At 38.5% G+C, this 72,089-nt stretch overlaps 2 protein-coding genes and 1 long non-coding RNA gene across 4 annotated transcripts in view; 2 read left to right on the forward strand and 1 right to left on the reverse strand.

The window, feature by feature from the left end:
• The first annotated feature begins 7,300 nt into the window (after positions 1–7,300).
• Positions 7,301–43,641, forward strand: LOC115214501 (zinc finger protein 271). The gene is made up of 7 exons (XM_036504414.1): positions 7,301–7,452; positions 16,198–16,242; positions 16,476–17,265; positions 29,473–29,883; positions 31,021–31,251; positions 34,978–35,127; positions 42,843–43,641. Exons 3-7 carry the CDS (start codon positions 16,548–16,550, stop codon positions 43,577–43,579), a joined length of 2,247 nt encoding a protein of 748 aa, XP_036360307.1. The 5' UTR covers positions 7,301–7,452; positions 16,198–16,242; positions 16,476–16,547; the 3' UTR covers positions 43,580–43,641.
• Positions 43,642–51,613: 7,972 nt separating this feature from the next.
• LOC118764366 lies at positions 51,614–63,834 on the forward strand. Of its 2 annotated transcripts, none has more exons than XR_005000196.1 (2): positions 51,614–51,665; positions 62,763–63,834. It is a non-coding gene; the product is annotated as an uncharacterized LOC118764366 (long non-coding RNA). The 2 variants fall into 2 exon arrangements; XR_005000197.1 differs by lacking the exon at positions 51,614–51,665 and adding an exon at positions 55,728–56,042.
• A 6,915-nt stretch (positions 63,835–70,749) lies between these two features.
• The window catches only part of LOC115214085 (gastrula zinc finger protein XlCGF7.1-like), an 8,843-nt gene continuing 7,503 nt past the window's right edge, over positions 70,750–72,089 (reverse strand). The window contains exon 2 of the mRNA XM_029783132.2: positions 70,750–71,979. Coding sequence (XP_029638992.1) covers positions 70,939–71,862 — 924 coding nt within the window. The 5' untranslated portion in view covers positions 71,863–71,979 and the 3' untranslated portion in view covers positions 70,750–70,938. The remainder of the gene's footprint in view (positions 71,980–72,089) is intronic.

The raw sequence follows: 72,089 nt of genomic DNA on the forward strand, positions 1-72,089 counted from the left end.
CACAATTGTAAGGAAGGTTGTAAGTTCAATTCACAAAACAGTGGCATCTTGTGTTCTAGCGCAAGAAACTTTGTTTCCCCTCACTCTTGTCTACCCAGCTGAAAAATGACTTACCACTGCTGCTTGTTTGTTTGTTTGTTGAGTGAAGCGGTCTTTGTCCCTTAGGAGAAGTGTGAAATGTTGGTCCTTTGCTATTCGTAAGACCCGCAGAAGAGAAAGCAGGTCAACAACCCCCGACACCGAGAGCATCGACGGATGGATGAATGTGCATCCAGGCTCAGCGGTTGTGTAGGAAGTCGGGGACAAGAAACAGGAAGAAAGAGTGAGAGAAAGTTGGAGAGAAAGAGTACAACAGGGGTCGCCACCACCCCCTGCCGGAGCCTCGTAGAGCTTTAGGTGCTTTCGCTCAATAAACACATACAACATCCGGTCTGGGAATCGAAACCGCGATCCTCCGACCACGAGTCCGCTGCCCTAACCATTGGGCCATTGTGCCTCCACTGCCACTGCTGCAAAATATTATCTCTGAATCTTACGAATGCAAAACTTCAATGGCTTATAATGGAGATGGCAAAATGAGGGAATGAAGTAGTGAATAATGGATGATGGATAGCTGTGTGGTAAGAAGTTTTCTTCCCAGCCACATGGTTCCAGGTTCAGTCCCAAAGCATGGCACCTTGGACTTTTACCAAAGCCCAGGACTGACCAAAGCCATGTGAGTGGCATAAAAATTAACTTGAACACACACACACACACATCACCACCATCACCATCACCATCATCACTTAATGTTCATATTCCATGGTGAAATTTGGTGAACATATATGAACGTATGTGAGTGTACGTATGTGTGTAGTATGGCCAAATGTTTAAGAAGTTCTTGTAAGCATGTGGTACCAGGTTTGATGCTCAGTCTATTCAAACAACCTTGACAAACTGCCTCTGAAACTTGCTGATGGTCATTGAAATTAGACAGTGTTACTGGAAACTGAAGGTATTTGAACTGAAATAGCATAGCTAATGAGGTGCAGAGTATGTATAGAATAAAAACAACCAGTCGTAACGATGGCTTTGATAATATGGAGCATTAAAGTTTTAAAAGCTAGTCTTGCACTGTTACAGAGTTTTGGTGCATCTGGATTTCTAAGCAACATAGTAGATGGTTCCTACCTTCACTTGCAGATTATAAGGAGGGACACCAGATAAAAAAAAAAAGAAAAGTTACTTTCTCAAGTTATGTCAACTTGTAAGGGCCAGTTTCCCGGTTTCATGATGTATATATTCCCCACCAGGACAGAACACTGGTCCATCGCAGGATTACTCATTTTTGCCAGCTGAGTGGACTTGAGCAACGTGAAATGAAGTGTTTTGCTCAAGAACATCACAATGCATCACCCAGTCCAGAAATCGAAACCACAATCTTATGATCATGAGTCCAACATCCTAACCAGCGGTGTGGAGTCTGCCAGCGGACTCCACACCTTATCACCTTCCAAGTGGCGCCTGAGATATCTCAGCCTCAACGCATGTCTGTGCATCATTAATCAAGGCATTCCTAACCCACCCTTTAATGATTCCTAGCAGCAAACGGAGTGCCTCACAAGTGGCTTTCTTCCCTTCCACAAAAAGTGGAAAAGGAGTCGTTCCAACTTGTTTAGCCACGAATCGGGGCAAGGGACAATGGTCAGGCAGTAGGTAATGACAGATGCAATAAATACCTGTACCACCTCTGCCCTTCCTTTCAAGGACAGAGCCCTTCTGGACCAAGTCCAGACTAGTGCCTCCACCTCGTCTGCCTCCTCGCTCCAATTCTTCTCCGTCTCAGAGTCCAGTCCAAACCAAACTCCAAGCAACTTAAAAGTCCCATCTGTCCAGTGACCCATAACATGGACAATATCGACTTGCTCCTCCAGGTGCTGAGGCATAAGCTGATGGACTTGTCCTTGTTAACTCTTGCCCCTGCCACCACCTCGTATCCTCTGAGAGCATCTTCTGCACAAGGTAGCTGTGCTTCGTTGGACACAGTGAAGGTGATGTCATCCACATAATTAGAAACAGACTTGTTTTTCCTTTTGTTTTTTCCTTAAAAGTTCAAATAAACTTTTTCCTCAGTTCCAGTCTTTACAAGATTCTTTCGACTGACCTCTTCTCTCTCTCTTACAATGTCTTTCACTTTTACAATCTTTTACATTGTGATATTCTATCTCCCTATAATTTTCGTTTGTGTTTTTCATGTTGTCTCTTTTTGTTTCTATTTTCCTGTTGTTTTGTGTGTTCTTGTATTTTTGTCTCTAAGTCTGTGCATTCATGTATTTGTGTGTCTGTGTGTTCCTTTGACCGTAACTCTATGTGTTTCATCTGTGTGTCTATGTTTTTAGGTTTCCATACTTCTGAGTTGTCTTTTTTCTGGTCTGCATGACTCTGTCTTTTTAATTCCTTTGCTGATACTTCCTCTGGTAAATTTTCTCCATTTCTTGTCATGGGTTGACTTTCTTCTTCCATTCCTTTATATTTCTTCACTTCCACTGTCATCGGTGACTTTCTTCTCTCTCTTTTCCAGTCAAATTGCCATCATATTCTGTTCTCTGCTTCTGCTTTTTATTCACTACTGTATCTTCCTCTACACTCTCTTCCACCATTTCTACTGCTGCTCTAGGGCATTTCCTTCTCAAGTACCCTCTTTCACCACATCCGTAACATTTTGGGGTATCCCCTCCAACATTACTTCCAGTTTTTCGCCGTCAGGTAATTCCACAGTTTCTGCCATTTCATCGTAATATTCTGGGCTTCCTGCACAAATCACTTCAGCACCATTTCCCCAGCAATTCAATTGTTGACTTCTGCTTACCAAGCAAATCTCCAGGTTTTTACTTCCTTTTACCATCTCTGAATAGAAAATTGTGACTATTACCCATTCTGGGTCTATCGACAGTGGGATTCTTCCCACCCTGACCCTGACGATTCTTTTGCCTAAACAGTTCGGCATTAACGTCCATTTCTCTCCCATTATCAGCCTCTTGTCGAATATTTTCACCTCTTCTTCTGAAACAAAGGTAACAATTATCGTCGCATATTTCCTTCCTCTTGTGAAGAAAGTTATTCCTTCACTTCTCTTTTACTATCTTTTACTTGTTTCAGTAATTTGACTGCGGCCATGCTGGAGCACCGCCTTTAGTCGAGCAAATCGACCCCAGGACTTATTCTTTGTAAGCCCAGTACTTATTCTATCGGTCTCTTTTGCTGAACCGCTAAGTGACGGGAACGTAAACACACCAGCATCGGTTGTCAAGCAATGCTAGGGGAACAAACACAGACACACAAACATATACACACACATACATATATACGACAGGCTTCTTTCAGATTCCGTCTACCAAATCCACTCACAAGGCATTGGTCGGCCCGGGGCTATAGCAGAAGACACTTGCCCAAGATGCCACGCAGTGGGACTGAACCCGGAACCATGTGGTTGGTTAGCAAGCTACTTACCACACAGCCACTTTGCTTCTGCAATATTTCTTTTATCCCTTCCTGCAGCACATGTTCTATTCTCCTATTTTCGTTTGAAAATGTTCTGAATATTACCTTCCTGCTCATCAATTTTCTTTTTTCCTCCACAGGCAGGGTCAATTTTATGTTTGCCCCTTCTTTTTTTATCATACCATAATATTTTTACTATCTTGTCTTTATTCCACTCCATGCTCATTGGCTTCAGCACATGTGGGTCTATAGCATCTCGACCTCTAGTAGCTTCCGCGTAACTCTTCATTTTTTCAATTGTTTTACTACCACCCAACAATGGCAGCTTTGCAAAAATAAAAATTCGGCCAGACTCCTCCCAAAAAACAACAAAAAAGTGACTTGGTAGCTGTTGATGCCTATCCGCCTTCGAAAACATATATTTCAAATGAAATACCTTCACTGATTTTTGAAAATAGATATAATACATTTCAAAATCTCTCAGAGAGATTTATGCAGTAGCAGCATGATAAAGTGATAGTATATTGTCAACTTAATGTGACAATCCCATGAAAGGGAAGAATGCTACTGTTATTTAACCCTAGGAAACACCGTTTCCTGTTGGACTTGACACATTTCCTGTGTCCTTATGCTGCCACTGCATAAATCTCTTTGAGAGATTTAGAAATGTATTATTTCTGTTTCCCCAATTGTGTTAAATATGTTTTTATCATCATCATCATCATCATCATCATTTAATGTCTATTTTTGTTGGCATGGGTTGGACGGTTCCACAGCAATTAGTAAGTCAGTAGACTGCAACGAGCTCTGCTGTTTGTTTTGGCATGGTTTCTTTGGCTGAATGCCCTTACCAACCACTCTACAGAATGTACCGGGTGCTTTCTATGTGGGTCCAGCAACAGTGAGGGTACCAAGTATCTTCCAAAACATGACCCCTCAAATGAGGTGGCGGGGAGAGTAGTATTGAGGAACAAAAAAGGAGACTTGCATTAGAGAGGAAACATGATTACCTCAAGTGGGGTGAGAGTGGAGGAGAAGAGAGTGAGAAAAGGGAGTGAGAGGGAGAAGATGGTGAAGATGTGAGAGTGGGCAGACCGGAGATCGGAGAAGGTGAGTGGGTACTTTCCTGAGACAACAAAAGAACAGAGGTCACTGGAGATGGATGTAGTGAGAATACACAAGTAGAGAGAAAAGGTATTAGGAGGATATGCTCTGGGGAAGAAATTCAGTGGGGACATATTGTGTGTAGGAAGGTACATGTCGTAGAGTGGGAGGAAATTAGGTGAGTGGTGAGCATAAAAAGGGGAAGGGGTTTAGGGAAGATGGGTTGTGGGGGAAGTGGGGACAGTGGGGACAAGTCTTTATGGTCTCACTTTTACTTAGCTGGCAAGTCTGAAGCACAGTAAATCACCAAATGTCTTAATCATTTCGTCTGTGAAGCTTAATATTTGAAGATCTGTGGTTTAAAGGTACAGAATAAAGTTGCTCATACCTCAAGTTGCAATTGGGACAACAGCTAAATCATTCAGTTTTAATCATATGTTGACTCTGCCGATCCCTCGCCATCTAGGACCACTATGCATGGCTGCTATTAGAACACGACTTGCCTTGACTGCAGACGTTGTAAGAAAGAGGCCAACTTGACCTGTTGCTCACTGACATGATGTCACCTGCTTCCCTTCCAGTCCTTTCACAACATCTCTCTTCTTCCCTGCCAGTTTCCATCAACCAAATGCAATCACAAACTTTGGTCAGCCTAAGGTTAAAGTAGAAGATACTAGCCCGAGGTGTCACGCAGTGGGTCGGAACCTGAAACAATGCGGTTGGGAAGTAAACTTCTTAGCGCCTACAGTAACTGAATTAGCCTTCCACCACAAGATCCTTTGTTCCACATCTTCCTGAGTTTTCTTCTTTCACAGGTTCCCTCCATATTTAGAGATTGGCACTTCTATATGCAGCTGTCCTCCTCCTTATGCATCACATGGCCATGCCAACACAGTCTTCTCTCTTGCACACTGTAACTGATGTCTTTTACATCCAATTTTATCCTCACTACATTTTAATCTTTGCTATACCTGCACACTGAAGTTGCACATCCAACAGGATTTATTTCTTCAAGGGCTTCATTTCTTTCGAGTCTTTGCATATCCTCTGCAGTTACAGCCCATGTTTCACTGCCATGGATGGAAGCACTCCGTCGGTTACGACGACGAGGGTTCCGGTTGATCCGATCAACGGAACAGCCTGCTCGTGAAATTAACGTGTAAGTGGCTGAGCACTCCACAGACACGTGTACCCTTAACGTAGTTCTCGGGGATATTCAGCGTGACACAGAGAGTGACAAGGCCGGCCCTTTGAAATACAGGCACAACAGAAACAGGAAGTAAGAGTGAGAGAAAGTTGTGGCAAAAGAGTACAGCAGGGATCACCACCATCCCTGCCGGAGCCTCGTGGAGCTTTAGGTATTTTCGCTCAATAAACACTCACAACGCCCGGTCTGGGAATCGAAACCGCGATCCTACGACCGTGAGTCTGCTGCCCTAACCACCGGGCCATTGCGCCTCCACTTCACTGCCATGTAGCATAGCTGTCCACATAAAGCCTCTTACAACCTGCCTTTCATTCTGAAAGAGAGGCATTTGTTATCAACAAAGGTAAAAGCTCTCTGAACTTTGTCCAGCTGGTTCTTATTCTAGCTACTACACTTTCAGACCAACTGCTTCCACTGCTAATTTGAAGGGCTAGGGGTAATTTTTTTATAGGAATATACTGCTTCGTTAAAAATTATAGCTTAATGAGTTTAGAAAGCTAGCATATGGCAGGTATGAAGTATAAACCACCACCACTGCCGCCACAATTTCCACCACTGCTGCCACCGCTACCACCACCACCATCACCACCTGTTTGTGAAATTAACGTGCAAGTGGCTAAGCAATCCACAAACACACCTGCCCTTAATATAGATCTCAGGGAGGTTCAGCATGATACAGAATATGACGAGGCTGGCCCTTTGAATTAAAGGTACAACTCATTTTTGTCAGCTGAGTGGACTGGAGCAAAGTGAAATAAAGTGTCTTGCCTAAGAACACAATGTGCTGCCAGGTATTGAACTCACAACCTTATGATCTTGAGCTGAATACCCTAACTACTTAGCCACTTGCTTTCACCTCTCACACACACACACACATGCAGTCACGTGGCTTTTCTCGGATAGAAACCTGTTCTGCTCTGGTCCTATTCTTACATACTTTACTTTTTTCTACTCATTCTCTGAGCATAAAGTTTCCCCTACCATTTGAGGTTCATAGTCTTGCAGACTGCGTCGCAACCTCATCAGTACTGGTGGCATGTAAAAAGCACTCAGTATATGCTGTAAAGTGATTTTAGGAAGAGTATCCAGCTATAAAAAACCATGCTAAGCAGACACAGGAGCGTAATGTAGTCTTTGGGTCCATTGGATTGTGTCAAACCGTCCAACCCCTGCCAGCATGAAACATGGACGTTAAATGAAAATGACTACGAAGATGATATATGTCCTGCTACTTTTCAGTTTCCATCAACCAAATGCAATCACAAACTTTGGTCAGCCTAGGGTTAAAGTAGAAGATACTAGCCCGAGGTGTCACGCAGTGGGTCTGAACCTGAAACAATGCGGTTGGGAAGTAAACTTCTTAGCGCCTACAGTAATCGACTGCCGTGTCTTTCGTAAAAGATATATTTGTGTGAGAGAGAGAGAGAGAGAGAGAGAGAGAGAGAGAGAGAGAGAGAGAGAGAGAGATGTGTACGCATACACATATCCATCCATAGAGAAGGTAGTTTCTCTGGTTAGCGATTACATCTCGTACCGCCATCCATAGTTTCAAGAAGTCCTAACACTCCCCTAATAATCCTCCACACCTCTTACTACTTCCTTTCGGTTTAACTTCCCTTGCTGACATCTCCGTCGGCAGGAAAGCGATCGTTGCTCCCCAGGTAGGTATGCTTCGTTCTCTTAATCTACCCTCATTTGTATTTACAGTCCTGTTGCATACCAATTATACTAAACCTATTAACTACCAAACATTTGCCACACGCATCCATCGCGTCTTCTCAGCCGATGACGAAGTCTGTGGCTTTGTTTTCTCAGATGTTTGTGTTGATGGTGGACGGAGAGATTTGTTGCTGAGCTTTTAATTACAGCAGACTAGAGAAATCACACAACACACTTTTAAATGTGATAGTATAAAATAAAGATCTCCGCCATCAGACAGAGGTGGTTTTCTTTTGCCACTCTGCCGACTAAGAATTTAACCGTAAGTTATTAATCTAGTCTATGCGGGTTCGAATGGTGTTGAAGTCATTCATTTAAATTAGTGAAACATTTCAATTAACCACCCCCACTATTTTCTTTTCTGGCCCACTATGAAATGTTCGTAGAGCTTTCAATATAAATCTGTCTTGGATTACTGTAATCTTTTCACTAAAAAATTTAATCCCGTTAATATTCTCGCATTGTTTTAAAACTCTCCTATAAAATATACTCAACGACCTTCCCCCTTTTTATTACAGTTTCTCCTTTATTATTCTGTTTATTGGCCTCATTATTGTTGTTGTTAAACTGTATATGAGTGCATTTGTTGTTGTCGATGATGATTCTTTATATGTTTTCATTCGAGCAGAGTATTTTAACCTTCATCTTTCTTTTCCGTTAACGATCAAATGGTCGTATTTCCTCCTCCGCGTGTCCCTCTATGTATTTTTATTACTGTTCATTATTATTGCAGTACCTTTTGCCTGGAGATTGCCCTAACCTTTCTCTCTCTCTCTCAGCAATTACAATTATTGCGGAAAGGCTGGCAACAACGATTGCTACTCCGCTGCACACTCCACTCCCACCAATTCTCTGATCAAAGCAACTTCCATGTTCGATGCCTTCCAAGTTGGCCAGACTTGTTTATTTGATCATTCTCACCAATTTCTGTACATAATACTCAACACAAGGGGAGGTGGACGGTAGGTCATTTAGGCATTGTAACATCTATTTTATATCACTGACCATACAAAGATAGTTTATCTCTCCCGCCCACCATTCTTCACATTCTCATGTCTCTTTTTGTTTTTTCACCTAAGGTCGGTACCGTTGTATTTCGTATGGATCCAACCAACGAAAATAACCGACCGGACATAGCAGAGGCATATACATCTTTAATTAAACCAAAAAAAAAAAAAAAAAAAAACAATGTAAAAAAACACTTCACTCTATTGAAGTTAAATAAGCAAGTGTTTTAGTGTGGTACACACATGACTCAGTGGTCCAGTATCTATCTCCACCACCAGACCTCGTGGATAATACACACTCACGTCCCCGTTTTTCTAAAGATTAGCTTTTATCCTCCACATTTTCTCAATATCTTGTCTGTGTCTACTATCATCAGCTCTAGGGTTCAGGAAATTTTCTTCTCGGCCACCGGAATCCTGGTACTCTGTCTTACTGTACACACACTTTATTAACAACGCATTTTTGCATTATCAATCATGGGTTTTAAGAATCTATCACGAATTTCTTTGCATTCGTTTGCTCACTACGAATTTAACACGTCGATCTCATCATCTGATACCCCTGTGACAAATAATAGAAATCATTACGATAGCAGGATGGTGAGAAGAGATTCCCACTTTAGGATTGCGGCATCATGGACGGTCAATTCCTCAAGTTCAAAGCCATTGAAAGTTGCTTTCCCTTTTCTCTATTAGTTATAATAATGGTTTTGTTTTCAAGTGATGCCACTTCCACATTTTTATAAAAGGCGGATGTAGTTGATTGCACCGACTTAGTTACTTAACTGTTTTTCTTTTATCAACTGTGGAAGGATTTGAACTCAAAATGTAGCGGAAGGCATCTAGGCACTGTCGTTCCACTCACTAACCTTCGCAGAGTTATTAACAACAATAATAATTAATTCTTTATTTGCCACAAGGGCGATATTAAGGGGATATTAATGATAGTGATTTCTAACTTTGGTACAAGACCCTCACATTTTGGAGGAAGAATATAGTCATTTAAATCGCCCCTACTACCTGATTGGTATTTTATCTTTGGAAGGGTCGTTAAAGCGTCCGATAAAATGCGTTTCGGTATTTCTATCCTGCTCTTTACGTTCCGGTTTCAAATCACGCTGAGCTCAACTTTGCCCCTCTTCCTTTCAGGATCGATAAAATGAAGCAACAGTCAGGTATTGGGCTCGATGCTTTCTGTTTATATGTAAAAACAGTTATTTTATCAACGTGTGTTTGATGAAAGGTGATGTCGACCCCAGCGAAATATGAACTTAGAATGTAAAGGGGCATAACTAAAATACTGGGTGACATCAAGTGCTCTACTCTATTTCTGCCAACTCACCACTCAATAATTGTAATGGACGGGGGCAGTCTATAAAAGATAGACAACTAAATTTATACACTATTAGTCTGTTAGATTACGGCCTGTATTATTTACGTTTCAAATAATCTATAGAAGCAATAAATAATTGAGCAGAAAAATCCCTCCGAAAAGTAATTTGAACCTCTTAACCAACTTCGAACAATTTTATGCGTAAAAATCTAACTGGGCTTTTAATGATTGGATTTAGTCGGTTATTTGTAGCAGATTACCGATGATAGATGTTATTAATTAGACCGTTACTATATCTACTTTAAACAGCTGCCATACTCGATATTATAAATATACTGCAACCATTATTGGCTAAACGAAAATTTTACTGGGCGGGGTGGCATGAAGGCTCCTTAATCCCAGCATTTTCACCTAGTTGGTTGGTCCCATTTGTTAATGGACTCAGGTAATGCCAGGTTTAATAGTGCTATTTTGTCGGTTTATTTAATGGCTATAACTGCATTAAGAGTTGAATATTCAAGGCTGCTTCGGGGCAAAATACTTTTCTACTTTAACATTAGCCCCTCCCGTCCCCTTTTCATCCACTTATCTGCCCACTACTTTTTGTTCTTTCTCTCTCTCTCCACCTGACCTGCCTAAATTCTTTTCTCCCTTTTCGTTTCTCTCTTTCTCACTCTCACCACTCTCCTTTTCTTTCTCCATCATCTCATATATCTCTTAATCTCCCTCTCACTTCCACCCTATCGCTTCATAACTTTCTTTCCTCATCTCCTCTTTTACCACGTCGCCACCTCTCTCTTTTACCTCACCCTTTTTTTTTATCTCTCTCTTTTATCAAGTCACATCTCTCTTTACCTCACCCTCCATCTTACCCCCCTCCGTCTTATTAACTCTCCCGCTCTGTTTCCTCACCCTTTTCCCTTATCACCCCTTCTATCGTACCTCACCCTCTATTACAAGTTAATTACTATCTGAAACTGATTTCCGGCAATGTATGCGTGCGTGCGTGTTTTCTTCCCTCACTCCACTTGCATGTAGGTTGGTAGGGACCAGATTGTGCTTCTGGGAAGGAAATACAACCTTGAAACACCCAACTGTAGCTTTTCCCTCGTAACGTTGCTCGGCTCCTTGGCCGTAATTAAACAATATCAGCTATTGTTGTCAGCTGTTATTTAGCATGGTTTGGGGAATATAAAATCCAGCGAGGATCCAGTTGCTTATAAATAAGGTACCTTAACGTTATTAGGTAAACCACATCGATTAGTCCCTCTTTCGCAACGTATTTGATACTTATTTCTCTGAAGCCAAACTTTCTAGATTAGAGATTGATTCTATCTGTTGAGTAAATTGAACCGCGTATTCCTTTCTTACCAGGGATATATTCTCCCTCCACATTGTTATAAGAAGTCGTTTCGTTGGTTCCTTCACCCTCATTTACTGCTTAGAAGTAATGTAGACTGAGTTAGATTGTTTCTTTCAAAAAAAAGGAGAGAGAGAGAAAAACTAGTTGCCAACGTACGAAAGAAAATCATTACCTATTGAACGCGGGCATAGACGTATAGTTAAGAAATTCGTTTCGCAACTTTGTGCTTCAGAGTTCGATTCCAGTGCGCGACATCTTGAGCAGATATCTTTTACAGTACGCTTTCGTTGAAAAATGGTTTTGTGGGTGGAATTTAGTCGACCGAAACTGAGGGAAGTTATCGCGTGTATGTGTTTATGTATTGTTTGTAGCATCACCGTTTAATGTCTTTTCCATGCGTACAGAGGTGAAACGGAATTTGTTGTCACCAACTCTCGACCTGGAAACAAACATCGCTTGTATGACGGTGATGCTCGTTTACAACAAACCGTGTCGCTAAGTCACAAGAATAGACACACATACATCATCATCATTTAACGCCCGTTTCAGTTTCTCTCTACCAAACCCACTCGTAAGGCTTTGATTGGTGTGGCCCTTCAGTAGAAGCCACCTTTGGTGTCACACAGTGGGACTGAACCCAAGACCACATGGTTGGGAAGCAAGCTTGCTTCTCAACCACACAGTCACACAAGTATCTATGTGGAGTTATAAGCAAAGTAGTGGAGATATATATGGACAACAGTGTTGTATACACCCAGGCCTGTCTAGTATCATATGTGCCATCTGTGACCATATTGTTTTCCCTTTTTTTTTGTTGTTTGATTTTCAGTCATAGAATATCAAGGATTTGGACTACGTCATCTAATGTGTCCTTCCTTGTTTATGACATTAAAATGAGACTTGGTTTATATTTTTAGCAGCTTGAGAAACTTAGGTAAAGCTCCCTCATTGCTACTGTTATTGTTTAACTTGTGCTGTGATGCATAAAAGGCACATATGCTGGTGACAGGTAAAGGACACCCAGCACACTCTGTGGAGTGGTCGGCAGTAGGAAAGGCAGCCAACTGTAGAAACTAAGCCAAAACCGACTGGGGCCTGATGCAGCACTCCGGCTTTCCAGTCTGGTCAAACTCTAGCTCATGCCAGCATGGAAAATGGATGCTGAATGATGATGATGACAGGTCAGCCCTGATGCAGCAGATCTCAGTGGTGATCAATATTGTATCCAGCACCTTGTTATCTAATGTGTCCTTCCATGATTAAGAGACTAGAGGAAATTTGACTGCTACTCCTTGTAGGTTGATTGAACAATAAGAGGCATCCTCATTGGATTGTCAGCATGTGTTTTAAGGACGTGGAAAGAAAGTGGTAATTAGGAACTGTACTTAAATGATGGAGGCAATGGAATTGTGACCAAAATGTATGGTGTTTGTTTACATTTTGTGTGGCATAGATGATTCCTCTTATATGGTACAGTACAGTGTTTCTCATGGGAAAAGGCCTGTGATAAAGCGGAGCAGACTGCATCATCATCACCATTGTTGACTAATGTCCACATTTCCATTGTTGCATGAATCAAACAGATTTTCTACAGCTCCCTGTTACCAACCAAGCAAAGGAATATATTTCCCTCATGCCCAGACATGATTTTCACAGAATACTGGAAATAAACAACATTGCTTATATGACGGTAATGCTCATTTACAACTGTTACATGAGCTACAGACAAGGGTGCACACATGTGCAAGAGTGCATTTTGCACCAAAAGCCAATATGAGAGTTTCTCTCTTGGTATCTTCCGCAGTATAGTTTGTTCTAACAGAACATTCGTGTTTAAGTGGGAATAAATATTACATCTCGGTATCAATACTTGCTCTGTTGCTAATATATATTTTTATACACTTATAAAGTCCCAGCTGACCAAAGCCTTGTCATGGATTTGGAAAAATATATATATATATATATATATATTCTCCCAAATCCACTCATAAGACTATGGTCAGCCAGGGCTATAGTAGAAGACACTTACTGAAGGTGCCATGCATTAGAACTGAACCCAAGATCACATGTCCAACACCATGCATGACAAAGAAAGAAGGATTATGTGAATGCAAATTTTATCTTCTCATTAATGGAAATAGGGGGAAGAAGTATTTCACTAAAATTTGGGTGGGGTGCTTGTTTTTGTATGAGAGCCAGTTGTTCTCAGACTGGCTGTAATGTGGTCATATCGTTTTAAAATTTTAAAGCTTGCATGGCTGAATCCATCCATTATCTGATGGAAGGTCAGCATTTTCTGTCCTGCTTCCAAGTGCTACACAGTGACCATGATCGGCTCATTTATGTCTAAACATCCTTTTCGAGATAAAATTCTCTGCTGTAGGAAACCACAGTTTCTTGACTGATACTATCTTTAACCTTTCAATGAAACTGCATCCTGTTTCCACTTCATCCCTTCCTTTCAAAACCACCTGTATTCAAACTTGAATGGAAACCTCAATAATTACTTCAGTTAAAGTTGTTACAGGGCAAAATTTCCATCATAGTTTCATATAAGAACCCTTTTTTAAAGTTATGTACCAAACAACTATTTAATACAATCCGTCCATTAAACAAGTAAAAAGTTACTGCTAAAATTCCTCCAAAGTTTTGGTTATTTTGAATTCTCTCTAATGCTGGTATAGAATGCACCCAGTACTGGTTGTAATGTAGTTGGTAAATGACTAAAGAATGCAAAGGGTTCCGAGTTCCCTTTTATTCAACCGCTTTAGTGTTGGTAGCACAAGAAAACACACCCAATATATAGTGTAAAGTGTTTGGCAATAGAAAGGGCATCCAGCCATAGAAACGAATTCAAGTAACACATATGAGAACAAGTCTGTGGAAACGGTCACTCCCAATAAGAAAAGACCTGTCCAACCTATGTCTGCACAGAAAGCAGATGCAAAATGACGGTAATGATATAAAAACACTGACACACATAGGCAATGCATTCTAGTTACAATTTTACAAAAATATTGTCTCAAAAGCAAATAAGACATACTAGAGAAGGAGAATGACTGAGTAATGGTGGTGGTGGTGGTAGAGGTGACAAATCTCTGACAGCTGCATTTTACATTTGTTAACCTTTAACCCTTTAGCATTCAAATTACTTTGTCAAATGTAATGCTTATTTATTCACATTGTTTTGAATTAATCAGGCGTTACCTCGTAGCTTTGAGACTTTGGTGATGAAAAACAGAATTCTTGGGCTGGATGTGGCCAGTTTAATCCTTTAGCATTCAGCTTACTCTCTCAAATATAATGCTTATTTATTCACATTTTTATGAATTAATCAAGCATTGCTTTTCTATCTTTGAGATTTCAGTGATGTGATTGTTCATTATTTTATGACATTGCAAGGTAGGTGTAACAGGCTGGATCTCAGTTCAGTTTGAACATAAAACAGGTCGAATATTTGGGCTGGATATGACCAGTTTAAATGCTAAAGGGTTAATAAAAATGATTTTTGGATGGATCCTGTGTTCTGTACTTCAGTAGACTTTGAGAAAGCTGTTATAGTATACAAAAGGTCTAAATATTGAATGAAGATATATATATATGCTTAGTACACAGTTGTTTTGTACATTTGGTGAACTTTGCTTGTATTGACCTTTATCACAGAACTGACCAAGTATCTGTGGCTATATTGTCTTAAAATTTTATGAGTAGCCAAAGAAGTTCATTATCAAACAACCGTCTGGAAAGTCAGCAATTTTGTCCTCCATTCCATTGTGAAATGATGTCCATGATTAACTCACTTATCTCTTAACAGCCAAATGAGTTACAACTCGCTGTTGTAGGTAACCACCTTTTCTTGGCCAGTTGTACTGAGTTATACGTATCCTATAGAAAAATTCCCTCTGATAATATTAAATCATTTTCAGCGAGAGTGTTGTCTTTCATTCTTTTTACACTACAGAAATTAGTCCTGTACATTTTTGTGTCTAAGGAAGTAGTGAGGGCTTTTTTGAGGGAGATTTGGTTCTCATTGAGCATGCTGAGTGACTATGCAGACATTCCTTTGTTGTTCCAATGAAAAGATTAAAGCATAAGCATGTCCTTGATAGCTTGGTTCCTTATTGTCATCATTAAAACCTGAAAGAGTTTGTAAATGGATGCCTGTAAGAAAGGATAATTTTCACAACCTGAGTCTCAGTAACACTGTTGTTGCCATACATCTGTTAATACACTTTTTTGTTTCAGTTATTTTTGAACATAAATGAAGAATTTACTACAATAATTTTCCCATTTTAAGATTGTACTTTAAACATAAATTAATATGAAATTTTAATGGTGAGTCTTAATTTAGATTACTCTAAAAAGAACAAGTTTGTCATAGAGGTTGTCTTAATTATTGGTATCAAAAGGGTTACTAAATCAATCCAGGTATTCTAAATATAATTTTTAAAAATTTTATTGGAAAGAATTAAAGAGTTAATTTGCAATGATAACATTAGAGAAAGGTTGAGCAAGTAATTGAGCATAAAAAATTAAAAGTATCAATTGTCAGTTTTCTGAAGAGACCATGGCATAGCTGACATCTGATAATTGAAGAAGTACTGGGTGTTGCGAGTCATAGATGTACACAGTAAGGGTACACCAACAAGACCTAAGAGGAGAGAGAGAGAGAATGGATCTTTGGTTAGGTCTGATGCGTATGAAAAGTTACGTAGAACATTGATTTGAAGTCCAGTTTAAGTCGTGCCAACATGGACATGTGTACATGACACCTATGATAAACAAATGGACACAATATGTTAATACCTTCGTTTTCAGCTAGCTGATTTATATTATTATTATTTTTGTTTCCCCACCCCCCACCACATACATACATGGTCAGCCCTGATGAAGTTGACCTGTAATGAAAGGAATTTTAGCCATGATCATCCCACTCTTTTGTATATCCAGGACTACATTGTCTAATATGTCTTTTGTTTTTAAGATGACACTGTTATTTGAAGGCTATGTGGCTGTTATTTTTAACCAGGCAAGTAACTTCTTAGAGGCTCTCATTGGTTCAACTGACTAATGTATGTTTGTCAAAGATATAAACTGGATGTGTCTGCAAAACATTTGTTTGATTTGAAGTATCCTGTCTCATATTGTCTTCCTATTATGTGATGTACCTTTAAAGAAATAACAGCTTTAGCATTTCCCATTTGTATTGTTTGAAATGTTCTGAAACAGCACAATTAAATGGTACATTTCTTTATATTTCAGTGCCAAGCGCAACTTGCTGAAGTATCAGACCTATAACTCAGTGATCATTAAAGAGAGATTCACCTCTGCAAAATGGAATTGTTGCCAGATTCTGAAGCTGAGCCATACTACTGTGGAGTCTGTGGCAAAGAATTTCTTGTTCATGCGTTATTGGAGAAACACTTGAAAACCCATACAGTAGAGAGACGTTTCTCTTGTGACATCTGCGGGAAAGACTTCTTGAAAAACTCTCACCTGACAAGACACATAAGAACACACACGGGTGAGAAGCCTTTCCACTGTGACATCTGCGGCAAGGATTTCTCCGAGAATTACACCTTAAAAAACCACATAAAAACTCATACTGGAGAGAAACCTTTTCATTGTGATATATGTGACAAGGATTTTACTGAAAGATCCACATTGAAAAAACACCTGAGGATTCACACCGGGGAAAAGCCTTACCATTGCACGTTGTGTGGGGACAGCTTTACGGACCATTCCACTTTAAGATGTCACCTGAAGAAACACACAAGAGAAGAGAAATCATTCCAGTGCGAGACCTGTAGCAAGAATTTCACTACTAAAGCCGCTTTGAAAGGCCACATTCGAATACATAAGAAGGAGAAAACGTTTCCTTGCAAGGAATGTGGGAAAGAATTCTCACTTAGCCTCCAATTAAAGGCACACATGAAAACACACGCCAAACCTGAGCCACAGCTGAAATCGAATATTTTACGCTGTAAGATATGCGGGGACAACTTTCTGGACAATGTTGCTTTAACAAGTCATCTAAGAATACATAGAGACTAATTTGTGTTTTTATTTGGGCTGAAAGATGGTATAAGTTTTTTTTTTAAATTAATATTTTCTTTTGTATTTCAACTCAATAATAATGATGATAATAATAATAATATTTCAAAGAAAATTTGATTTAACATTTTTTATTGCAAATTTTTTTGTCTCCATAGATTACTTTCCCTTCCATAGAGGAATGAAGCTATTTAACCCAGTATTTCATGAGAGAAGTAAATAGAATTTGTCAGAATAACAAGTCACCCTTGTCCTTGACATAACACTGCTCATGACAAAAACAAGGATAATTTTTAATGTAGGCACAAGGCCATAATATATTAACCCTTTCATTACCAGCCCGGCCAAAACCGGCTCTGACTCTGTAGTACAAATGTCTTGTTTTCATAAGTTTTGCATTAAAGTATACCACCAAACCTTAGTCGCAATTTATATACCTAACACTAGCTGAATGATAACTGAGTTATTTTACTAAATTCTTTGTTATATTTAAAATAATTGAAAGACACACAGAGCATCTCAAAATAAATACAGTAACAAAAGGGTTAAAGAGATTTCTAGTCAATAAAACTAACTTCAGTTTATCCAGGACCACTAAGAATTAACAGTCATAAGGTATATAACGAAATACTACAGGGCATTTTGTCTACCACTCTGATGGTTCTGCCATCCAGTTCATTCATTTTTACATCTGTTATTTTTTTAAAACCAGTGTGGACAAGAGGCTTATATTATTGAAGTACTAAGTAATAGTTGAATACCCTTTCTGTTGATAAGCTTCACCTATTTTAAAAGTAAGGGACTGTGTGCCTGTGTATGTATGCATGCACAGCGCGCGTGCGGTTCTTTCAGTTTCTGTACCAGATCAACTCCTAAGGCTTTGGTCAGCCTGACTCTTATAACAGAAGACACTTTCCCAAGGTGCTGCATGCATGGACTGAACCTGGAAGCATGTGGTTGGGAAGTGAACTTCTCAACCAACATCCATGCTTGCACCTGTGTTCTTAATAATAATAAGGACAATTTCTTACACACTGAAAAACCACAGGTTGTGGTGAGAGAGGTGTTATCAGTTGAAACAAGTGTATTACTGGTACTTATTAAATTAAAGCCTAGCAGGATTTGAACTGAAAATATATAGGGATGTAACTTTATACCTCAAGGTATTATTAGTTCACAACTTGATCAATTTCGATCATGCCCAATATTCATAATAATAATAATATCTTAAATTGATGCAACACAAATGTGTAGGAGTGTGGCATAGTTGATTGAATTCTCAATATATTACTGATATTTTTTTATTAACTCTAATGGGATGAAAAACAAAAGCTACCATAACAAAAGGTGAATTCAGACCATAAATAACTACCACATTTAATTCAAAATTCTACTGATTCTAATATTTACTGCCTTAATCCTTAAGTATTTAAACTGGCCATATCTGACCCAAATAATCTACCTGTTTCATGTTCAAACTGGCTAGATATGCTTATGCATACAGTGTTCTAAAATCAATCACATTGCCAAAATTTTGAAGCTATGAGACACTATGATTTATTCAAAACAATGGGAATAAATAAGCATTATATTTGATAGAGCAGTCTGAATACTAGAGAGTTAATTATATTCTTTAACTGGCATAAAGGCTAAAGAAAGGAGGTTATGGTGATCAGATTGACACTTATTCAGCGTAAAGCCTCTTACTGTTGGACACTCAAGACAACTGATACCTTTTCTTCATATCTTGATAGAATCATCATCATCATCATTGTTTAACGTCCGCTTTCCATGCTAGCATGGGTTGGACGGTTTGACTGTGGGCTGGCGAACCAGATGGCTTCACCAAGCTCCAGTCTTGATCTGGCAGAGTTTCTACAGCTGGATGCCCTTCCTAACGCTAACCACTCCGAGAGTATAGTGGGTGCTTTTACGTGCCACTGGCACGGGGGGCAGTACTGGCAACGACTTCACTCAATTTTTTTACAGGTGCCAGTAAGGCGAAGCTGGCAACAATCACACTCGAATGGTGCCTCCTACATGCCACCGGCACGGAAGCCAGTTGGCTGCTCTGGCAACGATCACGCTCGGATGGTGCTCTTAGCACCCTACTAGCACGGGGCACAAGTGCCAGTAAGGCGACGCTGGTAACGATCACACTCGAATGGTGCCTCTTATGTGCCACTGACATCGAAGCCAGTTAGCCGTTCTGTCAACGATCACGCTCGTATGGTGCTCGTGCCTCTCATCAAATTTCACTTTGATTTTGAGAAAAAATTTTTACATTTATGACTTATGATTGAATCATGGGCAATGTTGTATGGTGATTATTCACTCAGAGCATATGTACTGTGCTACCATGTTGAACCAACTACGCGGCCATGAGTATTATTCAGAAATAAACACAAGGACATCATTATCTCTAAGTGTATATTATTAGATCATCATCATCATAATTTTAATGTCCACTTTTCTGTGTTTGCATGGATTTGATGGAGTTCATTGTGGGAGATTTTCTACGACCGAATATCTTGCCTGTCTCCAACCCCCACCTGTTTCTAAGCAGAGTAATATTTCTCCATGGCCAGACAGGTTTTCATAGAATACTGGAAATAAACAACACTGCTAGAATGATGGTGAGACTCATTTACAACTATCATGTGATGTCCAAGACAAGGACACACACACACACTGTCTCTCTCTCTCTCTCTCACACACACACACACACAAACTAACAAAGAAACAACTGGTTTCTTTCAGCTTCTATCTACCAATTCTACTCAAAGCTTCAATCAGTCCAGGGCTGTAGTAGAAGATACTTTGCACAACATTTCACACTGTGAGTGGGACTCAACCTCAAACCATGTGGTTAGGAAGTACATTTCCTAACTACAGCCACGTCTATACCATGTAAACAAGTTACTACCAGATTGTATCCTACTGAAAGAACAGAATTATTATGAAGAAACCAATTTCAGTTAATGAATTTATACATGGAACTTTACGAACTCGGGATGCATTATGGTGACCTGTTGTTCACTCCATGCTATATCATGTCACAACTAGCTGTGCGTTGTGTCCCCTGCTATCTCAGAGCAACTACTAGAATATTTCATTCACAGAAGACAGAAAAAAAAAAGGGGAGTCTTCCTTAATGATGCATGAGAATATTATTGAATAAGTTGAATTTTTATGAATTTATTAGCACACAACCTTCTCAGTATACATCTATGGTCAAAGAGAAAGAATTTAGAAAAATAACCAAATATGGTAAAAACTTGGGGAGCAGGATCTGATGTTAAACCAGGAATGTGGTAAAACCAAATCCAAAGATTTGAGTCTTCAATGATGTGACAGTCATCATCATCATCATCATCATCATCATTTAATGTCCGCTTTCCATGCTAGCATGGGTTGGACGATTTGACTGAGGTCTGATCTGGCAGAGTTTCTACAGCTGGATACCCTTCCTAACGCCAACCACTCCGAGAGTGTAGTGGGTGATTTTATGTGCCAACGGCACGAGGGCCAGTTTGGTGGTACTGGCAACGGCCATGCCCAAATGGTGCTTTTTACGTGCCACCTGCGCAGGAGCCAGTTCAGTGCCACTGGCGATGACTTCGCTTGAATGTTTCACGTGCCACCAGCACAAGTGCTAGTAAGGCGACGCGGTAACAATCACACTCGAATGGTGTGCTTAACGTGCCATCGGCACGAAGGCCAGCTTGTTGCTCTGACAACGATCTCACTCACAATGATACTTATAATAATAATTTCTAAACATTGTTCAGCAAAACTTTGTAAGGCATTGCCTACAGCCTAAGGGCTGAAACCAGTAAAAGAATAAAATAGGTACTAGGCTACATGGTTTGGAGAAAGTTATGTAGGGATATGTACGACCGTACGTAAGGAGGTTGGTGACAAGGTCTCCTCTTTTGCGCCGCACGATCGCATCCTAACATAATAATAAGTGAAGCCATAATACATGGATATATTATACAGTGCCAAAGGAAATGAATGAAGGATGACAAGCCGTTCTAGATGCTAACCAATCAGATCAGTGGACACAACAGGGTTAATCTAGCCAAAGATGGTTGTAATCTCAAACGAGATCATTCCTAAGGTTTTTCTCAAACAGTGAGGATATCAATATTGCTACAGTTGATTATATACTTCAAATACTCTTCTTTTCGCAGTTTCTTCATGCCTGATGATCAACATGAGAAAGAGTGGCACATCTTCTGGTTATGTAAACCAATCCTTGATGCTGCAGGCCTTTTTTTCCTGCCTGCCCTTAATTTCAAAGTGAGAATCAGTCCATGCAATCAGGTTCCATTCTTTAGACCTGGTGGCCTGACCACAGTGGCTCAATGGGCTAAGATGGCTGCAGTGACCAGCATGCTGAGTTTTACATTAGAGATCTTCTTACAGAGCTGGAGAGCTCCACCTACTCTGGAGTTCCCAAAGGGTATCAAAGAGGGCACCAGACTTGATTTGTTGTTGTTTACTCCTAGCTTTTCCTTTCCCAAGAAGTTTGCCAATGTCCAGTGACGTGAGGACCAAAGAACTGAAGTATTTTAGATTGCAAGACTGTGTGAGAGAAAATTGTGATGTCATAGGAGGGAAATGTGTCCGCATGGATGATGGTGCCCTTGCTTTTGATGATTCAGAAAAGAAAGAGGCTTGGAGAAGCCATAATGAAAGACTGCTGAATGGGAAAAGGAAAGCCTGCCAAATGTTGACCCAATTCAGGGACCAGCAACCTGAATCGACAGCTCCCTGGTAGAGAAAGCAGTTAAAGGTATGAAGCCAGGGAAAGCCCCGGCCCATCAGGAATCACTGCTGAGATGCTTAAAACATCTGGTGGTGTGGGCTGTGGCCTAGTCACCTGTATTGTAAACCAGGTAGTTCATGATGGAGTCATACCCAGTGACTGGTGTAGCAACACCATAGTCAACTGCTACAAAGGTAAAGGTGATGCATTAGATAGAAATAACTACAGGGGTATCAAACTGCTGGATCAGGTGATGAAGGTCACAGAGAGGGTCATAGCCCAACTAATTAGAGTGTTTGCTTAGATGAGATGCAGTTCGGTTTTGTGTCAAGTAGAAGCACTACTGATGCTATATTCCTGGTATGGCAACTGCAGGAGAAATACCTAGCCAAAGATAAACCCCTATATTTGGCTTTTGTGGACTTGGAGAAGCCTTTGACAGGGTCCTTATCTGGTGGGTGATGTGGAAACTGGGAATTGACGAATGGTTAATTAGGGCTGTACAGGCCCTATACAGAGATGCCGTTAGTAAGGTTAGGATTGGTAATAAGTATAGTGGAGAATTCCGGGTAGAAGTAGGGGTTCACCAAGGATTAACCCCCTCTTATTCATCATAGTCCTCCAAGCAATAACAAAGGAGTTCAAGATACAGTACATGGGAGCTCCTCTATGCTGATGACCTGGTCTTTATAGCAGAATCACTACCAGAACTAGAGAAATTTCGGGTGTGGAAACAAGGTTTAGAATTGAAAGGCCTTAGAGTCAATGTTGTAAAGACCAAAGTTCTAGTAGGTAGGAAGACGAACACATCACACTGCCCCACCTCAGGTAGGTGTCCCTGCTTGACCTGTAGAAGAGGTGTAGGTAGAACCTTCATAAGATGTACCCAGTGTAGGCTATGGACACATAAGTGGTGCAGTAACATCAAAGGAAGATTAACTGGGAAGATAGCTTTTGTGTGTAGCAAATGCACAGGGGTAATAAACACCACAGATGCTCAAAACAGATTCCATCACATGCCAGGGGAAGAAACTAGAAGTAGTTGATAGTTTCTGCTACCTAGGTGACCAAGTCTGTAGTTGGGGTGGTTACTTAGAGAGTGTTACCACCAGAATAAAAATAGCCTGGGCAAAGTTCAGAAAGCTTCTACCCCTACTGGTGACAAAGGGCCTCTCTCTCTCAGTGAAAGGTAGGTTGTATGATGCATGTGTGCGAACTACTATTCTTCACAGCAGTGAAACAAGGGCTGTGACTGCTGAAGACGTGTAGGCTCGAAAGAAATGAAGCTAGCATGATCCACTGGATATGTAATGCCAGTGTACACACACAACAGAATGTAAGCACCCTGAGAGAAATGTTAGACATAAGAAGCATTGGATGTGGCATGCAAGAGAGACATTTGCATTGGTATAGTCATGTACTGTGGATGGACGAGGAGAGGTGTGTGAAGTGCCACTCCCAATCAGTGGAAGAAAGACATGGGATGAAGTGGTGAAGCATGACCTTCGAATGTTGGGCCTCGCAGAGGCAATGACAAAAGGCCGAGACCACAGGAAGTATGCTGTGACTGAGGAGACCCAGCAAATAATGGTGAGTTCACAGCTGTAACCTACACCAGCATCGCATAATCAGCTCACTCAAAAGTACTTTGGATCATAGGGTGACATGCCATGCTTGAGGAGACTTATTGAGTCAAGTACATAACATCAAATCGAATGAAATTACAATCAAGTGGAAATTGTAGTGATTTTAATTATTAAAACGGCCAAACATGGCCATTGCCAGCGCCACCTCGACTGGCTTCCATGCCGGTGGCACGTAAAAAGCACCAACCAATTGTAGCCATTGCCAGCCTCGCCTGGCCCCTGTGCCAGTGGCACGTAAAAAGCACCCACTACGCTCACGGAGTGGTTGGCGTTAGGAAGGGCATCCAGCTGTAGAAACACTGCCAGATCAGACTGGAGCCTGGTGCAGGCTCCTGGCTTCCCAGACCCCAGTCAAACCGTCCAACCCATGCTAGCATGGAAAGTGGACATTAAACGATGATGATGATGATGATTGATAATGATATAGATAATTTTAACATCTGTTCTTCCTTGTTGATATAGACTAGACAGGTTTGCAGTGCAATATATTATCATAGCTTCTTTAAGACTCAGTATCCTGAGTTTCCTGCATTTTTACTGTTATCATATAAGTACCTTTAACCCACTTATCCTCCATTTCCATCATGTCAGTTCCAACAAAAGCATTTTTCTTGCTGACATCTGGCAATATCTTTAATACCTGGTGATACTCATTTCATTTGTGCACTAGTCCTTCATTGAGGCAAATATAATATCCAGTTGATCATATTCAGCACTTTTCTCCTCCATCTCTGTACATCATCAATATATCAGACATTTGCCATACAAGAGAATACCCTCCATCAGGCATTTGCCATATTCTGAATGCCTTACTTCCCTGGGCATGGATACATTGAAACTCCGACATCTGGCAGCTGACTTGGCAAACACCCATAAAATTATTAACCATCTCACAAACATCTCTGAGCACCTTTTCAAACTCCACCTGTCTAACACCCGTGGTCATGTTTACAAAGTCAGAAAACAGCACAGCTCCCATGACTTTAGGAAACATTTTTTCACGCTAAGAGTTGCTGAAGCATGGAACAAATTGCCGGCATCAGTTGTTAGTTGTCGGAGCACTGCATCCTTCAAAACTTCCATGCTTCCTGAGATTCGCCAACACTACACCTGATTTTCCCCCCTCCATACACACGCAAGCATGTATCTGACTCATACATTGTTCACTTCCCAGACATTTGTACATTACTGCATATACTTTATACGCACTTTTGACAAGTTGTGGTGCACCTGAGCACTGTATACAATAATTTCATTATTATTATTATTATTATTATTATTATTATCATATGATGTCTCACTATTGTCATAGCATCCCACATTTTACTTCATGTTGTGTATCTAGATTTTTTGCTATAAATATTTGTCTGTTATATATTTTCAAGCTGTTCTTTAGTGTTATGATAATAGTTGAAAGATCAACTTAGGTATCATTTAGCCAAAATTGGCTCAGGCTATATTTAACTTAATAGCACCACTTGATAGAATTTCTTAAGTCATTTTAATGTTAAGTTTTGTGATATCATAACTTATTCAAGTAAGAAGCTGTTGACTAAGATGTATCCAGGTATTGGTGGTTTATCTGGAATCCTTGAAGAAGTTTGTCCAGATATAGTTTGAAGGTTATGAGATCTTTTTCTTCCATGACTTTTTTTGGAGATAATATTGACTGATATTTCTTCTTACAGAAGAAAAGTAATTGTATTGCAGCATGATTTGTATAGGGGGTATTTGGCACAAGATCCCAGCTTTGGATGAATTGTAAACATGATGTTAAGGTCATTTGGGGGTAAGGCTGGTGATATATTCTTTACATTTATAAATTTGACATCAACTGAATTTGAACTCAGAATGTAAAGAGCCACAAGAAATACTGAGAGCAGTTTGTATGATGCTCAACAGATTCTCCCAAACCACACACTCATGAAAATTTGACACTGGCAGAATTTGAACTCAGAACATAAAGAACCAGAGCAAATAACGAGAGCAGTTTATATGATGCTCAGCCGATTTTGCCAAACTGCACCCTATATAGAAGACAAGTACTGATAATGCTCTACTTCCCTTTACATTCCCACTCCCAGGATCTAACTACTGTTAGTCAAATAAAAAGAAATAGTTGCTGATGTGGCCCTATTGGGAACTGAACAATGATGAATCGAAGGACAAGTGGAGGTGGAATAGGTGAGTTATTAGATGACCTGCTCAGGAATCTACTGTGAAATTAGGACAAAAACAATGGAAACTGTATGTGTGTGTGTATATAATGTTAGTGTCTATGCACTTTTTGATGAAAGGTGTGCACTCATACAAAAATACTTTGTGGTGGGCCGATGAACCGTCAAGGGTATGTTTCTTTGGAATAGAATTGTCCTTTATCCACTTAACACAAAACCAGAAGTAATCTTGGAGATGATTATTCTTTCTTCAATTTAAAAAAAATTTTGTGCTTGAAATAAATGGGAGATCTCTTTAAGAGTTATTCTGACAAATATTAATTGTTTTTTCTGCAGAAGATAGCCACCTTTCAGAATATATAAAATTGAAGATATTTCCACCAAAGAACGTGAATTACTCTTTGGCAATGTTCCTGCCTCCATCGGATGTCAGATGATAAGTTTCGCTTACAAAATACTTAATTTGAACATCAAACACAGCAATATGGAAAATATTAAAACGGTGGTGTAAGTTACAGTATTGTATTATGTCCATGGCCTGCCAATAACATTTAACTTTAATTTGCCTTCTGCTGGCTACAGTTAACAGTAACAATCCTTTCTACTCTAGGCACGGGGCCTGAACTTTCGGTGGGAGTGGGTAAGTCAATTGCATCAACCCCAGTGCTTTATTGAGCCCGAAAGGATGAAAGACAGAGGAGAGGCTGCTAAACATTTTGCCTGGCATGCTAATGATTCTGCCAGCTCAGCACCTTAGCAGTAATAATGAAGTTAGGGCAACTCGCCAATGTAAAATGGGTACACTGTATAAATTATCTTGTAGCTATGAGCTAGCAGTAAAAGTTCATTCTCGGAGATAGTTCCTTGGAAAGTTTGTAGATGCTTAGTTAACAGAATATTGCTGTATCTATTTTCGTTATTTAAAAAAATTTCTGTAGTCCACACTCGTCTATCCGTCTCAGGGGAAATAACTCCAGTTATGCTATGAAAAAATTTAGAAGTTTCGATTTGCTTATCTATATAGTAACAGTAAATTCGAAGACATGAGATATTTGTGTATCTAATAGAGAGTGATTACCTTGGAATAGATTATCCTGATATTAGATTTAAGTTTTTAGAAATCCTTTCATGAATCCGTTTATTTGTACAACCTAGAAGTGTAGGTGCAATACGGAAGGAAAGGGACATCAGCCAAGAGAAATTGATGGCACTTGATGAGTTTGAATTTTCACACTTTATCAGTTCCATGTTAACTGTGACTGGGCAGATTACGCTAGATCTAGCATAAAATATGCTAAACTGGTAATGATTCCTCTTTCCATGAAACTATTTCTAACCCTTTCATTACCGTATTTATTTTGAGATGCTCTGTGTTTCTTTCAATTATTTTAAATATAACAAAGAATTTAGTAAAATAACTTAGTTATCATTCAGCTAGTGTTAGGAACATAAATTGTGACTAAGGTTTGGTGGAAGATTTTAGTTCTAAACTTATGAAAACAAGACATTTGTACTACAGAACCAGAGCCGGTTTCAGCCAGGATAAAGCATAACGCAAACCTGTCTAGTCTATATCAACAAGGAAGAACAGATGTTAAAATTATCTATATCATTATCAATCATCATCATCATCATCATCATCGTTTAATGTCCACTTTCCATGCTAGCATGGGTTGGACGGTTTGACTGGGGTCTGGGAAGCCAGGAGGCTGCACCAGGCTCCAGTCTGATCTGGCAGTGTTTCTACAGCTGGATGCCCTTCCTAACGCCAACCACTCCGTGAGCGTAGTGGGTGCTTTTTAAAGATAATATCTAGGACTACATTATCCAATTCTCATTTTCAAGCAAGTAGGAAGTGCTTTGGTTTTTGTTTTCAGCTATTCATGTGACAACATAGAGGCTACGTTGTTGGTTTTGAGGAAAAGAAATTTCACAATATAATTTACATTCATAATATTTATAATATTGCAAGCTCTGATACCTCAACATTCAAGGTGGAATGTTTCTTTAAACCTTTTGAGACCATACTTGGTTTTATAATAAAAACTTTCTGTTCAAAGTGATCTAAATAAAAATTTTCTGTCAAAATTTCATAATTTAGGTTACTATCTAACACCAGTTGAATAATGACATTAATTTTACAAAACTCTTTGCTACTTTAAAAATTAATTGAAGCAAAGCCCGTTTATTTCAACAGAAATATGATAATGAAAGGATTGACTGAAAATTATACTTCTGTCCTGTTGCTTATAAATTTCAGTTTTGTGAATGTCTGCATTCACCCTTTCATTACCAACCTGGCTGAAACCGGCTCTGGTTCTGTAGTACAAATGTCTTGTTTTCATAAGTTTAGAACTAAAATCTTCCACCAAACCTTAGTCACAATTTATGTTCCTAACACTAGCTGAATGATAACTAAGTTATTTTACTAAATTCTTTGTTATATTTAAAATAATTGAAAGAAACACGGAGCATCTCAAAATAAATACGGTAATGAAAGGGTTAGAAATAGTTTCATGGAAAGAGGAATCATTACCAATTTAGCATATTTTATGCTAGATCTAGCATTTTTTTTCAGCATTTAGCAGAAAATTTTTGAATCTAGCATTTAGCAGGGAAAATAGCAGATTAAAATTTTATTTAGCATTTTATTTTGGTATTTTTCTCAGCTCATTATATTTCCACAATAGTTAGCCTTTTTTCTTCTTTTTCCTCCTTTTCTACTTTTGTTAATGTATCTTATTTTAGGACTATCAGCTATTGTTGAATTTTTCTTTCACTTCCTTGAAACTTCAAATGAAAGTTTATCAAGTTATGAACTTTTCCAGCCCCTCCCCTCCACCTCTGCTTGGATACAGAATGGTGTTGGTGGGGGGAGAAGATAACTCATGTCAGCACCTGAACTCACTACACAATAATGTAAATATGTTGCAAAGAATGAAAGCATGGAAATTCATCCTAACAATGCTTTATTCTGTAGTGATGAGTTTTTACCATGACAGGTTGACTGATTTACTTTCAGTTTGTTTTAAAATAGGCCTGTGTTTTTTCATGCTTGTTTTGGATTTTATATCTTGTATAGAAGTACAGGGGTGGCAGGGGTCTCCCCCTTTATATTTCTACTTACTTTTTTTTTTCAAGTATTGTAGTTACATTTGTGGTTTTACCAATAGATATTAAATGTAAGATTGGAAGCAAAATCTGATGTTCCCAGGTTTATATCAGAACACAGTTTTAGGATTTCTGCAGATTTTACTTTTCCATTTGTAAGTTGGCCACTCTGCATCCTGAATCAGTATTCTTCACCTCAAGAATTTGTAAGCAGCAAACATAAGAATTGTTAACGGCAAATGACAGAATTGTTAACGGCAAACTGATAAGTTGTGCTTTCAATTTTATATTTTTTATTAATCATTCAATTTATTTTCTTGCTTCCCACTACATTATAATGAGCAAAGAAGAAACAAAGTTGCACCAACAAAAATTCTGAAAGGAATGGCTTAAGATGCCAGCATTTACTAAGTGGTTGTGTGAAGTACCTAGTGACCAATCTAAAGCACATTGCAGATATTGTAGATGTAATATGTTGGCAAAATATTCTCTTTTAGTAAGCCACTGTGAAGCAAAGAAACATAAGGCATCAACTCCACAGCAAACGATACCTCTTACCAATTTTATCAAAACCGAATATCATAAGACATCTATGCTTGAAGCAAATTTAGCAATGCTTATTTGTTGCCACTCATCATTTAATAGCTGTGATCACTTAATAAAGTTATGTAAGAATTATATGTTTGATAGTGATATTATGTCCAAAGTGAAGTTGCATCGTACAAAATGTGCAAATGTTGTGAGAAATGTTCTAGCTCCATATTTTGATGGAGATTTGATTTCTGATATAAGAGATAGAAAATTTAGCCTGTTATTAAATGAATCCAATGATATATCGATAACCAAGTTGTTAGGAATAGTTATATATTACAGTGACACTCACAAAAAAGTGGTACATACATATCTCAGTATGGTATCTTTAGAAACGTGATGCTGATGGCATTGTAGATGCCTTAAAAATTGAATTAGTGAAAAAGGAATTAGATATAAAAAATTTACTGGCTATAGGAACTGGCAATGCTAGAGTAATGATAGGAGTCAACAATGGTTTTCCCAGAAATTAAAAGAAGTTCCATCATTACTTCCATTTAGATGTGTATGGCATTCTTTACAGCTGGCAGTATCCCACATTTGTGCTGGATGCCAGCCCATAAATTTAGAATTTTTAGTATCCAAAACCTATAAATGGTCCTCTCATTCTTCAACAAGACAAAGTGCCTACAAACAACTTGCTATCAATGATAAAGAGCCTTTGAAGATCGTGAATTCTTGTACAACTAGGTGGCTATCAATAGAACCAGTGGTAAATAGAATTTTAAGCCAATGGTTTGAATTGCAAACTCACTTCCAAACTACAACAGAAGAAAAATGTTTACAGCACAAATGTTTTGTGATTCCAGAATTGAACTTTACCTTTTATTTTTGCATCTAATTTTAAAACATGTTCAGGAAGTGAATAAACTGTTTGAATCAAACACTTTTGACAAAACAAATTACTTGAAAATCTTTCAAATTTGATCAAATCTGTTGCTAATATGATAGTGTTGCCAACATGTAGAATTCATCCTCTTGATCCTGATGCTTCTATTGAAAAATTTCTGGATCCTAAACAAATTTAGGCTACAGGTTCAAGAGAAAGATAGCAGAAATGATTATCAAGAAGACTGTGACAGCCAATGAAGAAAATAATAATCGCAAAAGAGCACAACAATTTTTACTCTGCCTTTATAAAGAGCTCAAGCACCGTTTGCCAGAAAATATTAATATACTGAGGAATATCAAATGTTTTTCAGTAGAGAATATTTTGCAGCATTTCAAAGAGCCAATTTTACTTGTCTTAGGAGCAATGCATTTAAATGAAGAAAAAGTTGCTTCAATTGAAATTCAGTTTAATAGCATTCATTTAGTTAAATGGACAAATACGTCTAATACTGAGGCATTCTGGCTGTAAGTCTTGGAATATAAAGATGCTACTGGAGGAAATCCTTTTAGAGATGTTGCAAATTTTGCCATTAATCTATTGACATTGCCAAACTCAAATGCAGAAGTTGAACAGTTGCTCAGTAGAATGGGTGTAATCAAATCAAAATTGAAAAACAAAATGCATCTTCCTATGCTGTCTATAAAATATGGCCTGAAAAGATATGGCAAATGTTGCAAAAACTTTGATGTTCCAAAACACATAATTGACAAGATTGGGACCTTGAATGTATACAGAAGTCAAGACCTAGGCACTGCAGCTGTGAAATTCAAGAAATTATTTCTCAATGCTGAATGTAATTAAAGAACGTAAATAAAAATTAAGCTTTTTGATATAATTAGTCTTTACCATTTTTCTGGTATTTTTTTTTTACTGAAATTTAGCATAAAATTCTGATTTTAAGTTGGCAACACTGGGTATCACTGAAATAGGTAAGTGCTGGGGTAATTTTATTGTAGCAATTTAGGGTCATGTAGTGATTGCATATTTCTGCTATGAAAATATACGAGACCTTTATGTCTCAGCTGGCAGGTGTTTTAAAGGTTCCTCTCTATGTAGACATGTCTAGTTTATGAATAGATGGCACCAGTTGAGGATGGGGTGAATGACTTTTAGGTAGGTGTGTGATCAAAAGTGAGAGTAAATAGATTATTAACGTGGAGAATGAATAGTGTAGAAGTCATTATTGAAACATGGGATATCGATATTACCAAATTTAAAAGAATGTGATGTAATGGTTAGTTCTTCATTGCAGTCAAGGGTGACTGTAATCAATGGATGTGACGATTGTTCATTCAAAGGCGAAGGCTGCAAATCTTTAACTCAGGGGTCACCAATTTGAAATGGTTGATATTTGTTGGTTGCCAGTGTAACAGTTTGCATTATCTCTATATATATAAATGGCAAAATGTCTGTGTGTGTGTCCTTTATACAAATCCACAATTTATCAGTTAGAGGGCTCGCACTTTCTATGGTCATTCAAAACCGTCCAAGGGTGGTCGTGCACATCTTTACATTTCCCCAGTCACCCCGCAAAGCCATGCAAAAATCAATAGAAGTGACTTTTTTGTTAATTTTTTTATCCAAATCCCAATCAAAATGCCCGAAACTTGATACGCCAATTGAATGCCAGCTAGCCAGGTCACAGTGCTAGTTATATATAGTGAAGTTAGCAGTTAGTGATTGTAATGAGTGCTGCTGTTGGAGATATGCAAGATGGGAGAAGAACAGTGATTGAAGTTGTAAAGAAATATTTATTTACTGTTACTTTGTATAATGCCATACCACGACGGGTCGGCTAGTGTAACAGTATAACATAGTTCATAAAGCATTCAAAGTAAAGAAGGTTATGTGTGTACACAATCTCATAGTAGTATATATTTATATAGAGAGAGATATGGTAATGTTGCAGAGTAAAGAAAGTGAGAGTGGTGGGATGAAACAACTGCTTCATTGGTGAGTTACCATAGTTGTCTCTTTGTGCCTTTTCCTTCAGATGTGTTTTGTTCAGCCAGTCAACGAGACTCGGTTCTCACTAACTGACTTCGGCTTACAGAGTTCTTGCTTTTATAACTATCCAAAACCAGCCAGAAGGATAGACATTGTTGAGAACAATAAATTTTGTTGGAGGTCTGTTATCACTATTCTAACTTTTGGTGGCCTAGAAGAGATTAGCAGGGTCAAGTGGCAAAGACATTATTCTGCTTAGCAAAGGCATCTGGCAAATTTAACTGCTGTCACTCACAGAAAAACTATTGTTTTACCATGAGAAAAGTGCTGTTGAACTGTTAAATGAAATTTAGCTGTTGAGGATCGAATCCATGCTATGCTTGCATGAAACCATTACAGTGACTCAAAGAAAGCAACTCAGCCCAGGCTGTGGAGAGAATGGTCCAGAAAGAAACAGTTGGAGAAATGTGAGACGTATATTTATATATTTTGTGAGTTATCTAGTGACCTACCTAGAGTCAGGAAAATACCCATCACACTCTATAAATTGGTTGGTGTTAGGAAGAGCATCCAGCTGTAGAAACAGTCACTTCTATTGATTTTTAATGACTTTGCGGGCTGGCTGGTGAAATGTAAAGATGTGCACAACCACCCTTGGACAGCTTTGAATGACCATAGAAAGTGCGAGCCCTCTAACTGGACATTTTGCCGCTTATATATATAGAGAGAGAGATAATGCAAACTGTTACACTGGCAACCAACAAATTGGAACTCGATACAGTCCTCTGGCTTATCCTGTTCAACTATCCAATCTATGCTGACATGGGATGGACAGTTTGACAGGGGTGTATACATACATGCCTGCATGCATGTTAAGAAAGTCTGAAGGGTGTCTCACTGGTCCACAAGGAGACAGAAATACCAAAGTTACACAGTTTCTTTGTGGATTACTTGAAAATATATGCCAAACATATGCACGACATGAAAAAGTGTGTTAACCTGGTTACAAAATTCTTGAAGGATGTAAGGTTGCATTTTAATCAAGATAAATGTTGCTATTTGGTTGTCAAAAGAGGGAAAACTGTAAACCAGACTAGCAGCATCTTTATCAATGACTTAACTATTTTCCCTATATCTGATAAGTAATGTTACAGGTGCCTAGGAGTAAATGAAAACATATTATGATAGCACCAGTAACAAGACACGTGTCACTAAAGAATATTACAGCTGAATAAAGAAAATATGGACCTCAGAGCTCTCTGCATCCAATAAAACAGTGGCTCACATTGTGTTTGCAGTACCAGTACTCATATCAACAGATTTTCTATGGCTGGATGCCTTTCCTGTTGCCAACACTCGCTTATTTCCAAGCAAGGCAATATTCTCCCCTGGCCAGACATGTTTTGTGCAGAAGATTTGAAAGGAACAATGTTGCTTGTGGACAAACACACACACAATGAGCTTCTTTCAGTTTCCATCTACTAAATCCACTAGGCTTTGGTCAGCTCATGTCTATAATACATAAGGTGCTATGCAGTGGGACTGGATCCTCTGTCACATGGTTGGGAAGCAGGCACCACACCTGTGCCACATAGTTATGGTTTGTCCACATTACTCCATAAGGAGTATAGGGTTGGTTTTCTGGTTTTTCTGGTGTATATATTCCTTCCCAGATAGGATGCTGGTCCATTGCTAGAAAACTCATTTTTGCCAGCTGAGTGGAATGGTGCTATGTGAAATGAAGTGTTTTGCTCAAGAGCACAATGCATCGCCCGATCCAGGAATTGAAACCATAATCTTACGATCATGAGTCCAATGCCCTAACCACTAAGCCATGTGCCTCCACCTGTGCCATACACACACATACACACATATATTTACAGCCTTAGTTTTAAGGTTCTCATGTCAATGACAAAAAGAAAATAACTTATGCTTCCATAGATTGGTCAATATTCCAGTTTATAGAAAACCAAATAGGGTCAAAAGCTTTGCCATTGTTCTCAAAAGCAAGGTCTCACTGGTGTGTGTTATAGGAGGAGAAATATTTGGTAGATTTGGTTCCACAAAAACTATACATAATAAAGTTAGTGAAGTCCACTTCCCATGCTAGCATGGGTGGGATAGGCCTCAGCAAGCTAAACCTTTCAGGAGAGATGACAAAGTCGACCTCGGCGGAATTTGAACTCACAACGTAACGGCAGACAAAATACCGCTAAGCATTTCACCCGGCGCGCTAACGTTTCTGCCAGCTCGCCGCCAAGCGGCGGAAAATAATTATAGCATGTCTAGTCATCCATAGCTATGGTTGCTATCCAATTGCCGGTTCTCTTTTTTAAACTTCCCATGCTGACATCTCCGTCGGCCGGAAAGCGATCGTTGCTCCCCAGGTATGTACAGTACACTTCATTCGCATATCGATCCTCATTTGTATTTATAGTCCTGTTGCATACGAATCATACACCAGTTACTCGACATATTAACTACAAAACATTTGTAACACTTCATCACGCCTTCTCAGTCGATGACAAAGTGTGGAGGTTTTTTAATTTAAAATTTTTTTTCTTGTCTTGAGATGTGTTGCCGGCCAGAGAGAAATGTTGCTGGCTGTTTGGTGTCGGTGGACAGGGCGACCGCATAGTAAATCTACAAGACATCAAGATCGACAGAGAGAAATGGTGTGACACGGTCTGGGATTTGGACAAGAGCTATTTGCATGGTCAATGTGGGTTCGAATTGTGTTGAAGTCAGTCATTTAGATACCGTGCAGATTTTAATTAATCACCCACCCTCTTTTCTCACCTATCGTAGAGCCTTTAACGTAAATATGTGTTGGATTACTCTAATCCTCACATAGAAACCTCACTTAATCCCCTAATGTTTGTTTTGGCATATGGTCACCCTCTCGCTATAGAATATATTATCAACGACCTTTCCCCATTTTCATATTCTTACCGTCTGCCGTCTGTTTCTCTGATCTGAGCAGTGTCATTAAATATTGCTTATGTTGTTGTTGGTGTTGTAGGTGGTCTGATCGTTGTTTGGTGTTTCAAGCCCTAAGCCAGTTCTGAGCAATGGTCATCCTGTCTTATTTTCGGACATAGCGCATGTAGATTGCTAATGCTGTTGTTGTTGTTGGTGGTGATGATGATGATGGTGGTGGTGAGGATTAAATATTGGGCGTTCCTCTTACAAGCGTCAATGTTACTATGTTACTGATACGTTGGTTATAATAGTGATGGTGATGGTGATGGTGGTGTAGTGGTGGTGGTGATAGTGGTGATTATAATGATGATTGTGATGGTGGTGGTGGTGGTGCCGCTGCTAGTAATGATATTGGTGGTGGAGATTGTTATCGTCAAACAATTGGAGGTAATTGTAGTGATGATAGTGGACTGAAAAGCCTATTATTAGTAGTAGTCTTAGAAGTAAGGCGGTGAGCTGGTCGAGTCGTTAGCATGCTGGACAAAATGCTTAGCGGCATTTCGTCTGTCTTTGTGTTCTGAGTTCAAATTCCGCCAAGGTCGACTTTTCCTTTCATACCTTCGGGGTCGATGAAATAAATATCAGTTGAACACTGGGGTCGATGCAATCGACTTACTCTTTCCTTGAAATTGATGGCCCTGTGTCAAAATTTGAAATAATAATAATAATAATAATTGTGTACAGTGCTCAGGTGCACTACACTCATCTAAAGTGTATATATAATCAGGTTAGTTTCGGCGGATTTCGGAAAGCATGAGGGCCTAAAAGATGCGTGTCATGGCAGTCAACAACTGACGCAGGCAGTTATCCATGCTTCAGCAACTCTGAGCGTGAAAAATGTTTCCGAAAGTCATGGGAGCTGTATTGTTTTTGACTTTGTAGGCATGTCCACGTGTGTTAGACACATGGAGATCAAAAAGGTGTTCAGTGTTGTTGTTGTGAGGTGGTTGATAACTTTGTGGGTGTTTACAAGTCCGTCGCCAAACGCCGGAGCTTCAGTGAATCCATGCCCAGGGAAAACAAGGCGCTCAGAATAGGTAGGTGTCTGATGGAGGGTATGCGTTTGGTTGCCACTCTCTGGACAGATTCCAGGAGGTCAATGTTCTGTGCAAGATAGGGGTTCCAAACTGATGATGCGAATTCCAAGTGTGGTCGTACCATAGCTGTATACAGTTTTAAATAGATGGCTGGAGAGCGCTAACAAAAGACCTGCTGAGTGATGCCAAGACACCTCGGCCTCCTGACATCTTAGAGATATGCTTTGACCAACGCAAATCACTGCTGACAGTGATGCCTAGGTCACGCTCGCAAGAGGATTTCTTGATATCAGTTGTGGAGGGAGTATGTGAACGCAGGGTTTTTTCTATTATTATTACTATTATTATTGAGTGAGAGAGCAGTGCATGCCATGAAAGTGAAACTGGGGTAAAATGTATGAAACCCAGTATACCCATCATGATTACCCATCTGATCAAGGTACACCAGGCACATGCACCACAACCACATATGCACGACATGGTGATCTTATATCAAGATAAACAGCACATGACCTTGCAGGTGGGGCCCCGGTTATAATTTTCTTTGGGTCGAGTAGCCCAATCTGCTTGTAAGGTCTCTGAATAAGGGTTGTTTAAAGATGTTGAATGAAACACCCATGTTTCCAAGGGTGAATTATCCAAACCCCAAAGAATTCCTCTCAATACATTGCTATGATGCTCCTCCACTATTTCTGCTTGTGATCAGAGATGCACATATCGTCAACCACTAAGGGACATGATCAACTGGTTATGGTCAAACAACTGACAAGCAAATCTGTGGTATTGAGCAGAATATTTGCTGTAGCCCATCTTTTATATCAAGACCAAGACCAAGACAAAACAATGTACATGATAACATTATTATTATTATCATCATCATCATCATCATCATTATTAGTCAGGCAGTGACCTGGCAGGATCATTAGCACACTGGACAAAATACTTAGCAGCATTTTGTTCGTCTTTACATTGTGAGTTCAAATTTCACTGAGGTTGACGATAATTTAAGTACCAGTAAAATACTGGGGGTTGATATAATCGACTATGCCTCTACCCCAAATTTCAGGCCTTCTGCCTATAGTAGAAAGGATTATTATTAAGTCAGGTGGTCACCTGGCTGAATCGTTAGCATGTCGGGCAAAATGCTTAGCAGCATTTCGTTCATCTTTGCGTTGTGAGTTCAAATTCCGCCGAGGTCGACTTTGTCTTTGATCCTTCTGGGGTTGATAAATTAAGTATCAGTGAAACACTGGCTTGATATAATCAACTAGTCTCCTCCACCAAAATTTCAAGCCTTGTGCCTTTAGTAGAATGGGTTATTATTATTATTATTATTATTATTATTATTATTATTATTATTATTATTATTATTATTATCTTCAGCCTAGTTGTGATGAAGACATACTTATGATCAAGAACATTCCAGTTGGAACCATACTGCTTTTTTCTTTTTTTTCTTTTTCTAATATAACTTTCTAAGATAACTTTCTCCAATGTGTTATATTTTTATTTTCTTTTTAAGACAGTAATTTAACCTTCCACATTTCTGCCATCAACAGTTGCCCTTATGAACCTTGGACGATACAATGTCAACCAATCTTTCAATCACAATAGACCCTATACTCTCTTACAGCATCCTGACCAGATAACTACACTTTTAAGCTATTAAACCTACCTTTTCCTCAGCTGCTTTGTCAGTGTACTATAGAGTAACAAAAAGTTTCACATTCCAAGAATTTTGCTTAGTATTATTATAGTGCTTGTAATAGTAGTAGTAGTATATATATATATTTATACATATATTATATATAAATATATACATAGGCGCAGGAGTGGCTGTGTGGTAAGTAGCTTGCTAACCAACCACATGGCTCGGGGTTCAGTCCCACTGCGTGGCATCTTGGGCAAGTGTCTTCTGCTATAGCCTCGGGCCGACCAAAGCCTTGTGAGTGGATTTGGTAGATGGAAACTGAAAGAAGCCTGTTGTATATATGTATATATATATATATATATATATATATATGTATGTGTGTGTGTGTGTTTGTGTGTCTGTGTTTGTCCCCCTAGCATTGCTTGACAACCGATCCTGGTGTGTTTACGTCCCCGTCACTTGGCGGTTCGGCAAAAGAGACCGATAGAATAAGTACTGGGCTTACAAAGAATAAGTCCTGGGGTCGATTTGCTCGACTAAAGGCGGTGCTCCAGCATGGCCGCAGTCAAATGCCTGAAACAAGTAAAAGAGTAAAGAGTATGGACGTTAAATGATGATGATGACACACAAACACACACACAGGTGCTGAAAGGTCCCTGGCTTTGAGTAAAAGCAGACACAGGGTAATCAGTTTTCTTTTAGGGTAATCAGTTTTCTTTTACTTGTTTCAGTCATTTGACTGTGGCCATGCTGGAGCATTGCCTTAAAGGATGTTAGTTGAAGAAATTGACCTCAGGACTTATTCTTTGTAGGCCCAGTACTTATTTTGTCAGTCTCTTTTGCTGAACCGCTAAGTGACGGGGACATAAACACACCTGCATCGGTTGTTAAGTGATGGCGGGGTGAGAAACACACACACACACAAGCATATACATACATGCATACATGCATGCATGCATACATACATACGTACGTATGCACACACACATACACACATACACACACACACACATACACATACATACACGACAGGCTTCTTTCAATTTCCGTCTACGAAATCCAATCCACTCATAAGGCTTTGGTCGGCCCGAGGCTATAGTAGAAGACATTTGCCCAAGGTGTCACGCAGTGGGATCAAACCCGGAACCATTTGGTTGGTAAGCAAGCTTCTTACCACACAGCCACATCTGTCATCATCATCATCATCGTCGTTTAATGTCCGCTTTCCATGCTAACATGGGTTGATGATTTTATTCAACATATTCTCCTCCTCTCAGATTCACACACTTATTGCAGTGGTTCATCAGTTTTTCTAAGTCCTGTAAAAGAACCTGGAAGTTTAGGCATCCAGCTGTAGAAACCAAGCCTAATCAGATTGGAACCTGGTGCAGCTCTCTCTTGCATACCAGCTCTTTTATCTTTGACTTTTTACTTGTTTCAGTAAACAGCCATGCAGGGGTACCACCGTGAAGAATTTTTTGTTAAACCTATTCACTCCAATACTTATTTTTTAAAGCCTGGTACTTATTCTATCAGTCTCTTATGCCAAACCACTAAGTTACAGGGATGTAAACACGCCAGCACCAGTTGTCAAGTTGTAACAGAGATACAAAAGCACACACACACACACACATGTATATATATATATATGGATAAATTCTAACACTATAATATTCTTAACAATCAAATCAACCTCTCTGTATGTATATCTACCCTCTTTATAATGTTAGCAATTGACATTGAAATAAGTATATGTATTGATGGAAAACCTCTATTAATGGCTGAAGATTGCTCAACATTTTAAAACTGATGTAATACTTACAATGTTTAATAAAATGATGTAGCATGAAACGATCATACCAAATTACCGAAGATATTCTTGTTGCTTACTTGGATTATATATATATATATATATATATATATATATATATCATCATCATCATCATCGTTTAACGTCCGTTCTCCATGCTAGCATGGGTTGGACGGTTCGACCGGGGATCTGGGAAGCCAGAAGGCTGCACCAGGCTCCGGTCTTATCTGGCAATGTTTCTACAGCTGGATGCCCTTTCTAACGCCAACCACTCCGTGAGTGTAGTGGGTGCTTTTTACGTGCCACCTGCACTGGTGCCAGGCGAGGCTGGCATCGGCCACGGTCAGATTGGTGCATTTTACGTGCCACATGCACGGAAGCCAGTCAAGGCAGCACTGGCTTCGGCCACGATTCGGATGGTGCTTTTTACGTGCCACCAACATGGAAGCCAGTCGAGGCGGCGCTGGCATCGGCCACGATTCGGATAGTGCTTTTTATGTATCTCCAGTCCAGGGGTCCTGGCATCTGCTGGGTGCCAGTCATAGGATTGGTTCAATTTCGATTTCACTTGCCCCAACAGGTCTTCGCAAGCAAAGGGGGGTTGGCATAGGTGCCTGTCATCGGATGAGGTTCGATATCGACTTCGCTTGCCTCAACAGGTCTTTGTGTGTCCAAGGGAGGAAAGGCATGTATAAGTGGGCTGGGCTCACTTGTCCTGCCTGGTCTTTTCACGCACAGCACATTTCCAAAGGTCTCGGTCGCTGGTCATTTCCTCAGTGAGACCTAAAGTTCGAAGGTCGTACTTCACCACCTCGTCCCAAGTTTTCCTGGGTCTACCTCTTCCACGGGTTCCCTCCACTGCTAGGGATTGGCACTTTTTCACACACCTATCTTCATCCATTCTCGCCACATGACCATACCAGCGCAATCGTCTCTCTTGCACACCACAACTGATGCTCCTTAGGTCCAACATTTCTCTCAGGGTACTAATGCTCTGTCGAGCATGCACACTGACATTACACATCCATCGGAGCATACTGGCTTCATTTCTCGCGAGCTTACGCATGTCCTCAGCAGTCATGGCCCATGTTTCACTGCCATGTAGCATGGCTGTTCGTACACACGCATCATACAGTCTGCCTTTTACTCTGAGCGAGAGGCCTTTAGTCACCAGCAGAGGTAAGAGCTCCCTAAACTTTGCCCAGGCTATTCTTACTCTAGCCGTTACACTTTCAGCACACCCACCCCCACTACTGACTTGGTCACCAAGATAATGGAAGCTATCAACTACTTCTAGTTTTTTCCCCTGGAAAGTGACGGAAGTTGTTTTCTGCAGATTTTCAGAGGTTAATGCTCCCGAGCATCTGCCACATACAAAAACCATCTTCCTAGTTAGCCTTCCTTTGATATTGCTGCACCTCTTATGTGTCCATAGCTTACACTTGGTGCATCTTATAGAGTTTCTACCTACACCTTTTCTACAGATCGAGCAGGGCCATCTACCTGAAGGCGTTTGTGATTTATCTACCTTCCTACTTATTACGACTTTGGTTTTAGCTAGATTGACTCTAAGGCCCTTCGATTCTAAACCTTGCTTCCACACCTGAAACTTCTCCTCCAGTTCTGATAGTGACTCAGCAATTAGAGCAAGGTCATCAGCATAGAGGAGCTCCCAGGGACATCCTGTCTTGAATTCCTCTGTTATTGCCTGGAGAACTATGATAAATAGGAGGGGGCTGAGGACTGAGCCTTGGTGGACCCCTACCTCTACCTGGAATTCTTCACTGTACTCGTTGCCAACCCTCACCTTACTAGCAGCGTCCCTGTACATGGCTCGCACAGCTCTCACTAACTATTCATCTATCCCTAGTTCCCTGTTTTCATTACTTTCACTGATTCCTAACTCAACATTCCTCTGAGAAAGATATTTTCTTTTAAAGTAAATATGTGTAGGTTTGTTCTTCTCCACCCGTACTCACTGAGTGAACAGAGATGAAAATAAACGTATATCACTCAGTATGTTATAAGCAAAAGAAGATGTGTATCAGGGCAACTCGTCAATTCATTGATGTTTCATTATCAGAGAGATTCATAAATGACCAATGGGTCCTCTTGGTCTTGTCTGGTCATGGGGAAATATCACTTTACTTGGAAACAGGTGAACATTAAAGATAGGAAGGGCATCTGACTGTAGAAAACTTGCCTCAACAAATTCCGTCTTAACCCATGCAAGCTTAGATATTGGACATTAATTAAAATGATGATGATGGCATACATAAAATATATACATACACACACACACAGAAGTTATGCTTCAGTGCTCATGACTGTCAGTTCTCCATTGTGTTTAGTTGTCAGGTCACTGCTCACTGACCTCTGACTCATCAACTCTGTCTCTGTGTTCATTATTCTTTTTATCAGCTGTGAAGAGAATTAGAGCTTGACTGATTTTCAAGCAATAATTTTGGATTCATTAGAATTTTTACTGTCATCTGTCAAAGAATTTAATGTGTCCTTATTGAATATCATTGGTTAGATTTTTTTTGTGTGATGTCATTACATCCAGGAGTTGCTTTATCCAAATTCCAAAACTTTCTAGAAAACTTTGAACAGATTTTTGCTGACATGGCAAAGTACTGGTTACAACCTTTGTAACCAAAATGTTCCAAGTTTGAATCATGGTATAGATCTACACATATATCGTAGATTTTGGTCTTATAATGAGATGGCTTCTCTAATATCAATTCCTTCTTTGTAGCTTAAATAATTGTTTTATGTAGATAGGATTTACTAAAGGACACTTTGTAATGTCTGTGTTAAGATTTCAAACTGATTTAGAAATAGTTTATTGTTTCTCCATTTGAACAATTTGAAATTAAGTGAAACAGTGCTACTAAAGGAGTCTTTTCCTTTATTTCAGTACCAATGGTCATTTGAAAATGAAACACAAGTGTAACTGGCATTGAGCTCTCAGATCTATCTCTTAAAAATGGACTTATTGGCAGAATCTGAAGCCGAACCATACTACTGTGGAGTATGTGGCAAAGATTTTGTCCATATTGTACAACTGGAGGAGCACATGAAGGTACATACTGTAGAGAAACGATTCCCTTGTGAAATATGTGGGAAGAACTTTTCAAAGAATTCTGACCTCTCAAGACACATAAGAACCCACACGGGAGAACGACCGTTCCGCTGTGACGTCTGTGGTCGAGACTTCTCCATGAACTATAACTTGAAAAATCATTTAAAGACCCATACTGGCGAAAAGCCATATCAATGTGATATTTGTGATAAATACTTTACTGAAAGATCCTCTTTGAGGAAACACATCAGGATTCATACAGGAGAAAAACCTTACCATTGCACCACATGTGGGGACAGTTTTACAGATTATTCTACATTAAGGACTCATTTACGAACTCACACAGGGGAGAAACCATTCCACTGTGAGATCTGTGGCAAAGATTTCACTGCAAATTCTTCCTTGAAAAGTCATATTCGGACACACAACAGGGAAAAACCATTTGTCTGTAAGGAATGTGGTAAAGGATTCTCATTCAAAGTTCACCTTAGAGAACACGTGAAGGCACATAACAAACCTGAACCAAGCCCTTTACGTTGTAAGATATGTGGGGACAACTTTGTAGATGATGTTGCTTTAACAAGTCATTTAAGAATACACACAGAGTAATATTTTGTTTAATGGCAGGTGTTATTATTATGTTATTTTTAAAATAAATATTTTGTTTTATATTATAAACTCAATCAGATTTCATTTGAAATTGTATTTTATTACAAATTCTTGCCTTATTTATGCAAATGAAGATTTTTGAAAGCAGTAGCAGTAAATACTACTCTTAGATTATTGGAATTTACACGTCTTAGGAATAATTTTTCTCTGAATTTCTGCTGCACTGCTTTTGATGTTATTATCGTTGTTTAATCCTAAGTCATTTGTAAATGATCAGATTTATGATTGATGGTATTCCTTTCATAACCTTCATCAGGCGGTGAGCTGGCTCAAACGTTAGCACGCCGGGCAAAATGGTTAACAATATTTTGTCTGCCGCTACGTTCTGAGTTCAAATTCCGCCGAGGTCGACTTTGCCTTTCATCCTTTTGGGGTCGATTAAATAAGTACCAGTTATGCACTGGTGTCGATATAATCGACTTAATCCGTTTGTCTGTCCTTGTTTGTTACCTCTGTGTTTAGCCCCTTGTGGGTAGTAAAGAAATAGGTATTCCTTTCATGACCTTCCTGCTTTTTTGTATATCAAGGATTACATTGTCCAATATGGCCTTTTGTACTTGAGGGAGTTTGGCTGCTAATATTAATTTTAAATTTTGGCACAAGTCAGCAATTTCACAGGTAGGGGTAAAATGATTATATTGACCTCAGTGTTCAACTGGTATTTATTTTATTGACCCTGAAAGGATGAAAGGCAAAGTTGGACTTGGTGGAATTTGAACTCAAAGTGTGAAGATGGATGAAATGTCGCTAATCATTTTGTCCAGTGTGCTAATGATTCTGCCAGCTTGCCACCTTAGTTTGGCTGCTAATATTAGCAGATTGTGTGTCCTAGTAGAGGGTTGCTCTAGCAGGGCCTGTCGCATTGCCCGAAGACAAGTCTAAATTTTCCTTTTGGAATTTAGATCAAAAACTTGAGAGTGAATTTGGGAGATGGAAGCTAGGAAACTGAAAGAAGCCCATTGTGTATGGGTGTGCATGCATATGTTTTTGTATTTCTTTGTCTTGACATTGTGCAATAGTCGTAAACAAGCATCACTGTCATATAAGTGGTGCTGTTCATTTCCAAGTTTCTGTGAAGACTTGTCTGGGTATGGGGAAATATTACCCTGCTTGGAAACATGTGAAGGTTGGCAACAGAATGGGCATCCAGGCTTAACAAATTCTGTCTGATACATGAGCATGGAAAAGGAGACATTAAGATGCTGCTGCTGTTGTTGTTGTTGTTGGTGGTGGTGGTGATGGTGCTGCTTGTTTGTTTGTTGAGGGAAGTGGTTTTCATCCCTTTGTGGGAGAAGTCCGAAATGTGGTCCTTTGCTATTCGTAAGACCCGCAGAAGAGAAAGCAGGTCAACCCCCGACACCGAAAGCATTGACGGATGGATGAATGCGCGTCCAGGCTCAGCGGTTGCGTAGGAAATCGGGGACAAGAAACAGGAAGAAAGAGTGAGAGAAAGTTGGAGTGAAAGAGTACAACAGGGGTCGCCACCACCCCCTGCCAGAGCCTTGTGGAGCTTAGGTGTTTTCGCTCAATAAACACACACAACTCCCGTCTGGGAATCAAAACCACGATCCTCCAACTGTGAGTCCGCTGCCCTAACCACTGGGCCATTGCGCCTCCTGGTGCTGCTGCTGGTGGTGGCGGTGATGACGATGATGAAATTATCATTCTCTCATAGTACAAACTCTTTTTTTTTACCCCACATTTTGTGAGCATTTGAACTGATTTTTCTCTACTTTTTACTGATCCACACCAAGACTTCTTTCCTTAGACATTGATGTTTTATCATTTATTTATATTACATTTTGTAAATGTAGTGTTGGTTATAGATTTCCAATTGGATACTCTCTCAGTTCACAGCATTTATGATAGCAAGGGTGTCAATGGTTATCTCTACAAATATGGTGGAACAAATATCACAAGGGCTGTCATTTGTAAGCACTGCAATTTTATTACTGATATTTATATCTGTCAGTAATTTACAGTGTTAAAGGATATGTGTGTGTGTGTGTGTGTGTGTGTGTGTGTGTCTGCATGTGCACACACAAACACATACACACATCATCATCATCATTTAACATCTGTTGATTATGCTGTCATGGGTTGGACAGTTTGACCAGGGCTTGCAAGCTGGAAGGCTGCACCAGACTCCAATCTGATTTGGCATTGTTTCTACAGCTGTATGCCCTTCCTAATGCCAACCACTCCAAGAGTGGATGCTTTTACATGCCACTGGCATGGGTGCCATTTGCATGACACCAGTATCTGCCACAACTGTGATTTTATTTGGCTTGATGGGTCTTCTTCTCAAACACAACATAATGCCAAAGGTTTCGGTCACTCATCATTGCCTCTATGAGGCCCAACACTCGAAATGAGCTTTTCATATGCCACTGACATTGGCCACTTTGCCTCTGTGAGGCTCAACACTCAAAGGTGTCTTTTACATGCCACCGGCACAGGTGCCTTTGTGTGTGTGTGCATGTATCTTTCGTAACTTTATTTTTAACTCATTTCAATCATTGGATTGAGATCATGTAGAGGCACCAACCTAAAGGATTTTAGTTGAACAAATCAGCCCCTGCCCTTTTTTTAAAGCCTGGTACTTATTCTGTCAATCTCTTAGCTGAACTGCTAAATTACAGGTATGTAAACAAACTAACAGTGGTTGTCAACCAGTGGTGGGAGACGAACACAAACATGAACACACACGCACACAGAGCAATGAGCTTCTTTCAGTTTTTGTCTATCAAACCCACTCATAAGACTCTGGTTGGCCTGGGTCTACAGTAGAAGGTGTCTACCCATAGTGTCATGCAGTGGAATTGAACTGGGAACCGCATGGTTAGGAAGACAATTTCTTACCACACAGCCGCACATGTGCCTATGCATACACATAGCCATTTGTTCATTCATTTGTATCTGTTTTTCTGTGCTAGCATGGGTTGGATCCGCATGTTATCTGAGGCATTGTTTTACAGTTGGCTGTGCTCTTTCTGGCACTAACCTTTACTTGTTTTGCTAGTAAGCTATCAGTTGTTACACAAGGATTTGAGAGCAAAGATTGCTCAGATGATTCGTTGACAAGAAAGTTTGCCATCAGCACTGCTCACTGCACTTTCATACAAGCAACTGCAAACACAGACATTCATGCACACACACACACACACACACACACACACACACACACACACACACACTAACACACACACGCACACACATATTTAAGATGCAGGTGTGGCTGTGTGGTTAAGAAGCTTGCTTCCTTGCTTCCAAACTCTCTGGTCTCAGGTTCAGTCAGTCCCACTGCATGCCATCTTAAGCAGATATATTTTACTATATCTCCTTGTGAGTGGACAAGTGAGACAGAGACAGAACGAAGGCTGTTGCATATATCTGTGCAACATATATGCATGTGTTTGTTTGTATGTGTGTGTGTTGTGTTGACTTATTTCGTATGTATACAGTATATATTTATAAATCACTATTTGACAAAGAAGTAAAAAGGTTATTTTCAAGAATATACAGTGTACAGGTAGGGGTTCACCAAGGTTCAATTCCCAACCCTCTCTTGTTTATCTTAGTCATCCAGGCCTTGACTGGCTGCCCCTGGGAGCTCCTCTACACTAATGACCTTGTTCTTATAGCTGAATCATTACCTGACATAGAGAAGAAATTTCAGGTGTGGAAACAAGGCCTGAACTCTAAGGGCCTTAGAGTTAATATAGCGAAAACCTAGTAAGTCCTAGTAAGTAGGAAAACAGACAAATCAGAAGTCCCTTCTGCGAGATGGCCCTGCTCAATATGTAAGAAGGGTGTTGGTAGAAACTCCGTACGTTGTGTTGTACCCAGTGCAAGCTTTCTACACATGAAAAGTGTAGTGGTATCGCAAGAAGGTTTCTGGAGAATATATTCTTTGTGTGTGGCAAATGTGCAGGTTCAATAAGCACTAAAAATGCACAGAGAATAGATCTTTATAAGTAGTAGATAGCATGTGTTACCTAGGAGACAAAGTTAGAAGTGGTGGAGGGAGTTCTGAAAGTGCAGCTGCTAGAATAAGGATGGGCTGGGCAAAGTTCAGAGAGCTTCTACCTTTGATAGTAACTAAGGGCCTCTCTTTCAGAGTGAAAGGTAGATTGTATGAGGCTTATGTATGCACAGCTATGTTACATGGCACTGACATATGGACTTTGACTGCAGAGGACTTGCAAAGGCTTGAAAGAGATGAAGCTAGCATGCTCCATTGGGTGGGTAATGTAAGTGTGCATGTGCAACAGAGTGTAAATGATTTAAAAGGTAAACTGGGTATAAGAGGCATCATAGGCTGTGTGCAAGAGAGAAGACTGTGCTGGTTTGGTCATGTAATATGTATGGATAAGGACAGCTGCATAAAGAAGTGCCAACCTCTAATTGTGGAAGGGGTAGACCCAGGAAGACATGGGAAAAGTGGTGAGAAAGGATCCTCAGATACTGGGCCTCACTGAGGAAATGACAAGTTACCAGATGTACCAATTTGCTGTACTTGATAAGACATGTCAATCTAAGTAAAACCAGGCTTGTCCTTTCAGATGCTGGTGCCACATGAAAGGCCCCTGCGCTGGTGCTGTGCAAACACACATGTTCCTGTGCTGCATAAATGCACCCATTTCTGTGCTGTGCACCCATACTGATGCTGCATAAATGCATCTGTGCTGGTACTGCATAAATGCACCCATGCTGGTGGCATGTAAAAAGCACCCAGCACATTCTGTAGAGTGGTTGGCATTAGGAAGGGCATCCACCTGTAGAAACCATGCCACAACAGACAGTTGGAGTCTGGACAGTTCCCAGCTGGACATGTCAAACTGTCCAACCCATGCCAGCATAGAAAGCAGATGTTAAAAGATGATGATGTTCCATTTTAGGTTTCCCTCTAAAGGACGTCAGCAACAGCACCAAGTCCTCCTAATTTGTTAGAAAAGTATATTATTTCTATCTTATTTTTTAAATAATAGCCATCAGGTTAAGAAGTGAGAAAGATGAAGAAAATAAGGGAGACCCAAGAAGACATGGCACAGCACCTTCAAAGACCTAAAATAAGTTAGCATCACCTGAGAAGACATCGGCCACTATGCTGAAAACCAGGATTATTAGAGATGTCTTGTTGTCCAATGCACAGACTAACTGTACAAGAGGAACTAAGACAAAGCCTTAGACTAATCAAGGAAATATTTTTTATTTCAATGAAACACACCTTTGGAGAACTGTAACAACTACGTAATTGGTGGATGATGGAAGCACTCCATCGGTTACGACGACGAGGGTTCCGGTTGATCCGATCAACAGAACAGCCTGCTCGTGAAATTAACGTGCAAGTGGCTGAGCACTCCACAGACACGTGTACCCTTAACGCAGTTCTCGGGGATATTCAGCATGACACAGAGAGTGACAAGGCCGGCCCCTTTGAAATACAGGTACAACAGAAACAGGAAGTAAGAGTGAGAGAAAGTTATGGTGAAAGAGTACAGCAGGGATCACCACTTGTGGAGCTTTAGGTGTTTTCGCTCAATAAACACTCACAACACCCGGTCTGGGAATCGAAACCGCGATCCTACGACCGCGAGTCCGCTGCCCTAACCACTGGGCCATTGCGCCTCCACTAACTACGTAATTACTGGGTGTATTGAATGAAGCAACAAATTGGGAAAAAAGTGAAAGTCTGTTTGTGAGTAACAGTCTGTTTCAGTGGTTCACACCTGGGACCCATGTGACCCTTGGGCATCCATATGAGATTTTGTTGATAAAATTTATCTGCAATAAATTGATTATTCTTCTGCAATACACAAAATAATTAAATTTTTTAAAATACAATTCCTAATAATATTCAATTATAAAAATTAATTAGTTTTTTTTTAAACATCAAATGGTTATGAAGGCACACCCATGAAAAATAGGAATGAAGGGGTCCCAAGATATAAAAATGGTTGAGAGCCGTTGGTGGTTTACACCATAACTTTCTCTTGTCCAACATCTTTACAGCAGTCTGCCAATAAATGTAAAGGTCAAGAGTTCAAGACTTGCATGGAAGCAGCTTGTCAATGGGTTTGAAATGGCAAAATGCTGTTTGTAGCTGACTGGAAGAAACTGTTTATTTTTTCTCAGGGGTCACTAATATATGTCTAGCTCAAAGCTGAATTAAGACTCTGTAAATGAAAGTCAATCAAGTTTATCTAACTTCACCTCAGCTTCACTATGATAATGGTGAATTTCTGACAGGTTAAACAAATGGATTTTAAATGCACAGTTAGAGAACAAAGGAGATGGAAGTGGGGACTTAGGTTTTAACCCTGTTAAATACCTCCTACAACTGTATAAGATTTATTTTTTTATTTGTAATTCTACTAAACTGAAGCTGTATTTAAATTGTGTTTAATTTTCATTTCAGCATAGCTAGACATTCTGAGACTCTATAAATGACCAAAAATAAATTCTTTAATTGTAAATATATATATATGACCATCAAGTAATATTCTAATATAATAATCTAACTTAAGGTGGTAAGTTGGTAGAATTGTTAGCATGCCAAGTAAAATGTTTAGTGGCATTTTGTCTGTCTTTATGTTCTGAGTTCAAATTCCGCTGAGGTCAGCTTTACCTTTTGTCTTTTTGGGGGCAATGAAATAAGTACCAGTTGAATCTTAGGAGCTGATGTAATCAACTTCCCCCTTCCCCTGAATTTGCTGACTTTGTGCCAAAATTTGAAACCAATAGAGTAGTGTAGAAATTGTTTGTCTTTCTAATAAAATCAGATTCCACATCAGTTATTTTCCTCCATCTTTGGATTAGGACATGGACCAAGTATCTTCTGTTTGTCTTTCAACTATTGGTGGTCGATTGCACTCGGAGTCTGGCTCATGTTTTTGAAGTATTGACATATAACTGCTCCATCCAGCTTCCCGATGGAAACAGAAAACAAAGATTAAGGCAAATTGGCAGGCATTAGAGCACAGGACAATACTGTCTGGTGTGTGTTTCAATTCTCTATATATGCTCATCATCATCATCATCATCATTGTCGTCGTCGTCGTCGTCATCATCATCATCATCGTTTAACGTCTGCTTTTTGTCCTTCATACACTCACAATTGGAAAAAAAGAACTGTACACAGGTGATGGTTTGATAAGAACTGGAAGAAAGTTGAGCTGGACATTTTGTTGCGTTTGGCTCTTTGTGTTGAGGTCAAATCTCACCATTGCTTATTTGGGTGGTTGACTTAACTTGTTGCCTGGTTTAGTATCATCACCTGGCACTTTGGATTTATTTAGAATAGTCTGCTCCATTGCTAGCCTTGTGGTAAGGTTTCCAGTCCAGGGATACTGTCCTTTTCCCTTCCCCACCTGTCTGCAACAGGTCATCAGCACCACCTTCTCTTCTCACTAAAAAGATTATTAAAAAAAAGACAACGTGAAAGTAAATGATTAAGGTTACTGTGGTAAGTAGCTTGCTTACAAACCACATCATTCTGGGTTCAGTCCCACTGCGTGGCACGTTGGGCAAGTGTCTTCTACTATAGCCTCGGGCTGACCAAAGCCTTGTGAGTGGATTTAGTAGACGGAAACTGAAAGAAGCCTGTCGTATATATGTGTATATATATATCATCATCATCATCATCATCGTTTAACGTCCGTTCTCCATGCTAGCATGGGTTGGACGATATATATATGTGTTTGTCCACCCCCCACCCCCCAACATCGCTTGACAACCGATGCTGGTGTGTTTACGTCCCCGTAACTTAGCGGTTCGGCAAAAGAGACCGATAGAATAAGTACTAGGCTTACAAGAATAAGTCCTGGGGTCGATTTGCTCGACAGCATGGCTGCAGTCAAATGACTAAAACAAGTAAAAGAGTAAAAATGAGGTGCGGGGGTGGGGCTGGATAAAAATTTTTTTATTATAGCACGTCTGGCTCTCCGTAGTTTTAGCTTTCCTCTCTGTTTCCAATCCGGCTTTTCCTAACTTCCTGTCGGCAGGAAGGCGCCGATGCGATCTGGTAGGTTCACGTCGTTCTTTCTCATCTCCCCCATTATCTGTATTGTCCTATTGTACATGCAATATACGCCAGTTGTTAGACATATTAACTGTATTATATTTATAGCTGTTCACTAACTCTATTCTCTACTGATGACGAATTGGTTTCCTTTGTTTGCTGTATGAGATGTGTGTCGGTGGTGGTGGTCAGTGACGGAGCTGCTGGTGTGGTTGTGCTTGTTGTATTATGTAAATGTCTATGGACAGTGTATCTCTCGTTGACTAAATAATTACACTCACATACTCTGCTACAATATCCACTTCTTGAGCATCTTTATTTATTCTCTATAAATAGTAATTAATATACAATGGAAGAAAATATCTAAAATGAATAGAATTATTCGGAGGCTTGGATTAAGAGAAAGATGACAAAATAATTCCCATTAACAGTTAAATAATCAAAAAGGTAATTAGAAAACGATAAAATAGAACCGACTCAAGACAAACGAAGATTCATCTCGAAAAAGTAATATTTACTACATAAATACAGTACACCTAATTGAAGGACCTCTCTATCCCCTCCGTGAAAGTGTCCCTTTAATGGTGTGACCAACTCTTATAAGGTTAACTGCGAGGTAGAGCTAATGGAATGTCACTAACACTTACCTTAGATGGACGTGTTTCGAATATTAGGTGAAGGAATCTGGTTATTAACTCTAGGTTAGGTTTTTTTTCGTTATATACCTATCAATCTTTCTCTTCTCTATTACCAGGTACCCTGCGTCCAGGTCAGTTATTATTTCAAGTTACAAATGTTGTTGTGTGGCTGAGCAGTCAGGACCTCCCTCTAACCAGACCCGGGCATCTTTAAAACACAAACCCTTTGACTAATATAGTCTATGCTATATTATGCCTGAAAGAGAGAAAAAGACGAGAATGGTTACAACTGTAATGCCTTGACCATAGGTCAGTACGATCAATGCTGACAACTCTCTCTCTCTGTCTCTATGTCATGGGTAGGGTTTGAACTCTGCACTGTAACCTAACAGAAAATAACGTCAGTGATGCAGTGGTTCTTACTTCTTGCAGAAGTGATGAACTACATTAATTATGATGGATGGAGGCTGGTTAAAGTTACCTTTGCTGGAGACTATGGCAAGACTGGTGGTTAGATACAAACCTTTATCCCAGTGGTTCCCAACCTTTTCACTACCAAGGATCCCTTTTATTTAAATGAGTTTTCCCTTTTGATATGCTTATATATATATATATGAAATTTTGAATTTAGCTCACAGACTCCATTATTACCTTTGTGGACCACAGGTTGTGAACCACTGCTTTAACCGATCCATCTGCAGGTTAGTCACCTACCAACTTCAGATTACCAAACATGACACTGTGACACTCCTCTAAAATGTTATTTTCACTCGAAATTGAAAAGAAAAGAAGAAAAATGAATTTCCCCAATTCATGTTTATTCAGTCTTTTTAATACAAACCAACCTGAGATGGCCACTGTTTGTTTCTAATCTCTAACTCTTATATCTATTTTAAAATCTTACTTCATAATTTTAAACCTAGAACCTTTGTTATGTTTCAAACATCATCTTTTACTAAATCAATCCAAATTTTTGATTGCTTTCTGAATTAATTAAACATCTCTCTCTCTGACACCAATACTTGTTCTGGCACTATTTTCCTATATGATGCTGACATGGAGATGAGTCACTGCTATCTCTAGCAGTCGAGTGTCCATCATTGATGAGACCAAGGAAGGTCAAAATTATATGATTTGGTGGTCTCAGTACCAGAGATGGCAGGGATTCATCTCCCCACTAGCAATATAAACAAGAGTGTGTTTTGCAACAAAAGCCAATATGACAGCATCTCTCGTGGTATCTACCTCAGTATAGCTTGTCCTAACAGAACATCCATGTTTAAGTTGGGATATATATTACCTCTCAATATTAATACAGCCTCTGTTGCTAATATATAACTGAACAGTATTTTTCAGTAGAAATATGGTCAAGAATTAGTTAATTCCATATCTAGTATCTGATTAGCTCTAATTTTAGTAGTATTTTTCTATTGTTCCTGAAAGAAGCCCGTCGTATATATGTATATATATATATGCGTGTGTGTGTTTGTGCGTCTGTGTTTGTCCCACTAGCATTGCTTGACAATCGATGCTGGTGTGTTTATGTCCCCGTTACTTAGCGGTTCGGGAAAAGAGACCGATATAATAAGTACTGGGCTTACAAAAGAATAAGTCCCGGGGTCGATTTGCTCAATTAACCCCTTACTCGGCAGAAACGAATATATGCGTTTTGACCGAAATCGTTTTTTTCTATCTCTGGCGAGTTAACTCGTCAAAAGATAGACTTGCCAAAATCGACAGCAAACAAGTTCCTTCGTCTAAAAATGGGTTAACTTGTTTCTGCCCAAAGCGGTAATTTAAAATCAATATTATTGAATTAAAATTCATAATAAATAAGGTTTGAAATATACCTCGAAATCACCATTCAAAACATAGTAAAATAAAACAATTAAAAAATATGTCTGAAAAAATACATTTATTTTCAAAATAATTGTTGGGTAAGGGGTTAAAGGCGGTGCTCCAGCATGGCCGCAGTCAAATGACTGAAACGAGTAAAAGAGAGAGAATTCATATCTTTTACTCGTTTCAGTTATTAAACTGCAATTATGCTGAAGCACTACCTTGAAGTGTTTTTAGTTGAACACGTTGACTCCAGTACTTACTTTTAAGTTTGTTACTTATTCTATCGGTCTCTTTTACCAAACTGCTAAGTTACAAGGATGTAAGCAAACTAACACTGGTTGTCAAACAGTAGTGGAGAGCAGACAGACACACAAAAATAGTTGGTGGTAAGGAGATTTAATATCAACAGTGGTTGAGAGAAACACAAATTTAGATACTACTATCATTTTATGTTCAGTAGCTCAAAATAAGTTAGCCATTGGATAGAACCTAGAGCTGTGTGGTTGTGAAGTGATCTTCTTGGCCATACACCATGCCTGTACCCTTTAGTTATATCATTTAACATTCTGAGTTGAACTCCTACTGAATTGCTTTTCATCCTCTGTGCTTGATAAGTATTAGTTATATGCTAGGATAAATAGAATTGATTATAGTACACCTCTATGGTCTTGTACTAATGTTAGAAACTTTTGTTTTAAGGTAATGTCAATTGTCTTTAGGACAGAAAAGTTGTATAAAGGAATCATTCCCTATCACTTGCGAATATAGGAAGACTAAAAACCATAGTGATGGTGATTATAAGGATTATTATTTATTTATTTATATATTTCAGAATGAAGTAAAGAAGTTGAAGAAAATTCAAGTTGGTTGTGTCCTATCGGGATTAAACAGAATATTGTGACAACATCTCTGCTATTGTGGTGTATGTGACAAGGACTTTATCCATATTTTTATTCCTGGAAGATCTCATGAAGGCGCACACTTCAGCAAGACGTTACCCATGTGAAACATGTGGCAAGACATTCTCACAAAATTCCCATCTTTCAAGACACATAAGAACACACACGGGTGAAAAGCCTTTCCGCTGCGAAGTGTGCGGCAAGGGCTTCCCCGAGAATTACACCTTAAAAACCCACATGAAAACCCATACAGGAGTGAAACCTTTCCATTGTGATATTTGCGATAAGGACTTTACTGAAAAAGCCACATTGATAAAACACACACGCAGCCATACGGGGCTAAGACCCTACAGCTGTGAAACCTGTGGGGACAGTTTTGCAGATCATTCTACTTTAAGAACACACATACGAACTCACACAGGAGAGAAACCATACCATTGTGAGATTTGTGGGAAAGACTTTGCGGTCCATTCTAACTTTAAAAAACACCTTCGAATACATGCCCGACAGCAAGAATTATTCCAGTGTGAAAATTGCGGGGAAAAATTCTCTCATAGATTTTATTTAATGAAGCACATGGAAACACATGCACCGAAATCCCTTGCACAACTGCGTTGTCAGATTTGTGGTGACAATTTTATTGATAGTGTTGCTTTGCAAAGCCATTTAAAGATTCATAATGATTAATAGATCTTTCAGAGACCACTAACTTTCATAGCAAGAGATAAAAGGTATAAAACTAGAATTTCTCAATTAATTCAAAGTTACTGTATTTTCCAGCATCCAAGTTGGATTTTTCATACAAAAATTTACAGCCAAAACAAGTCAGTCAACTTAATACATCAAGATGAATTTGGAGAACCGAAAATTCCATGTGAAATTCAGCAGGATTTGGAAAGATAGTGAAGATGTTTACTCTTTTACTTGTTTCAGTCATTTGACTGCGGCCATGCTGGAGCACCGCCTTTAGTTGAGCAAATCGACCCCAGGACTTATTCTTTGTAAGTCTAGTACTTATTTTATCGGTGTCTTTTGCCAAACCGCTAAGTTACAGGGATGTAAACACACCAGCATTGGTTGTCAAGTGATGTTGGGGGGAAAAACACAGACACACAAACATATACACACACACACACACACACACACATATATATATATATATATATTATATATATATATGCATATATACAACGGGCTTCTTTCAGTTTCTGTCTACCAAATCCACTCACTAGGCTTTGGTTGGCCCGAAGCTATAGTAGAAGAAACTTGCCCAATGTGCCACGCAGTGGCACTGAACCCGGAACCATATGGTTCGTAAGCAAGCTACTTACCACACAGCCACTTCTATGCCATGTTTGTTTACACTGTATACTATGTTGAGTTGTATACCAGAAAATACAGTATATCGGTTTCCCTAAAGATATCTTGAAATGATACCAATTCTGGCATTGCATGACACAAATACATGGTAGTTAGTAGATATAGTTGGTACTAAATTATAGAAGTCATTATGCTAAAGAAATTCTTCTAAGGCAAATATTAGTTTTTAATAATTTTATAGAGTTAACTGGTGTATGCTGACATAAATACCTTAAATGAAATGTATCGAAATTATACTTTATGTGAAGCAAAATATTTTAGCAAAAATATTAGCAGAAAAATATGACACTTATTAAAAAGCACTCTGTGTACATACAATTGTAAGTGAAACCATATCCACTATATACATGCACTAATAGTGGGTATATTAATTGAATTGTCAGTATTAAATATTCGTTATGGCTGATCTTACTAATTAGATTCACACTGGTTGTTAAACCAGATGTTAGATAAGAATCTGATTGTGTACCCCTGCACTCATCAGAGCTGGAAACTATGAAAAATATTTTATTTCATCTAACATTCAGTTTAACACTCAATGTGAAACCAAGTAGTAAGATCAGCCATAATAGATATATAATACTGAACACTTTAGTTTATATATATATATATATATATATAAAGCAATGAGCACAAATAGAAGACAGCATAGGAGGGAGGGACAAGTTGTAACAAATGTATGTATGTGTGTATATATATATATATATATATATATATATATATATATATATAATATATATATATATATACATACATACATACATATGTATGTATGTATGTATGTATATATATATATATTATATATATATATATATATATATAATATATATATATATATACATACATACATACATACATACATACATATATATATATATATATATATATATATGTATATATATATATAGTCACTATGAGGATATTTAGACCTCTAATAGGGATATTTTTATCCAAGATATACTGGTTTAATATAATGTATTTTGAAGAGATATTTTCTCCAATGAATGTATTATATAAAATATCAAATCTAATGGATACAAATTAATTTATTAATTAATTAACATCTTCACCTATAATTGTTTCATTTTGTATCCAATTTAAACTGCAAAACCTAAATAAATCTTGTATTTCAAAATATCTTGAGAGGAGAAAAAGGACAATACAAGGATTACATTATGATCTGTTGGAATACTCCCAGATATTACTCTTAGTATATTGGAGTATTCTAACAGATGGTGATGTAATCCTTGTATTGTCCTTTTTCATCCCTGATGATTTTCCTCTCGAGATATTTTGAAATGCGAGAATATATATTTTTATGTTAAATTGGATAATAAATGAAGCAATTGTAGGGAAGATGTTAATTAATTAATAAATTAATTTGTATCCTTTAAATATCTCTGTTTTCAAACTTAATGATAATATTATATATATATATGAATTTTACCTCATTTAAAATACAGGGTGGGGCAGAGAGGTTTTTGAACAATTCACAAAATCATTAATTTTAGCTGCAAACAAATTTTATTGACATCAATGTGTCAAAATCAAGTATGGAAAACAACATCCATCAGATGGTGTCGGCTTTCATTGATGCATTTCTGAAGGTGTTGTTAGAAATTGGCCTCCACTCTCTCCAGCATTGCTCTGTTGATTTGGGCAACTTCCACGCAAACAGCTTCCTTCAAATCGTCCAATGTATGGAGCTTATGCACTTACATGCATGCCTTGACGTTTTCCCACAAGAAATAATCACACATGGACAAATCTGGGGACCGAGGGAGCCCAAGGAATGTCAGCAAACCTGGAAATGAGGTGGTTGCCGAAGAGAGGGCAAAGAATGTCCATTGATGCTCTGGCTGTGTGGGCTGTCACCCCACCCTGCTGAAACTACAAGCATTGAATAGGCATATGTTTCATTGTAATTCAGGCAGAAAGAAGTTGCTTATTATCTCGATGTAACACTTGGAGTTCACAGTAACAGCATTTCCATTCAAATAAGTAAAGACCAATGACGTCAGCTTTTCCATTAGTACACCAGACCATCACTTTTAGGCTACGCAGCGGTCTTTTATGCAGTTCTCTTTGATTTTCAAGAGCCCAACAGCGACAGTTCTGTTGATTCACTATGCCATTGAGATGAAAATGAGTTTCATCAGTCATTAACAAAATGAGGTTATCATTTGCCTCAAAAATTGCTTCCATCTGATGTGCAAAGTTAAGCTACTGTGCATAGTCCCATGTTTTCATCTGATGCCTAATGACCAATTTGTACGGGTGGAAATGTAGATCTTCATGCAAAATATGCCTTACCAATTGATTACTGATACCAACTTCAGTGGAATGTCTCTTAGCAGAGCGATTTGGACTCCGTCTCAAAGCTTTCTGAGGCATTCCACATTTTCTGGGGTCTGTACTGTTTGTGGCATCCTCACCAGTCTCCTTGTGTACGAAGTGCATTCACTGAATGTGAGATTGTGTTATGGGTGGGAACTGCCTGATTTTGGTAAATGTTCAAGTGGCACTGAAACTCATTCAGAACTGCTATGACAGACTCGTTCTTCTTCACATAACTGTCGTAGGCAAACATGCGATGCTCTATCATTCACAGCGCCATGGCTTCATCTGAAAAGAGAAAAAATGCTAAGACACCATGGACCGAATGGTACCTGTTGGACATATGTCCCTCCCCCTGTGGTTGAATAATAGCCATTTCAGAAACGTCCACCCTCTCTTCCCCACCCTGTAGTATAAAGGGTTTATATAATTTCTCAGTAAGAAAGAATGCAGAGTTAATGCTATCACTACAGTTGGCTGTGAATATAACGACTTTTAGACATGTATCTACTTTTGTAAGTTTTATTACACTTAAAATTGTAGAAACATTAATCAAATGTGTATAGATGAAATTATTTAATTGTGATTTATTAAACAAATATTAAATAATTAGTGACATTACAGCTCTTTGATAATCTTCTAGAGAAAAATCTCTCTTTCTCTCTCACACTTTTAATTACAAAAAAGTTATCAGTATTAGCTGACAAAAAAAATAAAAGATTTTCTTTTAATACCAGCCGTCTAGGACTGCCCCTGGTTCTATGGTACAATCTAAATCATAGCCTTTTGTTAAAATTATGTCTCACACACCAGCTAAATGATGGCAGTTATTTTACTAAATTCATCATCATTTTCAAAAGTAACTGAAGCAAAAGCACTGTTTTTCTTCAGAATTATGGTAACAAAAGAGTTAAATGTAAAGGTGATAGCTTTAATACAGAACCACTTTATTATAGTAAATATATAGTAAATACATATAGTAAATATATGATCAATGACCTTGAAGGAAGATGACATAATTTAAAGTATGATTCACTGTGCCTCAAGTGAGCTAATTTAGTATTAGTATGAAGCATGTATGATCACAGCAGTTGACATTAGGAAAAGCATACCACTGTGTACATCAGGAGAGCCGTTACTAGCAGGTAGATTTATAAAGCTCTCATAGAACTTCTTTATAGCTCTACCTGCTAGTAATAGCAACCTACTGTCTTAAAATTGCCTGTTCAGGGCTGAGCTGGGGTTACATGAGAGTCATCTACAGATGCATAGCAGAAGTAGCAGACTAAGGAAAATGTGACTGAAAACACTGGAGCTTATGAAAGAGATAACACAAAAGCAAGCTGTGTGAGGAGTTGCTGTCCTGTGAACCTATCCAACCCATGGCAAATGTTAATTGTGATTACCACTCAAATTGTTAGTGTTTTCTATCAAAAATATATATCCTGATGATGTTCAATCTTGTCTCATATATAAACAATTACAAAAAAGAAATATTATTTTGCAAGTGCTTCACTTTGCTAACATGGGTTGGAATCAAGGTGTTGTTTCTGAAAATGTATTTAGGGGAAGGTTAGAGTGTTTTTTGTTGTTGTTATTGTTTATTGCTAAAAGCTTTTGTATTACAATGTGTTCTGTTAAACAACATTGGGATCTTTTCCTTTTGAACGGCAGTTTTCAACACAATTTCTAGTTAACTAAACACTTTTAAACTTCGTATACTGGCAGAATGTGTCAAAATAAAACATTTTTTTCTCTTGGGAAAATTCTTCTTGAGAAAATTGTAATTTGTAAGTTTAACGTAGTTTAATTTTTCGAATTTGAACCAATCCTATGTCCTCTATTTAGCTAAAATCATTTGCTGCGTCTAAAACTGAGACAACATCCTGTCACTAACCCTCACCCTAACCCTAACCCTAAATTTTAGCCTTTCGATTTTTTTTTCTTAATTGTTAAATTAATTTAAGGATAACAATTAAGAAAAAAAAAACGAAAGCAAAAACTCAAAACAAAAACAAAACGAATAATTTTAGACACACGTGTAACAATTAAGAAAAAAAACCCGAAAAGCTAAAATTTAGGGTGAGGGTGAGAGTTAGGGTTAGTGACAGGATGTTGTCTCAGTTTTAGACGCAACAAATGATTTCAGCTCAATAGGGGACATAGGATTGGTTAAAATTCGAAAAATTAAACTACATTAAACTTACAAATTACAATTTTCTCAAGAAAGCCAAGAGAAAAAAATGTTTTATTTTGACACATTCTACCAGTATACGAAGTTTAAAAGTGTTTAAGTTAACTAGAAATTGTGTTGAAAACTGCCGTTCAAAAGGAAAAGATCCCAACATTGTGATAGTGGTGTAGTCTATCACTGTTGTGATGGAACAAAAAACTGACTCTAGTTTATTTCTTTGTTATTGAGGTGTAATCATTTTTTTTTATACATATACTTAGAAAAATATAAAGACAAAGATTGTAGAATAAATTTCCTTAAATTAGAAATATGAATAGCAAAGACTTGGTTGTTTTTATATATTTTTTATTATATTTGCATTGAATTCAAATGTGGTAAACACGGTAAAAATGGTAGAGTGCCGGACAAAATACAATCTGGGTTGAAAGGCTATCTAGAGAAGATTTTCTACTTCATACATTCAGGGCTAATGAAAATATATTTCAGTCATGTTGTAGGGGTCAGAAATGGTCCCTTCAAAGAATTCTACATGGTTTTCTAGCAAATTTCACTCAGAAGTCTTGATTTACCAAGAAGACAATTCCTAAAGGTCCTACATTTTGGGATTGACTGTGAGATCCCGTAGTTGCAAAGTATACTTATTAACCACATATTCTTATCTCTACCTCTTCTACAGTTGTCACCTACTCTTCCCTACTTATTGTCCCTCATCACTTGTTCTTCATTGTTTTCCCTCATGCCTTCACTCTCTCTACCATCTCTCACTCAACTATACACTTTTGCAACATCTACCTATCATCTTACACTTTCTGTTCTGTCCCCTCTCACTTCTACTTACCTTGTATCTTGAGGGTCCCACTGCTACCTCATCACCACTACTTTATCTCTTTCCAGCTCAACCATGACCAATCCTACCCTCTCTTCTATAATGTGAGTAGCTATGTAGATCCTCTACAGCAATAAACCTGCTGTTTCTGGCTCTCTTCTGACACTCTAACCCCTCATTCTTTGGCATACAGCTGCTTCTTCCCCTCTCTACTGTAGCCCTTACTCAAGGATTTGGTCTTGGCTGTATGGCTACCTCACTAGTACTGGTATCATGAAAGAAGCACACACTACATGCTGTAAAGTGATTGCCATTAGGAAGATTATCCACACAGCTCTCAGGTGCCTTTAGCAGAGTCAACTGGGGGTTGGATCTCTTATCTTAGGGTATCTTGATGCATGGTTTTCTACTGAAGCAAGCTATGAGTTATGGTTTCTTTCACCGTCCTCCCTCCTAGCCTTGGTGCCTGGTGGAGAAGACCATCATGGATGCTACTGTACCTTCTCTGAATAAACTATAAAATATATCTTTCAGTGTTTTGAGGTTAATAAAATATCAGGTCTCTGCCAGTAAAGTTTGTTCATCATTACCATTATCATCATCATTTAACATCCATGTTCTATGCTTGTATGGGTGGGATGGAAATTTTTGTGGCAGAATTTCTATTGCTGAATGCCTTTCCTGTTGCCAACCCTTACCTGTTTGCAAGGAAGGTAGGTTTCTCCATGGTCAGGCATGTTTTTATAGAATATTGGAAATGAATGATGATGTTTGATTGATTGTGACACTCATATACATCCATACAAACATATACATTCATTTATTGGGTTGTCAGATAAATTTGTTTGTTTATTTCCAATGTTATTTGAAGTAGCATGAAAAATATTTTTATCATATTGTTGTTGTTTTTTTGGTAGCTATATTCTTCCTCTACAACTTTTGTTTATCATTTTTGAAATTTGAATAAATTTTACTTCTTTTCAGACATATGATGATGGAGTGCCAAGTAGGAAAAAAATGAGCGTTTTTGACACTTGGCTTCTCTTCACTTTCATTCAAGATTCTAAAGCTACCAAAGTTGCTCAAGACATTTGTGCTGTGTATGGAGAAGATGCTATTACTGAAAGAACTGCACAGAAATGGTTTACATACTTCATGGAGGGTAATTCAAATTCACAGACTTTTCACATTCCTTCCAACCTGTTCAGTTCAATGAGGATTGATTGAATGAACTCATCCATGTAGATCTGTGCCAATCCACCTGAGAATTGGCCCAGCAGGTGGAATGCGTTCATGATATCTTCAGCTGTCACTCTCACTTGATGTGTAAAGTTCAAATGTTTGCTGCATGGGTTCCACATATTCTAAGTGAGATAAACTCCAGCTTCTCTATCACTGCCAAATTGTTTGCTTAATACTAGACAACTTGTGGACACAGAAATTACTTCACTGCATCACCAGTGATGAAAAATGATGTCTTTATGTCAATATGATGTTGAAGAAAGAAAGGCTGAGGACTGACAAGCAACCAACATCTTGAGCCAAAATCAGAGCTGCATTCACGTAAGGCAACAATCTGTGTCTGGTGGGATTAGGAAGGGATAATCTACTACAAAATGCTTGAAGACAACCACATGGTCAATGCAGAGCTTTACATTCAGCAAATAGACTGGTTCAATAAGGCAATCCAGCTGAAACAACCCAACCAGTGACAACACTCACCTCACATCATTATATTGACCTCAAAAGCTCAATTGGGAAGTTCTATTGCACCCAACATATTCTCCTAATGCTTTCACATTCTCACCTTTTCTGGTACCTTTCCATTGTTTGGAAGGCATTTCATTTGACAACGATGTGGAGCTGAAACTGTTGCTCAGTGAATTCTTTGAATCAAGACTTAATAATTTACACTGTCTAGGCGTTGAAAAGCTAGTGGGGCATTGCCAAGAAGTGAACAATAAAGGAAAACATATCACTGGCTGATTTGTCAAAATTGTTGATTAAAAACTTTTTTTAAATAAATTGAAAAAATGAAAATTTATTTGACAATCTACATGCAGGATCACATTAGTGAATGTTTTCTTTTCTAAGCTAGTGGGGTGACTGATGAAGATTTGGCTGCTATTTCTAAAATATTGAATGATCATGAACAGGTCCCTTGCTTGCCCCATAAAGAGAAGTAACTAACAATGCCTGGCATTTTATCCATTCTTAAAAATAATGATGGGTTCTGGTCTTTAGAGTCAACTCACAAATTTGTAAGGCAGTGGTGTATGGTCAGTTGAATTAAACCCCAATATTTGACTGATATATATATGTGTGTGTGTGTATATATATTGTAGGGGTATCGTATTTCGTTATGCAATCATAATATACTACCAGGGGCATTCCTACAGATGTGCAATATTGACTTTGTTTCCTCAAACTTCCAGAAAATTATTTTCAAATGAAATTTGCTACAAATATGCTTCAGATGGTGTAGATTACACTATCAGAATTTGATATGAAGAAAAATTGAATTTGAAATTTCGGAAAAATTGTGATATGTGTTCTCACTATTTTTCTTTTCACAACAAATTCTAATATAATTGTAATTTACACACTTCGGAAAGTATTTGTAGGAAATTTCATTAAAAAATACCCGTTTTCCTGAAAGTTATGTGAAAACAAAGACAACTCATGTGACCTTTCCAAAACTCCTCATCCACAGAAAAATCTTTTTACAATAAATTTTGATATAATCGGAATCTACATTATCTGAAGTGTATTTGTAGAAAATTTCATTAAAAAATATCCATTTTGCTGGAAATTGAGACAACAAAGTCGGGGTGGAGGCACACATCTATAAGAATGTCCTACCAATTATATTAAAGGCTTTATAAGTCAATAGTGTGTCCTATTGTGTTAGCAGTGCTGTTGGATCACATTGTAAGATTAATTCTACAAATTTTCATTAGAAATTGTAGCCAGTACTGATTTGTTAGGACGTTTTGTATTTGGATCTGCCTAATGTAAGCAATGCAATTGAAGATAGAAAAAAAATAAGTAATGAGTGTAGATGCATATTTCAGGAGTTGCTTCTTCTTTAGCTGGGAGGGGCAGCTAAAAGAGCCTCTTGTTGGCTTTGGAGCAAGAGAGAGCAGTTAAGCCAGGAGAAGATGAGGAGCAGTGTTATGGTTCAGGGTCAAAACACTTGATGAATGTTGGATACTGTCTGATGACATCAGTTCTTCCTAGTCAAAGCTCCTTTCACTTTGGTGAATGGTAAGAGTACCTCCTTCTAGGTGTTATTAACATATGTTTGATCTTGAAAGGATGAAATGTAAACTAGAATTTAAAATACTGAAAGAAATTTAGCACTGCAATGTTTCTGCAACCATTGTAATAATTTCTTGTATGGGTAAATGGCCAATAATTTTGGGGAGTTATTAGATTATTAAGTTGAACCCAGTATTTAACTGGTACTTTATTGTAGTGAGCCTGGAAGGATGAAAGGCAAAATTTTTTGACAGGATTTGAACTCAGTAAGCAAAGATGTGAAATAAATACCATAAGGTATTTCATACAGAAATACTTCATTAACCTTTTCATTACTGCATTTATTTTGAGATGCTCTGTGTTTCTTTCAATCATTTTAAATATAACAAAAATTTTGTAAAATAGCTTAGTTATCATTCAGCTAGTGTTTGGAACATAAATTGTGACTAAGGCTTGGTGGAATATTTTAATTCAAAACTTATGAAAACAAGATATTTTACCACAGAGCCTGAGCCGGTTTTGGCCGGGTTAGTAACAAAAGGGTTAATATGTAGCAGTATATAGTAAATTTAAGGTCAATGAAAGACATTAATCTTGAAAGAAAAATGTGTTCAACCGTCAAGAGTGAGGAAGATCATCTGGTCATCCTGAAGGAGACTGATGACTTGTTTCAAGTGAAGAAGAGTTACACACCCTTGACCTCACTCCTGATCATCTTTGATCCAGAGTCAAGATGACTGGGGATGGAGACGGATGCAGCGGAGGACCAAAATGTCTTCCTTGCCTCATCTTGCTCTCTCCGCTTCCCAATGCTTTGCCGCAGTTGGTTTCTTCCACAGAGTCTGTCAGATCCAGTCTTCACCTGCATAGGTAGGCAAACCCCAATATGCTAATTAACCCATAGCTGGGTGCTTCTTCATTGGGTCAGAGTAGACCTGGAACAATAGTAGCTATGAGGTGGTTCCACACGCCTCAAAACCCTGCAACTTCTGAACGAGGGTTCCACTACAGGATGCAGCTTAAAGTCATACCCAGGACATGAAAAATGAATACAGACACAGACATAAATTAAAGAATGAGTTCTCATATTCCAGCTGGGAACTAATTTAGTGTTAATATCATAATCTATCAAAACAGCTGACAATAGACAGAGTTGCTACTGCAACCAGAAATGCCACCAGACATATCAGGTGGAATAAAGCAACTAGGTGTCTCAGATCATTTCAGTTTACAGCACTTGTTAACAGGGTTTACCTATTTCTTTATTACCCACAAGGGGCTAAACAAAGACAGACATAAGTATTAAGTCGATTACATTGCCCCCAGTGCATAACTGGTACTTATTTAATCGACCCCAAAAGGATGAAAGGCAAAGTTGACCTTGGTGGAATTTGAACTCACAACGTAATGGCAGACAAAATAGCGCTAAGCATTTCACCTGGCGTGCTAACGTTTCTGCCAGCTCGCCGCTTTACCATCTATGAACCAACCTACGGTCTATTAACTCAGATGAATTATGGTTCTGTCACATCTTGCATGTCTTTTTTCTCGATATGGCTTACTCATTGTTACATTTTAGTGTAGACATTCCTGTGAAGATGCTGTCTCTCAATCTTTGGTCATTTTGCACATACAACTCAGACAGCTTATGCCTGACATTTGCTACTTCCCTAAACCAAGACCTTCAAAACACTCTCCAGTATGATGCTTATAATGTTAATTATATTATCATTATCATTGTAACAGAAAGTTCCTGTGAAACTTTCTTTTCTTTAAGGAGAGTGTTATGAGAATGTAAGTTTGGCCCATTGGTTGGGTTTGAACTGATGGAGTCACTATGTGTAGTCACCAATTGTTCTCAAAGAAAATTAAAAAAAGGTTGCCTCCTCTTTGCTCCACTTGGCTCAAAGTTGTTGCTTTGGGTGAGAAGATTCTTGCATTTGGGGGGAGAAACAATGGCGTGGCATACCCTTGCCAAATTATTTTGTAAGTATAAAAGACAGTGGCTGAGAGGTGAGAATAAACTTCAGCATGACTTTGGATTATACAGCTTTGGCCCGACTTTGGATTGGGAACAGTTTCCTTGTCTACAGTAAGCGTAACAATATATATATATATATATAGAGAGAGAGAGAGAAAGAGTGTGTGGTAAAAAATTTGCTTCTCAAAGTATCTTCTACTATAGCCTTAAACTGACCAAAGCCTTGTGGGTGGATTTGGTAGATGGAAACTAAAAGAAGCCTGTCATAGTCCATAAACCCAGTTGTACAAAACAAGACATTATTCATAAAAAGTAACTTTGGCTTCATTAGAGACAAAATAGGTATAATCTTAGTGTCTAGGAGCACGATAATAGAATATGGAGGCAAACTTCAGATCTGGTCCAACAGAGAAGATGCATTTGACATAACAATGGGGTCTAGCAATTCAGTACAAGTAATGGATATAGCAGGAATATACTTATCATCACAAATAGAGTCTTGGTTCCTGAACTTAGTTGGCAGGGATTATATAGAGATGATGTATTTACAGTACAAAAAGTAGTAACATAGAAATAGAAAGTTGTAAGAAAAAACTTTTAAAATTCTTTGAAAACTTTGGATTGGAAATAGAAATAGAAAAAAATCATAGAGTTCTAAAATTCCTAGACGTAAAGCTTAGCCTCAATGATGGAAAGTAAGAACTGTTCCATATGCCAAATGAAAACTTAAAATATGTAAGCCACAGATCTAACCAACTGGAACATGTACTTCAAAGTATCTGAGAAGTATGTCTAACAGAATGTCCACACTATCTTTGGAAAACCAATATTCAACATACACACCAAATATTACAACTCAGCACTGGCTAGGACAGGTATAAGCATAGAATAGTATATGTACAGAATAGAGCAGAGAAGGCTCATCACCCAGAGAGCATTATTAATATTAGAGATTATCCTGTAAATAACCACAGAATACTAGACCCTAAAAGAATAGTAAATGTAATAGGGATCAAAATGGGAAAAAGGAACCATAACACTAAGAAGGGGAGATACAAAATGGAACCCATAAAACAGCAGGTCAGAGTAGAATGAAAGGGACCAGTAAATGTAGATAGAAATAGTAAACGAAGAAACAGATAAAATGAAATACAGAAAGAAACCCAATAAGTCTATTTTTAAAAAATGGAAAAATAAGTGATAAAATTATTTGGTTTAATCCAAGTTTTAATTCACAAATAAAATCAAAATAGGTCAGGAATTCTTCTCAGCATTAGATAGACACTTCCCCAAATCTTCCAAATATCAAAAATCAACAGGCATAATATGAAATTAGCATATGCAATTTCTCACAATCTAGAATACTACATACTCAAATTAACCCTTTAGCATTTAAACCGGCCATATCTGGCCAAAATACGCCAGGTTTTTGTTCAAGCTGGCCTGATCTAACCTCTCACACCTATCCTACAATGCCATTCTAAAAATAGACAATAATATCAAAATTTCAAAGGTATGAGACAATTCATGATTAATTCAAAACAATATGAATAAATAAGCTTTACATTTGGCAGAATAAAAGGGTTAAATAACATAAAACTCAATAGGATAAAACTAGAAGGGGCTTACAGAAAAAAACCACAGATGAAAACAAAATAACAATGGAATGGTTGCAAATAGGAATGACAAAAGCTCATCCAAACCAAAATGGGTCCAAACAACTGGCAGTGCAATCTACACCAACAGAATGGAATGGAGCATATGACCAACTGATCTATAATATAAAATGCTACACCATACAATAGAACATTGCAAGTGTGCAACTTATGCTTAAAGGAAATCCTGGAGATCATCACATCCAGAGAAAATATAATTGACATTCCAAAGTTATATCTTGAAAGCATAGAGCAAGGCATCATTCCTAGAATTCAAAAAGAACATTTTGAAACAGAAAAACACTAACCACCTTTAGCATATAATGGAACCTGCTTTAATTTGACAGAGGGATCAGTAATCATTTTCAAACAAGGAATCTTTACAATAAAAAAATAACTTCACCTGTGCATCTGAAAATCTAATCTATGCAATAACATACTCAGGATGTGGTAGAGGCACATGGCCTAGTGGTTAGAGCAGTGGACTCATGGTCGAGGGATCGCAGGTTCGAATCTCAGACCAGATGATGTGTGTGTTTATGAGTGAAACACCTAAGCTCCATGCGGCTCCGGCAGAAGGTAATGACGAAACGTCTGCTGACTCTTTTGCCACAACTTTCTCTCACTCTTTCCTCCTGCATCTTGCAGCTCACCTGCGATGGACCGGCGTCCCGTCCAGGTGGGGAACCTATATGCCAAGAAACCGGGAAACTGGCCCTTATGAGCCAGGCATGGCTCGAGAAGGAACAAACAACAAAACAAATACTTAGGATGTCAGGAGCATTATACTGGACAAATAAAAATTTTACATCATCAATGACCCTGCATAGATTTCAAATTAAAATATGGGACTACAAATAGGACACAGTGAATATAAACAAATGTGCAGGTAACAAACTTCATAATTTTTCTCTATATAAATTTGGTGATGATAAAACATCAAGAGCACAAAGAAATGTTCTCCATTATCAAAGTAGCAACCACATCTAAATTCCTATCGAAGAGAAAGGGAGACAACAACAACCACCATCAAAACTGCAACCCTTACTGGGGACACCACAACTATTACTAGGTTATAGATAGACAACTGCTATAAACTAACACCACCACTACTACTAGCTAGATGAATGACTACTACAAGCCATTGGGAACAGTAGCTATTGCAGCTACTACTACTGCTGCTGCTACTGCTACTGTCCTTCCTTCCTCCCACCACCAACAAATCTACCTCCATTAATTTTATTAACTGGCTGTCATTGTCAACTAGCAACAATCAAAAGGAAATGAAATACAGTGCCATGTAATTTTTATAAAAAGAATATGTAAAATTCCAGAACTGATATTAGGAAAATTTGATTCAATTTATTTCAATTTTTTTCCCGTTGTATTTTAGCATGAAGAAGTCATCTTAAATGACTGAAACTGGAAGCTGCTTAGCTAAAAATGTGCATGTCTTCCTGCTTTCCATGTTAAACTTCTTTAAGCATTTTTCTTCTTCATATTTCTTCAATCTATATTTACTTATGTGTCACCTCTTAACCTTTTTTATATGTGTGTGTTTGAGCCTGTCTCTGCACCACTTGACAACCTGTGTTGGTGTGTTTACTTCCTCGTAACTTAGTAATTTGCAAAAGAGACTGACAGTGCTAGACTTTAAAATGGACTACTAGGGTTAATTTGTTTGACTAAATCCCTTTAAGCTGTGCTCCAGCATGGCTGCAGTTCAATGACTGAAGCAAGTAAAAGATTATGGCTGCCAAATCTATTTCTAAATGTGCTGAAAAGGAAAAAAACTTTGGAGAGTGTAGATATGCCAACAGACGAGATGATTATAAATGGAATGTCTCTGAGTGTAACCTGTCCGATCAGGGCTGATCTGGGGATACAAATACAAATAATATATGAAAAATTTTGTTCAAAACATATATATAGACAACCAAAAATTAGTTTTATAAGAGATTAAAATGTTTTATTTATTTTTGATTAGTAAAAAAATACTGATTCAAACATTTAAAAAAATAAATTATCCAATTTAAAATAATTTAAAAGAGCAAGAAATAAAAAATACTTATAAAACTTATTGAATTTATTTCATGGCAAGGCAAGAGACTGTATCATGTCATCATCATCATTTATTATCCATGTTCCATGCTGGAATGGGTCGGCTGGTCCGAGAGGATCAAACAGGTCCAGGGACTGCATTGTGCTCATCTGTTTATTTTGATATGGTTTTTAAGGCTGGATGCCCTTCATATGTGAATTATCATAAGGGGGCACTATTGTGTGTCCGAAGATGTGTGTTCAACGTTGACTTCCTGGAGAAGTTGTTTCCACAAATTTCACAGTGGAATGGTCTTTCCCCCGTGTGTCGCAGGCCATGTCTTTTCAAAGTAGATCTATCTGCAAAATTCTGACCACAGATTTCACAACTGAAAGGTTTTTCCCCTGTGTGAACTCTGAGATGTCCAGTCAGAGAATCACTTGACACAAACCCTTTCCCACAAACAACACACTGAAATGGTTTCTCGCCAGTGTGAATTCTTCTGTGACGACTCAATGTTGACCGTTCACCAAAGTTCCTCTCACAGATATCACAGGAATAGGGTTTTTCTCCCGTGTGTGTTTTTAAGTGGTTCGTTAAATCACTTTTACGAGAAAACCCTTTGTTACAAATGTCACATTGATATGGTCTTTCCCCAGTGTGAACCCGAAGATGACTCTTTAATTCACTCATATAAAAGAAACCCTTTTTACAGACCTGACATTTTAATGGTTTTTCTCTATCTGTAGACTTTTTGCGTTTTTTGTCGTTTTCATGGCGACGGGTCACTTCACCAGTGTGAATTTTAATATGTTCTTTTAAACAATAACTCCTGGAAAATAGTTTATCACAAGTCATGCACTGGAAAGGTTTCTCACCACTGTGTATTGCCATATGATTTACTAAAGTGCTGTTGTAACCAAAGTTTTCTCCACATATTTCGCAGCTGTAAGGCTTCTCCTTGGTGTGGACCCTCCTGTGTCTCTTGTAATTAGAGTTGTTGTTGAAGCCTTTATCACATATTTCACAATTATATGGTTTCTCTCCTGCATGGATCCTCATGTGATTTACCAAATCTCCCTTTTGTAGAAAGGATTTCTCACAAACATTACATGTATAAGGCTGCACTGTTACTTGATTTTGCATTTTATACAACCCTCGGCATGGTGATACATACAAGACTTGTTATCGCTCACAGGATGATAGCATTATCCAAAGTAGTGCAATGTCTGGGACTTGAAATTGTTCTGCAATTAAGACAACCTGAAATTAAATGAAAAGGAAATGTTTGATTACAAATTACAAGAAGTCTCTCCCTTCATCTCTCAGTGTATTGTTTTATTGCTTAGCCACAGGAGGAATGCCTGAAATTA

This window comes from Octopus sinensis, linkage group LG7 (assembly GCF_006345805.1).
Source record: "Octopus sinensis linkage group LG7, ASM634580v1, whole genome shotgun sequence".
Lineage (NCBI taxonomy): Eukaryota > Metazoa > Mollusca > Cephalopoda > Octopoda > Octopodidae > Octopus > Octopus sinensis.

Coding starts and splice junctions, on each gene's coding strand:
- LOC115214501 (XM_036504414.1), top strand. CDS start 16,548: ATGGAATTGTTGCCAGATTCTGAAGCTGAGCCATACTACTGTGGAGTC. Junction 17,266..29,472: donor TCTAAGAATACATAGAGACT/AATTTGTGTTTT, acceptor ATTCTCTTTTAG/TAAGCCACTGTGAAGCAAAG. Junction 31,252..34,977: donor ATTATTTCTCAATGCTGAAT/GTAATTAAAGAA, acceptor TCTTGTCTTGAG/ATGTGTTGCCGGCCAGAGAG.